Source organism: Cenococcum geophilum, assembly GCF_001692895.1.
Source record: "Cenococcum geophilum 1.58 unplaced genomic scaffold K441scaffold_1, whole genome shotgun sequence".
Classification (NCBI taxonomy): domain Eukaryota; kingdom Fungi; phylum Ascomycota; class Dothideomycetes; order Gloniales; family Gloniaceae; genus Cenococcum; species Cenococcum geophilum.
The window spans coordinates 3,990,690-4,062,566 of NW_027137559.1; the positions used below are offsets into that span (position 1 = coordinate 3,990,690).

General features: G+C 39.4%; 8 protein-coding genes across 8 annotated transcripts; 2 read left to right on the forward strand and 6 right to left on the reverse strand.

Annotated features, from left to right (window-relative positions):
• Nucleotides 1-10,048: 10,048 nt before the first annotated feature.
• On the reverse strand, nt 10,049-10,461 carry K441DRAFT_6087 (uncharacterized protein). Its single transcript, XM_067645480.1, has one exon. It carries the CDS (start codon nt 10,412-10,414, stop codon nt 10,124-10,126), a length of 291 nt encoding a protein of 96 aa, XP_067510383.1. The 5' UTR covers nt 10,415-10,461; the 3' UTR covers nt 10,049-10,123.
• A 10,428-nt stretch (nt 10,462-20,889) lies between these two features.
• On the forward strand, nt 20,890-21,174 carry K441DRAFT_506501 (uncharacterized protein; the record flags this gene model as incomplete). Its single annotated transcript, XM_067642058.1, has 1 exon — nt 20,890-21,174. A coding segment is annotated over one exon (285 nt), but the record flags the coding sequence as incomplete, so codon positions are not given.
• A 339-nt stretch (nt 21,175-21,513) lies between these two features.
• Nucleotides 21,514-22,950, reverse strand: K441DRAFT_6099 (integral membrane protein-like protein). Its single transcript, XM_067645520.1, has 3 exons — nt 22,723-22,950; nt 22,211-22,636; nt 21,514-22,153 (listed from the first exon to the last, which is right to left on the reverse strand). Exons 1-3 carry the CDS (start codon nt 22,858-22,860, stop codon nt 21,770-21,772), a joined length of 948 nt encoding a protein of 315 aa, XP_067510385.1. The 5' UTR covers nt 22,861-22,950; the 3' UTR covers nt 21,514-21,769.
• Nucleotides 22,951-24,789: 1,839 nt separating this feature from the next.
• On the reverse strand, nt 24,790-26,194 carry K441DRAFT_683402 (uncharacterized protein; the record flags this gene model as incomplete). The annotated part of the gene is made up of 2 exons (XM_067651685.1): nt 24,790-25,235; nt 25,300-26,194. The coding sequence occupies 2 exons, from the start codon at nt 26,192-26,194 to the stop codon at nt 24,790-24,792; spliced, it is 1,341 nt and encodes a 446-aa protein (XP_067510386.1).
• Nucleotides 26,195-27,696: 1,502 nt separating this feature from the next.
• K441DRAFT_701990 (WD40 repeat-like protein) lies at nt 27,697-30,831 on the reverse strand. The gene is made up of 2 exons (XM_067653381.1): nt 29,666-30,831; nt 27,697-29,618 (listed from the first exon to the last, which is right to left on the reverse strand). The coding sequence occupies exons 1-2, from the start codon at nt 30,720-30,722 to the stop codon at nt 27,799-27,801; spliced, it is 2,877 nt and encodes a 958-aa protein (XP_067510387.1). The 5' UTR covers nt 30,723-30,831; the 3' UTR covers nt 27,697-27,798.
• A 5,551-nt stretch (nt 30,832-36,382) lies between these two features.
• Nucleotides 36,383-37,666, forward strand: K441DRAFT_672492 (G1/S-specific cyclin CLN2; the record flags this gene model as incomplete). Its single annotated transcript, XM_067650558.1, has 2 exons — nt 36,383-36,598; nt 36,650-37,666. The coding sequence occupies 2 exons, from the start codon at nt 36,383-36,385 to the stop codon at nt 37,664-37,666; spliced, it is 1,233 nt and encodes a 410-aa protein (XP_067510388.1).
• A 3,906-nt stretch (nt 37,667-41,572) lies between these two features.
• On the reverse strand, nt 41,573-41,827 carry K441DRAFT_504613 (uncharacterized protein; the record flags this gene model as incomplete). Its single annotated transcript, XM_067642044.1, has 1 exon — nt 41,573-41,827. A coding segment is annotated over one exon (255 nt), but the record flags the coding sequence as incomplete, so codon positions are not given.
• A 210-nt stretch (nt 41,828-42,037) lies between these two features.
• Nucleotides 42,038-42,244, reverse strand: K441DRAFT_532533 (uncharacterized protein; the record flags this gene model as incomplete). Its single annotated transcript, XM_067642239.1, has 1 exon — nt 42,038-42,244. A coding segment is annotated over one exon (207 nt), but the record flags the coding sequence as incomplete, so codon positions are not given.
• Between the last annotated feature and the right edge of the window lie 29,633 nt (nt 42,245-71,877).

The following is a 71,877-nucleotide window of genomic DNA, read 5'->3' on the forward strand; positions in this document are numbered from 1 at the left end:
GTACGGAACCTAGTATAGTAAGGAGTAATAATAAGGAGAACCTCACTGTTAATATCGACTTCCTTAACTGTCATTTTGACGACGACGGATAGGACTTAGCCCTTCTACCTACTTTCCCCTATAAACACCTCGGTAACACCTTATACACGCCTACCTATTTCCACCGCAATATCCGCAATATTTACGATATCCGCAATATCCGTAGCGATATCCGTAATATCCATAACGATATCCGCAACGTCTGCAATATCCGTAATATTCGCAATACCCAAAACATCCGCGATTACTACCCTAAGCACCTATTGACCTATATACTTTTCCTTTATACTTTCTTACCTTCTTTCCTTTTTGTAAATGTCGCCAGTGTCTGTATAACTAGAGGTTGTAAATTGCATTACGCGCAGAGCGTATGCGGTAGGGGCTATATACGTAGCGTAGGTCACCTAACTGCCTACGGCCCGATAGATAGCCCGGCCTTTACTACCCCTTTCTTTCTCTTTTAGTAGACGACGATAGAACACGAATAAAGAACTAGAACTACTTATTGCAATTACAGTACCCCCCAGGTGATACCGACAGGTAGTAACTATATTAAGCTTTATAAAGTATTATACTTTTACTAAGTAGTTAAGCATTTCTTAAAGTAGAGGAATTAGATATTAGTTTTAAATTATATTTATATTTAGGGCTTAATAATTAATATAGAACCTTAAGCCTTTTTTAGGCTTTTTAATAAATAGTACAGGTAAGGTAAATAGTAATTAACTAGGGCAAACAAATCCTTTCTCTAGGTGCTCTTTAAGGTATTATTATATTATAAGTAGCTTTTCTTGTAATATACCGTATAACGGGCCAAACTTTAGCATTATACTAGGTTTAAGTTCTATTTTAAAATTATACTTGTCTTAATATAGGGGTAGTTAGTTTATAAATTATTTCTTAAACGTATTAATTAGATTGTAATATTCTTTAAGTATAAGAGGTTAGGGGTTAATATATTGCTTTAGTTCTAACGCCTTCTTAATATCTTTTAGTGTTATAGTAAAGATCTTATAGTCTCGTTTTTTTGCTAATAAATAAAAGGGTACAGCTTGTATTATATAAATTTTAAAGGGTTTTAACATATTATCTTCGCATTCTTTACCGTAATTAGCAGTTATAACTTTATTATATTAGTTTAGGGTTTATAGTAAAAGTAATTTATATTATATTAAATTTAAATAGTTGTGTGTATATTTATAGGGTAAGTAGTATTTTAAGTAATAACTTTAGCAGTAGGTTATACGGAATTTTAGTATTTTTTTAACCTAGCTAATTAAAGGGTTATATTGTTTTAGCTATCTATATCTAAGTATTACCTTATAATACTTTAAGGGTATTATAAATAGGGAAATATATTTAAGGTATTTGCCTATCTATATCTTTATAAAAGCGTAATACGTTAGTTCGCTGTATATTAAAGGCTTGCTATTAAAGCCTTATAGGCCTTAAGGCTTATTAAGTTTCTTTAAATTTAAGCGTTAAGTTTTTGCGTAGTTTATATTAATAAAACCTATACTAGTAGCTCTGCTATCTATAAGAATTTATACTTTCTTCTATTTTCTAAATATTTAAATTTTACTAAGTATATTAAGGGAGTTGTGTTATATATTAGTGCTAGAAAAGCCTAAATACTTATACTCTTCCACTTCTTATCCTAAGGCGCGACTTAGCCCTAAAATAATTCGTTTTCCGAATTAACTAAAGGTAAGATGCTTTATAGCAACTAAGTATAATTTAAGGACTAAGAGGAACTATATTAGACCTTTTTAAAAGGGTAAGTTTAGTAATTTCTTTAAATATATCCCGTTTTACTACATCTAAAGCATTCTCTATTTATAGCTTATATTCTTTATTTATTGGGTTTTAAGGGTATATAAAATTAAGTGGTATTAAGGTCTATAGGGTTATATATAGAGCTTTTAGGTCTTAAAGACGGTTTATATTTTAGGGTATATACTAGTTTATAGAGTTTTAAATATAGGGTATAGTTAGCTTTAGGGAATAAGTCTGTTTGTTATATTAAAGGTCCTTATTAATTTATTAACATATTATAGTAAATTTCGGTAAGTCCTTTAGCAGTTCTCTACCTACTAACTATACTCTAATTTTATCTAAAATAGCTTAACGGAGAGCAGTAACTCTAGCGGCTTTATTCCAATCTAGTTTACTAATAAGGCCTAAAAATTCTAAAAAGAAGCTAATAAAGTCTTAGTTCCGTTATTATAGGTTTTTAAGTTTAGTAATAGCTGTGTATTTACGGCTAGTATTATTATATATTCGTTCTAATAGAGAGATAAAGATTTAAACATTAATAAAGGTGCTATTACGGAAGAATAGGTCTATAGTTTATATAGCGTCTTTACTTAAATAAGATATTTTATAGCTAATCTTGCTAGATTTAGTAGGGTATTAGTTATAGTTTATTAAAAGTTTAAGATGGAGCTTAGTTATAAAGGGACATAGGTTATTTTAATTTCTATTAAATATTAAAGGGTTAGGGAGCTTTTTAGATTTCGTAATAGGTACTAGGTTTATTATAGGTATAGGTTAAGCTGCCATTATTAGTTTAGGGTTTATATTTAATAGGTCGGGTTTATATATAGTTATTTTAATTTCTTTTATAGGTATTGCTGTTAGGGTCTTTAATATAAGTGCTTTAAGGTTACGGAGTTCTTTATAGATTGCTCCTATTAATTGCTAATACTAAGCTTCTAATATCGCTCGCTATTAGGCCAAAGCATCCGTAAAGGACTGTTATATTATAGTTAACTATTCCCTAACTAGGGCTATAATGCTTATAGTTAACATAAGGGGTTTAAGTTCGTTTGCTATTTTAATAGTAGTTATTTTTAACGCAACGTAATATAAGGGCGTAAAGAGACTTTAGGGAAGATTTAAAGGAATAATATAAATTTTATCTAAATCTAAAGGTATATAGCTCTCGCTAAAAACAAGACGTTATATAAAGAAGAGAAAGGAATAACAAGAGAATTATATAATTAAATAGTTAGGGGCTTGGTGGTTAATGCGTGCGTATATACGCACGCGGTCTTTAATGGACTTTAGTAAAATTCAATTAATCTAGTAGAATTTAGTTAAAGCGTTAGAATTCATCTATTGAGTGTTTTACCGAGACATTCCTACTGTAACTGAGCTAGTTCCGTTACAGTGTATAAGCTATTTAGCTATTACTTCCTTATAAAAACTAATTATGTGGCTAGGGGAAGGTAATTAAAACGTTAATTAAAGATATATATAGGTTAAATTATACCTTAAACGATGCTATAGTATTAAAGAACAACGTCATAGACGTTCTTAATAATCGTATAATAGCTATAGGTGCTATTACAAAATGTCCCTTCTATTTATTATATAGTAAAGCTACGCCAAATATATAGCATAGGACTATTAAATTTAAAAGCATATATATTAAATTTTAGGAGATAAGTTTTTTAATTAACTAATTAATACCTTAACCGTATTTAATAGCCTAAGGATAAATATAAAAATAATACGTTAGTGACGTAAAGGATTATAAAAAACGATTCTAGATTATATCTTAACAGTTAAAGACAATAGTAAGCTAAGGCCCTATACGTTAAGCTATATACTAAACAGTTCTACAAAACTATATTAGAAAGACTAAATTATCTATAATAGTTGCGATTAATTATAGACTAGTATAAAGGCTTAAATATAAAGTTATATAAAAATTAGTAGGTTAGCCTAGGTAGTTACTAGTAGGTTTTTAGTAGGCTTTAATAGGTTTTTTAGTAATCCTTACATCTTTTCTCTCGTTATATTTTTTCCTTACTAAGGTTTTTTAGGAGTTTAATATAGTGGTTAAATAGATAGATAATATATAGTAGTATACTAATATCTCTTCGAACCCCTTTTAAGACAAGCCCTTATAATCTCCCTCCACTATAAGGTAATGGCAATTAGGGGCTAACTATAAGAAGGGGTGGGGCAATATAAGGGATATTATTGCAGTTACCTTAGGTTGCCCTTAGGACAACCCCTAGACACCCCTTAAATAGTTGCTAGTTATATATTAGAGGTATATGCCTATAGTATATAGTCTCTACAATCCTAAAGGCCTTACCTTCTTAAGGATATATCTCTCTTACTAATTTATTTTATTCTATAATCGTGTTCTTATAGCCCCTTATTTATAAAGCCCCCTTATATATAACCCCTAGTTTATATTAGATTTCTTAAACAAATTTTACTATATCTTTAAAATTAAAAATATATTTTCTATTATATTTTACTTTTAGACTAATAGCTAAACTAAGATTATAAACTAGTACCTTAACTAGCGATTATAACCCTTTATAGACTACTATTAGGATAACTAGTTAGAATTACTGCCTATAATAGACTACGCGTAGCTTATACTCCTCTATAACAGTATAGGTATATTACTATTTAAACTACTCTACGGATATACGCTATAAATGTCCTTTAATTAGAATAGACCTACTAAACCTATTACGACCTATAAATGCCTTATCTATAAAGAAGCCTAGATATTTATAAAGAAAATATATAAAGCCTAGGAGACTGCTTAAGCAATTATAAAAAAGGCGTAAGAGAAGAAGAAATCTAATATAAACTAATATTATTATAAAATAGACTTCTAAGTAGGAGATAAGATATAGGTATTAATAAGAAACTAAAAAACTTAAAGGCCGAGCTATAAGATAGACTACTAAATAGCCAGCCTATATAGAATTCTTTATATAAAAAAGGGCATTCTTTTAGGGTTAAGCTACTAGAGTTAATAAAGATCTACCCTATCTTTTCCTTAGACTAACTATAATGGGCTATAGACGACCTATTACTTAGGTAGTATAATAACCCCCTACTACTAATCTAGATTGCGGAGGATAAGAAATAGGAAGTTAAAGAAATCCTAGTAGTTAAGGAGGTCTATAATGTCTTAAAATACTATATAAGCTAGGTAGGCTATAATAACGACTTAGAATAGTATCTTATATCTAATTTTAAGTACTCCCCCTATAAGCTATAGGATTTCTATCTAGCCTACCTAAACCTCCCTAGACTACTACGTAAATTAAAAAAACTAAATTAAATGCTAGGAAGAAGGAGTAGATAACTATAACAACTTAGATAATAATAAGGAGCTTAGATAACGCCTAAAGGCAGGTTTTTTTTTAAAAAAAAAAGGAGGGGTAATATAACGGTGCTAGGGCGCGTTACCTACCAAATTCTACTATGCTTCTGCCATATTCTACCAACCCTAACGTCTACTAACTAATTAGGATTTTCTATCCCCAGGATGGAAAATCGCTATTGGCTCGTTTACTACTAGCGCCTTAGCGACCCCTTTATATTTGCGTTAACCCCTAAGGGCCTTCCCCTTCTTCTTCTTCTTCTTCTTTTTCTTTATTAGGTAAAACCTAAGTAAATAGTTATATAGCCGCAAGGTACGGGCGACCCTAGGGCAACCTAGGGGTGACTCGCCCGTAAAGTATATGCGCTATATATACCTAGGGAAAACCCTTCCTACTTCGCACATAGACTCCTCCTTTTCCCTTAAGGATCCGTCCCCGTCCATATAATATACCTATTATTCTATTATTAGACTCCCTATCCATATCCTTACCTTATATTTAAATCCTTACTAATCCCCTTAAGAGGATAGCTGGTTTAATTTTTCTATAATACCTCTAAAAAGAAAACTAACGCCTGCACCTAATAGTAATATACTAGCAATATAACTATAAAACGCCTTAGGATCTAATGTAGATAAAACCGCTAGAAGCATATTAGTAGTATCTAAGCCACCTTCTAAACCTTAAAATAATTAGACATTTATAAATACTAGAGACTAGTTTAACTTATATACCTAAGCTTAATAGGAGCTTAGTAAGGTTACAAGCGTTTTACCTAATACCGTTAATATAAAGGAGCTAGATAAGCTAGCTAAGAAAATAGCTAACTTATAAAGCATTATCGATTTAATAAAGCCCTCCCGTTACCTCTTTAGTAAAGAGTATAAGTTATATAGCGAACGTATACGCTAAATAAATCTTAACATCCTAGTTAAGAAGTCACTATCTAATATTAGCGGTACTACTTAACAGCATTTTAACTGGTAAATTGCCGTAGTTAAGAACCAATTTAAGGTTAATAACGCTAACTATAACTATAAGCGACGNATNCGCTAGGCTANTAAAGGTNTTATAAAAGAAAAGACAATTACCTAACTAGTTTATTACTAGTTAGGTATTAAGGGTAAGGGTCCTTTACTATAGGATAAGTTTAANACTATAGTCTAAGACTAGATTAGGAACCCTATAGTAAGACGCTTTAATAATGCTATAATATACTATATAGCTATTATAAAGGAGAACTAGAGGTTTAATATCTTCCTAGCCCGTATATATAGCTTAGAGGACCTCTTCTTATATACCTCTTTTATTAATCCTAAATAATAGGTAGACTTTTAGTTCTTAAGCCTTCTAGCCTACCTATAAGCAGAGCTCTTCTAACAGAACTTCGCCTAACGGGTAAGAACCGCTAAGGACCTTTTTGATAAAATCCGCTATATAGAGTAATTACTTAATACTATAAAGCTCGCGGAAGATTGCGTAAGTAGTAGTAGTAAATTATTATATATAAAGCGCGGTCGCAGTACAGGCTTTATAGAGTTAGGTTTAGGGAATAGAACCTAAAAAGGGCAACGCTTTAAGTAAACTCCTAGGGAGACTACCTAAAAGCTAGACGGCTTAGGGGACCCCCTAAACGCTAGCGCTACGCACGCAAGTTAAAGGACCGTAGGCGGCTACTATAAGGAATACTAGAAGTAGACTAATAAAGAGAAGTTAGCTTAGCCTTTAGAAAACTTAAAGCCCTAGTAGCGTATCTCTCTTAACTATAACTAGGGCCCAATATAAAGGGAGAGAAGAAACGTATTATAGTATATATTGCGATAAATACGCCCTAGGGTAAAGTCCGCCTATATACTTTATATAATAATAAGTACCAAATTAACATTATTAATTAAGACGTCGTCTATAGGTTTAACCTACCTATACGCTATACGCTATACGCTATACGCTATATTTATATAAACCTATTACACGTTTTTTTAATAGTAACTAGATAATAATCTAGAATGCTTATAATCTAATAGTTACTACTAGCGACTCCTAGGGTACCTCTCGCACTATTAGCCTGCAGACCTTTTAGGGCGGCTTATTTAATAATTATAATATAGTTTTTAGATAGGATTGGCTTGCGGAAGTAGATCTATTAATTAGCTTCTATTCTAGATAGTTTATCTAAAGTACTTTAGACCCTAAACGCCTCTAAATAGTTACCCTTAACGCTTTCCTAGCAAACACCAAGGCTAATAAAATAGTCTATTTACTATAGCTAGAAGACTTCTTCTTTACGCCGGTCGTGAATATAATAGAGGACCTGTTATTACTAGTAGCGAGTACCCGTATAGACCTTCTGGACGTAGAGATACCAATTATAAACATAGTAGAGGACCTGCCGTTACTAGCAGCGAGTACTGCCAGAAGAAGCGCTCGAAGCTCTGGCCAAGTTACTACCTTATACGGTAGATTTTGAACGACGATTAACTGCGCTAAAGCCTCTCGAATAACTGGTTAATTAATAAACTCCCTCAGTATACGTTCCTTCTGCTCCTTAACCTTTTAAACTTGGGGTTCACCTTGCTTTTAAAATAGGCCCTTAAGTCTCTGCTTTATAACTTTCTTAATTACTAAGCCCTGCTCCTTAACGGTAATACCGTGCTTCTTATGTAGATGCGTACAAATATTGGTAGTAATTACCTCTTGCTAGGATATACACTCAGCACAGTACTAATATCGCCTGCCGTTCTTATTCTTAACTAGCTTGCCCTTACGAGGCTCCCGTGCATAGGACCAAGTATTTATTGCGCGAATCTTTTATTTTTTTAAGCTAGGTGGGAGAGAACCGGAGGATTAGTTAGAGGATAACGCGTTATAGTCTTCGTCGGTATCAGCGTCATCAAATTGGTTGCTGTTAAGCTTAGATAGTTCAGATTAAGTACTAGAACTACTGCCATAACTATATGTGATAGACTCTGACTATAGGGGAGCTATAGTATTGCGATACTGGTGGTGTTGGGGGGGGGTTAAGTAGAACTTTGAAAACGATGGGGGTATCTACGCAGGAATCCAAAATATTGAGTTCCTATGTATTTTTAGGAACGACCGGCGTAGCATTGATACTATATAATCTACCTTAATATTTACAAAAGCTATATATATATTCATAAGCTTATAAATAATTCAATTTATAAGGGAAAAAAATATTCAATGCATATTATTCGTTATGAATGAATAAATAAAAATATTCTTAAGACCACTAGTTATCTAGGCTTAAAGGGTCCTTTACTTAGTAATATAAGAACGTTTAAGCTCTTTAAGAGCTAGGGTAAGTTTGCCCTTAAGGTACTTAGCCTTAAATTAAATATAAGACCTTATAATAAATTAGATAAGATACTAAACGTCTATAAGGAGTAATAAAACGTATATAAGTACATTAATGCTTAGATTATAAATTTAATAAGAAAGAAATTTTACTATCTAGCTAACGCGTAAAATATTTTATATTTTATATTTTATATAGGTAATAAAATAGTAAATTTTATTGTCCCTTAATATAATAGGGTTCTTTACTAAGGTTACTTATATTCGCGACTAGATTTAATTAAATATTTATATTAACCTAGCTTTTTTAGTTAGTTAATTTATTAATAACCTAAGGACTAAAATTACTATATTAAGGGATAGAAGAATAGGTTTATAGTGCGCAACAAAGATACTAGGAAAAATACTTTATTTACTATAGCTAAGTAAGAGATTCCTATAGGTTTCTTATTACCTAACGTATAATCTTAGTCGAAGATTTAAATATCCTTAACTTCTACTAAAAGCTTTAACTTACTACTAAATCTTGCTACTAAGGTAGTAAGCTGTTAGCTAGCTGGAGTCTTATAGCTCGCTGACTGCTTACGTTGTCAGCCTCTTGGCAGCGACGCTGTTAGCGACGCTGACTCTTGGACACACTGTAATATCCTCAGTCTATCCTCCCGAGTATGCATGTAAATGAGAGGAACGTCGCCCAGCTTAATTGAGGAAAGGGACCCTAATCCTGGGGTATTAAGGGGAACAAAGTCCCTGAAATCAGTGAAGTGCCGCTGAAAAAAGCAAAATTGTTTGCTCTCAATCGCAGATCTACTCAATCAGCTTTGCTCCAAAGGCCTTAAATCTTGCCAAAAGGTTACATAGCACGAGCAGCGAATCAAGCGTTGCTCAGGCATCCCTTGCCTCCAAGTACTAGATTTTGAGAGCACCGGTTAATATGTTCGATCCCGGAAGCTAATTTACGCAAATTTACTCGATCGGTATCCTCAAACCGGGTACTAGAACTCCACCACAGAACCTTCAATAAACGCCTAGATCCTATCACCTAAAACAGAGTCAGATGCACTTCTTTGCCTCCGACTACTAAGTGGTTTTACTAAAGGAAAAGACATCAACCAGTCCCATATCAAGGCGAAGGTGAGTCATTCAAGGGGCATAGCACTAATTTATAGAACGTAGTGTTGTGGTGTGGGCCATTGAAAATCACCTGGCTCTGGCTAAACGCCTCGCCATCTCCGCAGGAAACGCTAGACATCAGTCCGCCGGTCGTAGGAATGGAATGAACCGGTTCAAACTCTCATGGTAAACTTAGAGCGTGCAGGCCGTACCACTACCGTCATGCGCTGCAACACTAAGAAAGCACAAGGCTAGCCGTAGGCAGTTACGAACACTGGAATGGCTCATCAGCTGTAAGCTAGTATGCTTCGAGGGGGGACTTGAGGGGCTGCGAGCTTACCGTCATATTACCTTTTCACAATTCTCTGCGGCCGCATCTCCGAACCCTCCGTAGAGGGTTTCCGCTTGGCCGTGCGGCGCGTAGACGCAGCCGTCGACCGGCCCATACACAAGCGTGTATCCTGATACGATGGCCACCATCTCTACGGCACCAACTGTCGGGGTCGTCGTCGTCATCGCCGAGGGTACAGTAGTAGTGGTAGTGGTGGTTGCGATCGATTCAGTCTTGGGGATAGCATCTGTGATGATAGACGTTGCGATAAAGTGAATGGTGGCGCAGGGAGCGATGGGCACACTGTGCTGATAATGGGTGAGACTAGCTTGCCTAGGCTAGATAAGAGAGCGTTTTGGCCTGTCGAGGCTGCTCTCTTGCCTACGACGTACTCGGTTTCTGTGCCTGTGTATTGATTTATAGAAGTAGTGGCGACATCGGTCGACGTGGCTGTGTAAACCATTGTATACATGTTCGTAGCTACGTTCGTACTGAATCCGTAGAGGTATTTTTCACACGAAAAGCTTGTCGTAGACTACCTCCGCGAGTGCGCACGCAGGAGTTGTTCGTTACCACCCTATCTGCATACTTGTAGATCTTCGGAGTGCATCAGCTATCCTTTAGTAGTCAGCGAACTCGACCCTTGTTGTTGGGATTCCTCCAAGACGAGTAAGATCTCGTGATTGAATGCATAAGGTGGCGTTTCGAGAACTGTGATATAGAGATTACAATTGATGTTGGCTGAGGTAAAAGTGGCTTGGAGTTTAGTGATTAGACATGTAAGCGATATCGAAATTTTCGATGGTTTTTCATGAAGCTGTTCACCTGTCCCCAACCAGGCATTATTAAGACGCTTGCTCCGAGCTGGACTTCCCAAGCCACTATGACGGCATTGATCGTATCCGTTCCTGATAACTAGTAGGTTAGATACGACGGACCCATTTGATCTGTCGAAGGCATGATCTTCTTTGGAGTAGAAGGTTGTTGCGTAGGATGATGACAAGGGAACGAGAGATTCAATGCCGTGATGCTAGGTAAGGCGGAACTACGGCTGAGCGTGGACTACCTATTTCGGCTGACTTGGAGGTGCAACCAGTGATATTAAAATCGAAGGCCTTAAGTGGAGATGATGACTGAGGGGGTGCTCGACAGGATTGTTGATGGACAACCACAGTATGAAATTGATGGCTCGAGCATAGTTTGTACCATCTCAGGTTGATGTAACCATCGCCCAAACCTTGGCCACTACTGCCGCTGACTATAAGAATAAATGTACCTATTTATTCATCTTTCAGTACACCAAGCTCACTTCTCACCATTCTCACCACTCTCACTCTCATGCTCACCTAGTATAGCAATATTACTGGCCGCGTATACGCACAACTTGCAGATAAATGTATACGCGTGTAATTAGAAGCTCTTTTACCGCGGTAAGTATAGGTAGAAAGCTAGGAATAGGCCCCAGATTAAGAGTCACTATTACTTTTACTAAATAGGGGAGGAATGGTTAGATCTTTAAGGCTATTAGCATCCTTAATGCAGGCTTTACATATACCTATACTATTACCCTCCATAGCTAGGCCTATTTAGAACTATTACTCCTTATAATAACTGCACGTCTCTATATATTTAGCCTATAGTATACTCTTAAACTTCTTAATTCGCTCCTAATTAACAGCCGAAATAGGTAGTAATATAGCTATAGTCGGAACTTATTATAAGAAAGGTGGTATTAGCGCTTAAGTAGGTATAAGAGCTAGTTCCGATAAGGACGTATTTAGGTCATCTAAAGTGCTTCTTCTACTATATGGAGCTTTATCTATAATATATAATGGAGGAGTAGGCAAGTAAGCTTTACCCCGCCAATTAAGAATACGGTACTCCCGTTATATTGCCCTAATTATCTTCCGCTGTTAAGCTATTTTAGGGGTATCTTGGCTATTCTGGCCGTAAGGCAGGAAGGCGTTCTCGGGGTCGTTTTTAGGTTAAGTAGTTCACTAGCGCCTTATAGAATAATTCTTAGTAGTAGAACCTAGCCCTATAAAAGCCTTCCGCTTTTTTAAACTAGATATAGAGTTCTAGAAAAGTAAGTAAAAGTAAAAGTAATATATAGGGAAAACGTGCCTTTGACTAAAATAGCTGGTATAGCTTTAAAAGCTTCTTTAACGGGCCGTCTTTAACAAAGTTAATGCGGGGGTTATAGATATGGCACTTAATACACTTAATTGCAGTAGGCTCCGCCACGTTTATAATATATAGTAGTGTTAATTAAGGTGTCAACAGAAAGGAATACTGGAATATTTTAACGTTTGCGATATTTTGATATTCGTCACGTGGATTCTGCCACAACTTACCGCGCGCTCTTTTTTGTCTAACCAATCAGAAGCCGGCTTGGCGAGGGTTTGAAAATTCGAACCTAAAAGGATAGACCACTCGTACCTCGGGTCAATAAAAATCCGAACCGTGTACTAGACCTTCTTACGAAGATCTTGCCAAAAGCGGTTAGCGTCTTGGCAAAGTAAGGCTTGGCAAGAAGGTCTGGGAACGAGACAACGTCTAAGCTTGCTAAGGTAAGGTTAGACTTACCTTAGCAAGCTTAGACGTGATTCCATTGGTGCGGATTTTCAATTGGTCCGCAAGCTAACTAACTACGTTTATGCGAAACCACTGGAATCACGTCTGAGCCACAATTCCAAGGTTTCTTAGGCGCTCCGACAATACCTGTTACAGTGCTGCAATGAAGTAGACTGAATAACTACGTTGTGGTATAAAGAGGGGAAGAAGGTGGAAAGGGGGTATTGTATACAAATAGTAGGGCCAGCCGCTAAGTCGCTAGTGGTGGGCCAGCTAATAGTAGGGAATAGTACGAGACAGTATGAAACAGTATGCGTTAGGTTAGTGCCGTGATAGTACTCCTCTCCCCTAGACGGTTTGGTCCCTAAACTAAATAGATAACTTAAAAATAGGCAGTATACGGGGTTGCCTATTTTCTACCGTAAAGATATTAGTTTTGCTTACCGCCCTTAACCGAGCTAATGGCGATTTTCTATGCCGGGCATAGAAAATCCTAATTAGTTAGTTTAGTGAGTAAGGTTGGTAGAACTTTATACCGCCACCTAAATTGGTCCGTGTGGCGTTTCTTAGTGAGAATTTAGCTAATTAGATAACTTTAACTGCCGGTCGAAGTTCTATAACATCTTAACCACCATAAATTTTAATGCGGTGGTCGGCCGCGACCTTAGCATAACTTTTCCTTATCTTGTGCCTAGTTTGGGGGTCTTGGCTTCTTAGGGTGTTACTTATAGAAGCGCTATATAGCTTATTCGTAACCCTTTAGGTCTTCCTTTAACTACTAGGTTATATCCTTATAATATTTCTATTTAATCTTATAAGTTAGGCTCTAGGGGTCTTTATTATATACATTAAGGATTTTCTTAAACTCCTATTTGTTTTCTATATTGCCGTTATTATCTCTTTCTACTACTCGTCTTTATATATTACAGCGCTCTATAGTATTAATATTTGCTTGGCTAGGGATCTTTTTAGTAGCCTAGAGGCGGACCTTAGATATATAAAAGGATTTGTTTACTTAGATGTGGTCTAAAAAGTTTACTATAACTGCCCTTTAGTATACTGCAAGTACGGGGTACAGGCCGTCCCATTTATTGTCCTATTTCTTCTTAGGTCTATTTATCTTTATATTTTTTAAGCTAACTATAACTATATCACCTTCGTAGAATAATACGCTCTCGTCCCTATGGGTATTAGTATTATCTTTATAGCGTTACTATAAAATCCAGGTTAGGGCCTTAAGCTATATTAATATCCGCTTAAAGCGGTTAGCTATAAAGTCTACGTAAAAGAACTTCTTCTTTACTTGTGCTAATAGTATTAGTAGGCGGGGGCCAGCAGGCTTAATTCTAAGGTAAGGGTTAAAGCTATAGTTTATAAAAAACGGGGAGATGCCTATGCTTTTATTAACTTGGTTATTTGTAGTAAACTTAGTAAGCGGTAAGTAGTTAACCTAGTTATCTTATATAAAGCTAATAAAAGTATAAAGGTATTTATTTATAGCGGCGTTAATAATTTTAGTTTAGCCGTCTGTTTTTAGGTGCTAGGCTAAGCTTAGTCGCAAGGTTGTCTTAAGGCGTTTACTTAGTTATCGCTAGAAGTCGCTAATAAATTATATGCCGTAATTAGAGATAATTATGCTTAGTACACTATAGAGCTTATATACGTTGTTAACAAAGCCATTAACTAACTCCTCTATTAAGAGTCCTGTTACTAGAATAAGGTGTTATATTTTAGTTAGGCGGTCCATAATAATAAGGATATGTTTATATGCCTTACCGTGGCGTTAGTATACTAGCAGCGTTGTAATATAGTTAATTAAGATATTAGTTTACGGGTAGGTAGGTAATTTTAGTGGCTTTAAAAAACTAAATAGGGTAGAATGGGGGGTCTTAGTGCGAAAGTATAGGGTATAGTCTTTAACGAAGGTAGCTGTAAACTGGGAGATTCCTAGCCACTAGTATGTTTGGTTTAAGAGGTTAAGAGTTTTAACCCGGCTAGGGTAACTAGTAGGGCCGCTGCTATAAAAGTAATGGGTAACTTTTAGGTAGAGGTCTAGGGCGTTAGGGACGAAGAGATATTGGCGGAAGTAGATCTGTTTGTTAATAATACTATATTCTAACTTATCGCAATAAAGTAATTTCCTAATTTTCTTTAGCTAACGGCGAGCTTTCTAATTATATAGGGCTGCCACTATATCTCTTGCAAGTTCGTTCTCCTGGTATTTTAGTTAAATTAACTTATTTAGTAACTTTTTGGCTATTTTAGGGTCTAAAGCGGCTACGAACTCTATATTGTTAGAGTTATAGGACTTATATAGTAATTTTTTTAAGATTATAGGGTTAACTTTTTAGGGCGGTATAACGACTTAGGCTTGGTGGCGGAGGCGTTTATTATTAGCGTCCTTAGGCCTTATTTTTAGTAGCTAGCTTAGGGCGTTAAGGAGCGTAGCTTTACTGCTGGGTTTATATATAATTATAAAGTTAAACTGTAAAAAGAACTCTGCCTACTAGATTTAGCGCTAGTTTAGCTGCTTGGTAGTTATAAACGTCTATAAGTTTTTATGGTTGGTAATAATTTTAAACGGCTTCTTAGTCCCTTATAGCTTAGGACGCTATTCCTTTAAAGCCTTAATAATAGCTAGGAGTTCTTTATTATAGATCTTATAGTTATATTTTGGCGCAGAGTGCTTTATAAAGAAGAATGCGACCGGTTTTAATTTTCCGTCGTTATTATACTAGGAAAGGACTCCGCTAAAAGCCTAATTTAATACGTTTATCTCTACCACTGTTTTCTTTATATAGTTATAGTATGCTAGTACTAGTGCTAAAGTAAAGGCTCCCTTAAGGGCCTTAAATAATTTGGCTTATTCTAGTCCCTATAGCTATTTAATATCCTTCTTTAGAAGTTTTGTTATAGGTATAGTGATAGTAGAGTAGCCTTGGATAAATTGTTAGTAAAAGTTCGCGAAGCCGAGAAATTGTTATAGTTCTTTAATTAATATTGGGTCCTTCTATTTCTATAAGGCCTATATCTTCTTAGGGTCTATGGTTATGCTATTAGTTAAAATAATTAAGCTGAGGTATTTTATTTTAGTAGAGTAGAACTTAGACTTATTAATATTAATTTAAAGTCTAGCATTACTGAGTTTTTGGATAACTTTATTTATATGCTTAGTATACTTAGCGCGTGTTTTAAAAAAGATAAGGACGTTATTAAGGTAGGCAGTGCAGTAGTTATTAAGGGCGTTATATAGAATATAGTTAATATAGTTTTGGAATGTAGCGGGTGCGTTATAGAGGCTAAATGGTATAACTAGCATCTTATAGAGTCCGAACTGGGTAATAAATGCTATAAGTTACTTATAGCCCTTCGTAATCCGGATCTGGTTAAACGTAGCAATTATATTAAGTTTAGTAAAGTACTTAGCGCTATAAAGTGCGTTAAGTGTCTCGCGGATTAGTAGTAGTGGGTATTAATTCTTAATAGTGACTGTATTTAGGCCTTGGTAGTTATGGTAGATTTATATACCGCTATTAGGCTTAGTAGCGAGGAGGAGTAGTATGGTAGCTGGTAAGGTCGATTCGCGGATAAAACCCTTATTTAGTATCTTATTAATTTACTTCTTTATATACCTAAGTTTAGTAGGTAAGAGTGGTTTATTTTTATAGTATGGGGCTTAGTTTCTAGGGGTAATCTTAATTTTATAGTCCTATGGTTGGTAAGGGGGCAGCTTATTTATATTTTTAGGGAGGAAGTGCTTAATATATTTACTAAACTCCTTTAATAGGCGTTGTAGAATATCTTCGCGGGTTAATCCTGGTTTACCTTTTAGGAATTTTTTAATATTGGTGTCGACTATCTTCTAATATAAAAGCTTGGGTTTAGTTTTTAGATTTGTCTTAAGGAAGTTATAGAAATAGGGGGGGAGCGCTTTACGGGCTTCCTTTATTATATAGTTGCCTTTTACTAGCCGGCGGAAAGACCTTTTTAATAGGTTTGGTACTTCTATTAGGCCTATAGGTAGCTCTTTAAGTAGCTATTGGTGCTTATTTTATTTAACTAGTTTTACTAGCTTTGCTATATAGATCCTTATTACCTTTACGTTTTTTTACTTATAGAACTGGGTAAAATTAATAGTATAGGTGTATTTAATATCGTCTAGGTTAGGGCATGTCTAGCTCTCTGGTGCTACGGCTAGGCTGGTATAGCTTAGTCGGCCTAGGGGGGCGGAAACGAGGCGGCGGCCCTATATGGTACGCGCGGGAGATGGGTGTAAGGTTAGGCGTTACGGTGGCGCGGTTTCTATTATTTGGGTTTTGGTAGTTTTATAGCTAGTCCTTACTATAACGCGAGCTATAGTGTGCGTATATAGTATATGGCTTAGTTTTAGGTATTGGGCTGGGCGGCTAGGGTTTAAATGGTGCCTAGGTTAGGGTTAGTTTTTTAGTAGTAGCGGCGCGAAGTAGACCTTCTTTCTTGGTCTTAGTAGGGCTGGCTAGCCTATCGTTTTGGTCTTAAGTGCTAGGTTAGTCTAGTTTTCTATTATCTTGTTTCTTTGCAGCTATATAGGCTCCCCTTTATTAGGAACGTCTTTTACTATTAAGGCTTTGTATATAGTCCTAGGCACTAGGCTTAGTAGTGCTAAATATCCACGTAGGGCGTCCCTACTAACGTTGGCTATCCCTTACGGGAGGCAGTGCTTAGAGTAGTAGTTTAAGTTAAAGCGGATTTTAAGTTTCCTAAAGCTAGGATAGGGCTCGTGCTTTTGAAGCTAGGGCATACCTAGGATAATTAGGGTAGTGGGTGAGAGTTTGGTAATAAAAAAGAGTATAGCTTTAGTATGGAGGCTAATTAATATTTAGGTGGTGAAGTAGTCTATAATAAGCGAAGTTGGGATGCTATTTATAAGGCGCAGTGGCCTAAGTGCTAGTAGCTTCTTAGTTATAACGTTATACTTTTTTATAATAGACTTTGCGTTGGTAAATGCTATTATAGTACTACCGGAGTCCACTAGGCTTACTATATTAATATAAACTTAGGGGTATAGGTTACGTAATAAGGAGAGTTAGGTTTAAATAAGGATTAATTTCTTATTACTGTTTGCTAATCTAAGATTAAGTAGTAGTTTACTAATAGAAAGGACTAATTGATTTAGTAATAGGGACCTAATCTTCTTATCTTCCTTCTTATATAGTTTAGACCCTTAGGCGCGACTTAGTTTAAGGGTTTGCCTTTTAACGACTGGGGTATAGGGCTGTTTTAGTGGGGTGGTCTAGTGTCTATCTGGCTAGTAGTGTCTGTTTTTATTTTAGTTGGGGTATAGGAAAACAATACCTCGCTAATGACGTAGCTGTGTTCGTATTTGCTAGCGCGAAGTCGCTAATACTAGGCGTTGTTAATAGGTTGGGCTCCTATATAGGGTATAGTTTAAAGTAACTAAGCTATAGGGTTAAAGGGGGGGGGTTATTTACTGTGGCTATAATAGGCTTCGCGGTTACCGCGTCTATAATAGACTCTATAATTATTACGTCCGCGGTTATTTATTCGCGTCGTTTAATAGGGTGGTATTAGGACTAAGTTTGCTATCTTAGCGGGGTTATAGGTATCCTTTTAGTGGCTGGGNAGGCTATAGGTAAGGTATAGTCTATTATTAACGCGGCGCTTACGCTCTATGTCTAAGATTTTATTAAGGTTTATAGGTTCTCTAGTTACTACTAGGGTTAGGGTTAATATAGGGGCAGGGGCTTAGGTAGGTAGGCGGTAGTTAGCATTCTTTTTAAGGTTGGCTTAGTGTATATGGTTTGCGAGGTTTTTAGTAAATATATCTATCTACTTACTCTAACCTATATAGTTACTATTATTAATTTTATAGGCTAGTTTAAGTACTAGCTCTTTTATCTTTAGAGAGATAAACTTTTAGAGTAGGTTTACCTTTTATTCGTCTGTCTTCTTAGTGCGGACTATTAGCTTGTTAAGCTCTTCCTTTTAGGACTAGTAATTACGCTTGCCTTAGGGGAAATGGTTAAGCTTGTTCTTTGCGACCTAGGTTATATTAAGGACCTTATAGTAGATAGTAAGGTCTTTAAGTATATCTTCCTTAGTAGGCCATTTTTACGTAAATATGTTGTTTAGGTTCTTGTATATAAGCTCTAGGCCCTACTTAATAAACTTATAGGCCTTGTCCTCTAGTATGTCCGAGATATAAAGGATCTGGGACTAAACTATGTTAAAGTAGTCCTAGTCCCGGTCGAAGACTCCCTTAATCTTAATGTGCTAGGTCTCGAAATTAGCTTATTATTTTAGTAGGGTGCCTTTTCCGCTAAATATTGGCGGGTCTTTAGATCTCCGTTTTTTTTGCTAGGTTACTACCGTTGTTATAGGGGTTAATTGTTTTAGAATGGTAATAGTCTTTGCCTAGGAGTTGATAGTTCCTATCTAGGAAGTAATAAGGGCACTAAGGTTTTCATTAGCTTTCTTATTAGTAGTGTTTGTGTTATATATACACTATAGTCCTACTTTAATATTATTAAGGAACTTATTAGTATAGTTAACAAGGGTAAGGTAAGCTTTACTAGGCTTAAAGGTCTTAGGGTATGGTAGGGAGCGGCGGATTATCCACGCGATATTAGGGTATGTCTCTGTAAATAGGTCTGCGAAAACGTTGCGGGGGTTCTAGGTTTTGGCCATTTTGGCGTCGTTGGTGTCGCCCATTTAGGCGCTAGGTAAAAACTAAGGATTGTTTTAGGACTATACTAGGGACGTGTTGGTTTTAGCAGAGGTGCGCGTAGGTCGCGATTGCTCTAGGGCGGAGGTTAATTAGCTAGGGTATAGGGAATTAGTGATCGCGATGGGGCGCAAATTAAAGATACCACAAACTGTCATAGTGCTGCAATAAAGTAGACTAAATAACTACGTTGTGGTATAAAGAGGGGAAGAAGGTAGAAAGGGGGTATTGTATATAAATAGTAGGGCCGGCCGCCAAGTCGCTAGTGGTGGGCCAGCCAACAGTAGGGAATAGTACGAGACAGTATGAAACAGTATGCGTCAGGTTAGTGCCGTGACAATACCCATGATTTTTCCTATATTCGCGGTCGAATTGCTTAACTACAACGGCTTAAAATACTACCAAAAGTTGATCGATTAGAGAGACGACCTAATATTTTATAGATATTGGGTCTAAATTAGCCCACAACCCCCCAGAGTTAAGATCATTTTCGTTAAAAAAAAAAAAGCGTTATTAGGAATCCCGTAACTATATATAACTTTATTAAACGCTAGCTAATATATATAAAACTCGTATAGATCTATAATAGCCACCCTAAAGAACCTATTATAGCCTGGCGGACATATAGCGTCTATATTATAGTGTATAATATACTTACTAAAACCTCATTATGCGCCGACTACTAAGTTATAGATATTTAAACTAGCCTATAGTATATTACTATAAAAACTTATTATATAAAAAGGTAAAAGGTTAAATAAGATACTAAAATAGTTGCTATAGTATTAGGTGCTGTATTACAGACGTATAGAGTACCTTCGGTAGTTATTGTTTGGGTAGGCTGTACGGACGAAGCTCTGCGTGCGGAGGCTCTGCATAAAGCTCTACATAAAGCTCTGCACAAAGCTTTTATATAGAGCCTCCGTAGTAGAGCTGTCGTACACAGAACCGTCGCACGCGGAACCGTCGTACGCAGAACCGTCGCATGCAGAACCGTTGTACGAAGAACCGTCGTACGCAGAGCCGTCGTGCAGAGCCGCCTCCGTACGCAGAGCTTCGTGCAAAGCCTCCGTATGCAGAGCTTCGTGGAGCTTCGTGCGGAGCTTCGTGCAGAGCTTCGTGCAGAGCTTCGTGCAGAGCTTCGTGCAGAGCTTCGTGCAGAGCTTCGTGCAGAGCTTCGTGCAGAGCTTCGTGCAGAGCCTCGTGCAGAGCCTGCGTAGGCGAATCGCCCGTTCGGCGGCGCTTTCTGCTTAACATCGCGGGGGCTGATGGGGTAGATATATTGATCGATTATAGAGCTGCTTCTGCGGATTAATTTAACGGTATTTCTAGGATAATAGCTGCCGTGGGGGGGTAGATCAATTTCGTCCAAGAAGGTGACTGCTCCACATACAAACAAAGTCGGATCGCTTAAGAAATGCTGGAAAAGTCTCTCAGACCATAGAATCAACTTTTTGACAAAAAAGGTTAGCGATATCCGCTTGCGGATATACGTATGTCCGCTAATTGATTCTATGGTCTGAGCTTGCTGAGGTAAAGGTTAGACGTGATTTTGCAATTCGGAAGACGGCAGAGGTTATTCCAACGCTAGCTAAAAAATCACGTCTAAGTTCGCTGAGGTAAAGTTCTGCCCGGAGACGCCCCGCAAGATGGGCATCCCATACTCCCGCGAAATAAACGCTGCCTTTGAGCAAGTCACCCCGCTCGTTGCCGCCGGCTTCAAAGTCCTGCGCACGACCAAGAATATCTCCATCTTACTCGCGGTCATTCAGGTCTTAACCGTCGTCTTTCTCGGCATCATCGCACTCATTCTAATCGCCATTCTGTACTCTGTGAACCCTGATCTTGAGAATGAGAGGAGGCAGCTCGTGACGCCGTTCTTTCGGTGGCTTGCGTCTATTTCACTGTGGTCGTTCTGCAAGAGTTTGGCTGGTGCGACGCTGGCGTTGGGGACGGTTGTAGTAGTAGGCTGGTTGGTTTGGGAGGAGGAGAGGGTGGAGGGGGAGGATGCGGATTAGGATGCGAGTGAACTTGTCGATGAGGAGACTGAGAAGGCGAAGAAGAACACCAAGAAAGCGAAGCAGGACAAAACTATTCACACTCCGGCTGATCACTCACTAGCGACACCTGAAAAATACAAGACCAGAAATCCTACGAAAAAGTCCATGCATTGAGTGAGCTAAAAGTTGTTCTTTACATATTCCAGCAACGAACGGCAGTTAGTACGTATATGGAATTACATTACACATGCACCGGATAATCCGACCCCCAAAAAAGTGATCAAAGGCTCGCGGCTATATTCCAAGCTCACAACAATAAATCATAGCCGCTTAACCAGCGGGTAGAACAGGATAATTTGATGGGTTCTCAAAAACCAAACTAGCCCATAGAATGGACTAGTCCACTAAACGCCTGTCCATGAACACGTACTCGTCAAACCCCTGCTCCATCCCTTAGTGTCCCACATGACCGCGTCTGCCACATATAAAGAGAACCCTACAGATATTACTCTCGGAACTATAGGCGGTTTTACACCTTAGTCTGCCGGAAGGGCTCATAGGCCGAATTTTGCGACGGGCCGCTGTGCGGCACGGGGTTCAGAGGCAGGGTATCCTCATGGCCGTTTCGTGCGCCCAGGTACGGGCTTGCGACGCGCTCATATGTATATGGCGTCTTCTCAACCACCATCTTCTTGCTCTTGTTCGACTTGCCAGAGCAGCAGCACGTGCTGAACAGCCAGAAGAGACCGGCGCCCAGCGAGAACGCAACAGCAAGCCAGACGAGCGCAAGCATCTTGGTGCCGACGGAGCCCTTGATTTCGTACTCCTTCAGCGCCGTCTCGAACGAGCCAGCGAGAGCACCGTATAGCGCTGTCGAAGTGATGGCGGCCGCGGTGATGAAGATGGAGGACGCCTGGTACGCTGTGTTAGTATTCTTCGGGCTGGTGGAAATGACTGGAAGGAGACTTACAGTTGAGGCAATGGTGGTAACGAGGCTGCCCCAGCGGCTGAAGATGGCGAAGATTCCAAGCACGATCTCGGCAAGGGTGATCCAGAATGCAAGTGTATATGCCGCAAACATCCACTTGGCAACCTTCTCGTATGCACTTAAGCCGTTCTGGAGCTCCTTGGGGAACAGTGTCTGCACGGTCGTGTTGCCCAGATCCCACACCTCGATGGGATTGAACCAGAACGCCGTCTTGCGGGGCGAGCAGTAGGTGACGGTCTCGACACCCTTGTCGTCTGTGTCACCCTCGCAGTAGTTCCATAGACCGACCTTGTAGAAGTCCTTGAGATCTTTGGCTGAAGCAGAGTTCTTGAGGGCGTTGAGGAGCGTGGAGTCGACGTTTTCGTTTGGTAGAATGTTTGGATTTTCCGAGAAATTCTTCGTATCAGCCTGGATATCTGTTAATATGGCTGCTCCCATTCAAAGCCAAGTAGATATATGATATGTTGGACAGAGGAGAGGGTTGCGAGGCTTACTTTGAAGAAGTACAGGCTGTTCTGGAACGAATTGTTCTTGTTCAGCTGGCCTGAGAGGGCCAGGCACAAACATAAGAGCGAGGCAATGGTCAGAGCCATTGGCGTGAATATGCACGCGAATCGTCCTAATTTGCCCATTTTTGCGGTTTGGGTTCTCTTTTCTTCCCGTGAGGCAGAAAAATCGTCGCCTTCTTAATGCCTCGTCTCTCAACTAGCGATCGTGAAGCGGATAACCCCTTTGTGACGCACGATTAATCGTAAACGCGAAAAGGAAAAGAGAGGTCGTAAAAAAGTACGAAACACGCAAGTGGATAGAACGATGAGAAAATTCGGTCGAGTGCGACAGGCAGAGGCTTTTTGTAGGAGTGGCACAAGTGAGATGAGGAGGGCACAGCTGAAGAAAGTAGGGTCTGTGCAGAACCGGGAGATGTTTGGGCTAGCCACAGCCTCAAAAAGCGACGAACACTGCTCTACCTGGTCAAAACGATAATCAGATGGCGGTGCGCCTCAGATCCTACGCTTCCCGGTCGTCAGCAGCAGATTTTAAGCTTCGACTATGAAATATTATGCTGCCCTTAGGTAAAATATCCACATAACGGCTCTTGGTATTTGCACAAGCCTCAAGCCTTTAAGTTTTGGCANCATGCCTACCGAGCTGTTACGCCCTCTCAAATTCTTGGGGCAAGCTTTGTGTTGCCAGCGACAATGCCCTAAATAGTGGACCCTGCCCGGCGACCCTGGGGCATTGAACAAACAAATTAGACAGCGATTATGCAACGCACCCCCTCAAAATAGATGATTGCCCGACACCCTATTCCTTGAATACCCTCAAAATTTCCCTTAACTCTAGCACGGCACACACGGGTCGGAGAGCGCGCTCAAGCCCCACACCTTGCCTTGCGAGGGAGACGGGCCTCGCCAAGCATCTTCTTGGCTAATAATAGAAACCCTTGGAAAAAGCTGACTTAACTGCGCACTTCTCCGCAGCAAGCGAACGAGTCCTCGTCAACCACATGTGGCCAATTACGTGGATTATGGCGAAGCCGTCTCTCTTTGCGAGGAACCCGAACCGTCCACGAATGGGTCGCACTACATCCAGCATTGACAATACCACCCAATACCACGCAAAATTTCACGATAGACCTGTATTAGGCAGTCTTGTAGTACCTCATATCACAAAAGAAGTTGCAAACTGAGCTGGAGCCGAAGAGAGTAAATGCAGATAAGTCTTATCGGATTCTCTAACAACCCGGCTTACGGGCCGCGTGGCCCCCTCTCCCCGCCGTCACTCCACCAAACACATCGGTTTTCCCCTTATCGCCTCCGACATGACCAAAAGCCTTCATGTCGTGTTCATTCGCGACAAAATCCCATTAGACAAAAAAACTTGACGATCCGTGAAGAGCATCACGTCGTGCCTCGATAACCCACTCTCCATGCATAACAAAAAAGAAAAGTTGTAGCACAAAAGACCAGATTTAAGCCTTTCGCTGTACTGTTTGTACCTCAAATAACAAAATGAAAGCGAGTCGCCAGACCAGAACCAAATGTCAACGGTAGAAACAGCGCAATGCGTGCATGCGCGGGTAGAAGGGTAATAGCCGTAAAACACACTTCGAAAAAAACTGAGCTCTTCGCGCCCCGCAACAAATGCTGAAGACAAGATAATAGTAAATGAAAACGCCTGCCAGGCGAGTAGACCGCATGGTAAAACAGTTTCAACAAACCTCAAAAGTAGAAACAGAGATCATGTAGATACCAAAAATACGAAATCCCTGCAGATGCGCCGTGTAACTCCTTTGCGCCGTGGACCGATAGTATGCTGATATCAATATGTTTAGCGTACAAGAGCGTATAGGCTACATATGTGGTATCTGGATGGTGTTGGTATATATGAAGGATCAGTCCTTGTCCAAAGTGAGCGGACTGGATGTAGCCGCCGGAATCAAGCACTAAGGATTGATGGCCAGATGCGGCCGCCAATTGAGGCGTATTGATAGAGTGCTTTGAAGTCGACTGTGTCGAATTAATGAGAGAGGGTGAAAGCGCCGTAGGGTTGTTGATGCTTCACCGTGGATGTTGGTCGCGAGGGTTCTGTTGGTTCGGAGTGCCACGACCACCTTCGCCTCTTGCGCGTCTCCATTCTGTAGAACCGCTTTGTCGACCTTCCAAGACTTTCTCGGCATCGGGGTCAGGACGAGGGTGCCCTCGTCGTCCATTGAGAATGTCTACTGGGTTGATCTTGCTAACTTCGATAGCTATCGATGAGATGACATAGTGTCGTAATTCCCGGTTCTCTCTCATATCTTCACCTTCGAGTCGGAATTTGTCTTGCTTGGACAAGTTACTCCGCCTCATGGCACGGATCTCGTCCATAATGTATAGAAGAACAGCTTCGGGGGTCCGGTCCCGTTTGAGACCATGCTTCGTAGGGTTGCGAACATATCTTCGAGTCACATCCATAGCACCGTCGACTGAGAATGCAATGCAGTAGCTAAGCTTCTTACCCCAGCCTGCATAGGTCGGAGTTAGCACTAATTCAGAGAGGCGAAGATCAACGGATCAAATAGCACGTACCTTCTGTGTACAGCCGTGGCTTATCCCATGCTTCTTCGCATGCATCAACATGAATCCATCTCTTCCGGTGAACGGAATAAACCTCGGTCCAAACATGATCCTCGCTGTTCCAGACCCATCGAACCCTTGAACCAACCGCCCTGCACAACATGCTGAAACAATTGGCCCACTCTCCACAACGACCTTTTCTTGTTTGCAGGAGAACGAATGCATCGTTATATCTTGGGTATCGTTCGTATACTCCGCAGCCCTCGATAGAGCACTTGTATAGTTCGACTTGATTGGCGCCACGTGCTTGCTCGTCGGGTAGGGGAGCAGCCATGCCGACAGCGATTGTTGGAGAGTAGCATCTTGAACAGGGAGGATTATTCACCCAGGTGAAAAATGATCGCTTGAACCATCGCAGTAAAGCTCGAACTACGCAATCCTGGTATCCCCAGGCTGCCTTCTTGCCGTCGCCCAGACTCTCTGCCTCGGCCTGCAGTATTTGACTCTCTTCCTCCGCTTCGTTGTATATCTGCTCCAGTGGTACGACTCGTAGGGCTTCATCGAGCAGGCCTGGGTTCTCCCATCGTATTGGCATGNTCGATAACGACAGAAGCATGTTCTTGAATCGGACCGAGCGAGGATCTTGAGGAGATTGAGGCACCAAGGGGATGTTTCGCAATGATGAGTATGATGGTGGTGGTGCGTTGTGTAGTGAAGGCGGTTGAGGTGTTCCGAAGTCTCGAGGTGCCGGCGACGCTGATCGAGAATTTACTGATCGGGTTGTTAATTCATTCATCCGCTTCGTGCTCAAGACCTGTCGGAATCGTTCCGTGATGTCCTGTGCGAGTTTGTCGCTGTCGATGTGAGAGGCCGGAACCCCTCGCTGGGTGGCGTTGGCGTCGGCCATCCTTAACACTGGAGGTGCTTGCGCAAATGGTGTCGTTGAATATGTAGAACTTGGATGTGGTGTCCCCGGGATGTCTTGAGGACTGGAAAAGAATCAAGGAGGATCGAGCTATGATTGTTCCAGGCTGCGACCGCAGGTCTTGCACAGCCCGGATGATGAAGCGGCAGCGGCGCAGCACCCAGTGGTCGACGAAATAACGGTTACTCCGAGTTTTCAATGAGTCGTAAAGCGACAGCACAAGTCCTTCGAATGCGCAAGAGGTTGGATGAAGTGTTGTGGGTGAAGAAGTAGGAATAATGGAGAAGAGTATAGATGAAGGAGGGTGCAGAAGGAGGGTGTACGCAACGCGTAAGCTCTCGCTAGGTCAGCCAATCACCCACGAGGGTACTCGCGGACAATTGCGAAAATTGCCAAAGATTGCCGCAACACGGAAATGTGTGTAGTGCAAAGGCGTTGGCGCTGTTCGCTGCGATTAGGAGGATTAGGAGGATTCAGCGGTGGGCTATTCTGGTTGAAGTGGGCGGTTCAGCCTTTGAAGGGAGAGGATGCCAGGTTTAGCCTTCTGGTGCAAAAAGGGCTTGCCGCAGTCGGACTTTGAGTGGTTAGGGTCTGGGCACTGGGGTTGCTTTTGCAACAGATGAAAAGTTTCTTGAGACCGGGTCTGCCACCTTGATCGCGAACAGCGGCAGCGGTGTGCCTGAGGTTCAGATTCAGATGCAAAAGAGGACGAGATAGCTTCGGGATGAAACGACGCAACAGACAAAGCGGACCCTTTCAATACCTAGATTCGTAGGCCTGGGGTGAGCAGGAGCACGCAACACGCGTCAAAGGTCATCGCTTGCTAGAAAGGGCCTAGGTCCTTGGCCGAGCCACGCAAGCATGCAGAATACCCGTGCAACCACCATCGAACTTTGCTGTGGCTGTCGTGCGCCCGCAAGATTGTTAAAATGATCCTGACGCGGCATCGAACTTAAATTCCTAAATGTTGAAATACTCTGAGGTACTCGTAACTGTTTCTACTCGCATATCGTGCTCGACGTACACGCAATCTTGGCATTATCATCGCCTCCCGTATGCAATGTCTCCATTGGTACCAGAGTTACGTGCATACCAATCTGCATGTCCGTCTTTGCGAGCAACAGAATCATACGGACTAGACTGCGTAGGTCTTGCTTGATCATCTTGTGCTACGTTGCATCTTATGCTGCGCTTTGCCCGCTGTGTGTTTCACTCGGAAATCCTCTGCGAGCGTGACAACAATTGTCATCGGAACATCTTCCACGGACGCTTACGCGGCCATTACAATCCCCCCCAAGGCGAACTTAGGCAAATCACAAACCTTAGAATATAAAAGAAATATACCGCTGTTGATGGGGCCAGCCCCTGTGGGCTCGTCTATAAACTGGGATATAGATACTGAGAAGCCTTTTCATTCGTTAGGAAGAGAACATTCGGAACATATATCGCAGCATGTTTGCTTCACGGACATAGCAAAGTTTGAACGGACGGTTAAGAATTGATTGATTGATTAAAAATTTTTTTATGGAAATCTTAAAGGAGAATAGTTCTGGCGTGATCAATACCGGCCATCGTCCCAAGGGGAATCAATACTCCTCTCGCTCATGACTCCCAACAAACTTTGGTGGAAGGTCCAGGTCCCATGGCGGCCTCTCCACAAGAACGACCTCAAGAGGAGTACTCCAGTCTCCAATCGGTACTATACCCAAAATGGGTCGATACTTGAAAGTATGCCACCAAGTCTCGCTATGTCCATGCTTTTTCACCGCAACATCTTGCTCCGACTTGCGCTTTAGCTGCCAGTCCTTTTTTGGGGGGCCCGTTTTATCCGCTTGATCATTAAGAGTACCAGAAGCCGACTTGAAAGGCTTTTCTTCGTCATTATCCGAATCACTACCGTTATCTTGCTGAAGCCCACGGCGTAGACCAGACAATGCAAGGTCTGCATCCTCTGGCTCTTCATCGGACTCTGGCGCCAACCTTGCACCCAAATGAATCCAAGTGGATTCATCAGATTTACCACTAGTAAACTTGCGCATCCTTCGGCCTGGGCCAAGAAGCTGCATCTGGGGTATCGTGTCACCGGCACCGCTATTCTTTTTTCTTGGATTATCATCATCAAGCTGTCGCTTACGTTTCTTTGACGGATTCTGCCCGTTAGCCCATTTTCCACCTGCAACACTCTCTCCGCTTATGGCCCTAGGAAGAGGAAAGTCGTGAGAAACATCGAACATAAATAGCCAGGTGCTACCATAAAGCCAAAACCGTTGACGTTCTTGGTGGGTGTCCCATATGCATCCCATCACTCGATCTTTGACCAATTGAAAACGTGAAGGGAAATTGGCAGTTGGATTTTTTCTGGACCATTCTGAAAGACGGCCTTGCAGGACATCGAATTCGTAAATCTGGTGTTGTGCAGACACAACCAAGAGGCGGTATTCCCCTTTTGGCAAATCATGCGAACGAGCATGCGGGTTTTGCCTGGTCGAGTGGACAGCTGGATTTCCATTAGGCTGAGGTCGAGATTTGGCCAGCGGTGGGGGCCGGAAGGATAGAATGAGGGGCATGGAGTCGAGCTTAGGGAGAAGATGACCTGATGGATTGCGTACCCAATGTTGGCCCATGGTCGTTATTGGTCGTCTCGCTGCTCTCTCTTCAGCATCAGAGTCTTCGCTCTCTGATGGCGATGACAATGACGTGGCATCGCCGATATCTGCTGTAGGTGCAGTAGAATCTTCGTGTCCTTCCAGAACCCATGTATCAAGGTGGCCAGCCAGATCGCTAACAGCAAGCACACAACTATCATCGGAAAACTGAGCGTTGGTGATTGTCTGATAATAATTTCCCGATGATCCGCTGAGGGGGTCTTGTTGTCCTAGCTTTCTCGAAAAACGTCGAAGCGTAATAAGCTCAGGAATGACTTCCAAGCTCTTTGTGTCATTTTCCGCACGGTTGAGACGAGCAAGAATAACTTTGTCTGTGTGAGTTATGACCGCTAGCCACTTCCCATTAGCTGATAGCTGTACAAGCCTGGCACCAGGAATTTGAGGGCACTCTAATTTGCGAACGCGCAACCCATTCTCGGCTTTAGACCTAGGTTTTGTTAAGTGGAACAGCTTTATACCAGCCGCCGTTGAAACCGCAAGGATAGCCCCATCCTCTGATATTGATACTGAAGTAATGTTTTCTTCGCCCCGAAGTGCTAATCTTGCCACTATCTTTGGCTTTTCTGCCGCGCTCTGGCGTTGAACGCGCCATATGCGGACTTCATTGCCCCACCAGCTAACCAAGAGGCGTGGAGTAGGAGCGCTGGTCAGTGGCGGAGTTTGAGGCAGTGCTGAAAGCGTGCGGTTTAGTTGTTTTCCAAATTCTCGGATAGGTACGACAATCGGATGTGTATCAATACCTAAGGTAATGTTAGAGTGATCAGTCAGGAAATGAGAGAAAAACTACCTCCTGAGACTACAATACTCATTGCTCGGCCTTCATAAGTGGCCATAGCCTTAACGTCGTGGTCATGATATCTTTTATGCATAACTTTGCCCCATTTCCGCTTCCCACCGGATATGTCCATGAGCTTATATAATGTAGTCCGTTGATCCATTCCTCCGCTGTAGACATATTTTCCATCCTTGGTGGTAACCAGATCTAGGATATCGGCCTCATGTCCTGAGATACGCTGAAGTTGGGAATAATTCCTTCCATCATAGAATCGGACTTCCCCAGTCGAGTCACCTGAGACAATGTTACCGTTCGGTAGACATTTAACCTTCCAAACGAGAATTTCCTTTGGAGCTCCGATAGGTCCAGCACCTAGAGATATGTTTCGAAGGACTTCTCCTGTTCTTGAGTCGAAAACTCTTATCGTGCTATCCGCAAAGCCAGCCACAACAATATCCCGATCCTGGTAGGTGACACTGAGAACGCGCGCCTTCTTCGTGGTTGATCTAGAGAGGTAATTCTGGAACCTGAGACCGCCATCTGAAGTCGAAAGGATAGCCAGAGTGCCGTCAGCACAACCTGCCACCAGGTTCTGGCCGCGGAACTCGCCTTCTCTTGAGACAAGCGCACGCTTAGCTTTCTTTCTTTTTGACAAAGGCTGCCACGCCGGTTGAGCAGCTAAGCACCATACTTCACTATGGTTACCGCTGGAATAACGCAATGGTAATCCTGTAACCAGATCCCATTCCGCGACACTGCTAGAGTACCCAATGCTGAAAAGTCGTAGCTGTCCAGCCGTGGAACGAGCTTGTTCAGACTCTTCCCCTGGCTCTTGTATCCATGCCAATCCTTCCACGCTCCTGTCCTTTCCTCCACTAAAAGTTCGTTCTTGTATCCAAAGGCCCTTTGAGGGATTCCAGATTTCGATGTTTCCATTTGCGCGCCCAATCGCAAGCCTTAGGCATGAAGGGTCATCTCCAGTGGAGGGATCGTTTGTGTTGTGTGAAAATGCGAGCGCATTAATAGCGGATGGCGGATAAGGAACAAATCTAGATCTGTGGATGTCCATGGCTTCGTAGGGTGTGCCGATGGAGTGAGTGTATGGGTTCTAAATATTAATTTGAAAAGCGAACCGGCATTCCATGCCGACCGCTAGACCAGTGGATCTATCATTGAAAGGGTGGTCGATTTTGAACTCTTGAAACATTTTTCGGGTTTCTTGGCGCTGCGGATTTTCGTTTTGCCGGCGGTTATGTAAAGGGTTTAGATCGCTTGGGCCAGCTTCCGAACCTTTAACTTCAGAACAGTCATCTTTACGTTTCATATTGGGCCCTTACCAACCTCTTGCGCGTATTCTATTGTTTCGACTAATGTCATACCATCTTCCATGAACAATGGCTTTGACTCGTTAGTAGAGAGTGCATTTCTAGACATTACACAAGTTAATACCTCCTTAGCCTGAAGAGAATCCCTACCAGTCGCGTGGAACAAAGTCGAAGAGAACACGCGATACATTTCACAATCCTGCTCAGAGCTTGAAACACCACTGTCCCGCATCTTCGTTAGCTTATGCACGCCTTCGCTTATATTGCTGTGGAGGCACTGCGGAATGATTGAAAGGGTAGGAAACATCCATAAAATTGAATGGCAGAAAGTCGCTCTGGATTCTGGTGTGCTAAGGATTGCTTGAAAGTCTTCAACAGAGGCCAATCAATGCCATCTTGCTCACTCCTCTATGGAATAATGTAACCAGCTCCCTCATTTTTATGGAGCACTATTCCTCTCTCAGAATTGCTGCTTCAATTATGTCCATTGCGCAATCAAGAATCGCCTCGCCCCTTTCAATCCAGCATCAACTAGATCAGCGAGACATGAAACTTCCGTCACTGCCAACTTATACACTCAATGGAAATCTGCTTCCAGACATTTCCCCATGGCTTAACGGATCGCCGTCAAGTCCCAAGGAATAGTTCAGCAGAACACCAGTCCCCATATCCCATTCTAAAAGGTCTCTAAATGTTCATTGAAGATACATTTTAGAAAAGAAAGGACCAGACTAATAGGTCTTGGAGATCCTATTACTCAAAGTCGTTGGTTTCTTGGGAGATCTGAGCTCTGACCACCCACAAGTGTCTTCACCGGTAATTTGATTTGGACAAAGCCGTTCATCTCGGACACGGCGGCGTCAACGGCCTTGTTGTGGTGGCAACGCTCTGCTCAGTAGAGCACAGATATTGTAGCTGATGTGGCAGGTAGCTCCACAAGTTACTCGCAGGATTCCGAAAGTGGGATTAGGTCCCGGTGCTGTAGCTGCCTTTGGTGCGGGGGTGGTTCACATTTTCAGCAGTTGTACAAGGATTTAGGACGTTGAGAGACTTTTTTTAGGTTTTACTTGACAGAATTTTGTAGTCATCCTTCCGAGCACTCGAAGCATGCCAGTGGAAGTATTGAGGGTCAGCAGCGGTGAGATGCTGGCGTAGAACTCTTCTAGAACTTACCTCATCAGCTGTCTTCGACACTCGTGTCTATAATTAAAGAAAATCACTCAGTCGCCGCGTCCTCGCGTTGCATGAGGCTGAACTTTCGAGATGACGCGCCATCCATGTTCGTGAATAGCAATGACCTACTAATGAATCAATCCCGTTGGTCAAAGTGAGCGTGGAAACCAGATCTTTCCATCCAGCCAGGTTCGGCTTTTAGCTGCAGTAGCATCGCCAAAAGAATCAGGGAAATGGCATGCACCTCTCTGATAGCGTTTCACGGTTCGCAGGTTAGGAGTTGGCGCCGAGGGTATCAGAAGATCGCGCTAAGGGAGCCGACGCGTTTTGGGTGGACCAGCCGGCCGGGGTCTTTTAGGGTGCCAGTATTACAGAATTGGAGGATGCTTCCGGAACGAATCATACGCCATTTGACGTTATCCCTAAGACGCTGATCGATGATTTCAAGAAATGCATGATCCTGACATGACTGCGGAAAGGCAGCTGAGCTGAAAATTCCCACACAGGAAATGGCAATTGGGAAAAAACTGCCGACTTACAGCCAGGGCCGATGTCAGAAAAGCATGCGATGTTTTCGGTCTGTATCAAGTTCTTGGAAGTCTTACGCAGACAAGGACTCCGATCACGACCCCGTCTTCGGGTGCGAGTCCGATAATAATTATCATCGCGCCTGGTCGATACTAACCCCGCAATTGAAGAGCTGCAGCCAGGAAAGTAAAACGGTGAAGATTCTGAGTGGCGCCACAGAATATGAATACGGTGTGGTGGAGCGAAATAGACACGGTAGCCCCTGGAAGTTCGCCACACTACACATGTCAGTTGCAAAAACCGAAAACAAACGCGTCCAGAGAGTCGACGTGCAAAATTAATGCCGCCATTTTCATTCTGTCGTGTTTTAGGAGGCAGCTGCGTTGTGCAAGACACGGCATGAAGGCTCAACGGCTCAGATGTGATCTGGCCCATGCTCTGGGGATTCTGCTGCAAGGGATGAGCTCCATATGTAATACTCTGACTTGAACTTTGGTAGCGATGTAGCACGACGGTCACAATTTCTTCTAGAGTAATCCACATGTACCATAATGGTCGCGAAGGTCGCGCACCCGTATTGGTGCTGAGGCTTCATGAAACTCAAATACTTCATTAGGGCGCTGCCATGACACAAGGTGGGAAATACGGGGCATCGAGCGCGCAGATGGGCAAACAAATTATTCAAATTAGGAAGCGTGGAGGCGGCAATTTGATCGGTTGTCTGAGGGGGTTGCAGCTGTGTTCCCTTCCAATGTCATAACCCGCTCCACTAATAAGAGGTAAGGCGCTTCAGGAGCGCCTGTCAGCCATCAATATGACGATATTCAGGAGAGCATGTCACTGGGCGACGGCACTACGGGTAGAGAGCGGCGGGGAGTTTCGCGAGCTATATCCCAGCAGCGAGTTCTGCAGCCCTTTCAAGGGGATTCCAGGAAGAATGGCCTGTGTCCCGGCATTTGGGGGCTGAAGCGGCAAGAATGCCTGAAAAGGCAACCAATGCATGCAGCGGGCAGGGAATCAATCAAGATGTTTCGAAGATGTAAAAGCGACAAGATTGGATAGAGATCTTGGGTTCATACATGCAACCTTGTGTAGCTGCATGCGTTGGCTTCAGGCTGACCGGAGCCTGGGGCTGCGTCTGATTCGAGCGAGTGTTGGCGAGCTGCCTTGGCCAGTCGCGCCTCGGACGAAGAGAAGCTGGCATTCAGCCATCGCTCGCCGTGTCGAGCATGGATGCGTCGCTTCAGCAGCGCGTTGTGGATGTATCTGTGTGATAGCAGCTGGGTTGCGGTGTTGCCGGGTCAGAGACAGCAGAGACCGCAGAGATTGCAGCGACCGCAGCAACGGTAAGGCCAGCGCCCCGCCGTCCAATTTCGGGCGCTGCGGTTGTGGAGAGAGGCATCACCGCCGAAACTGGACGGCGACCGTCCTGATAGCTTCGATTTGGACGCGGTGAAGGCGATGGTGATAGCTGGATAGCGTGTTCCTGGCGGCGCGGCGCTGCAATGCCAGATGGGTCAAAAGCAAAAAAGCCAGCGATCCACCGTGCTGGGCGACCGCTGCATAGCTGCTGGGGATTGGCTGTCCGCGCTGGCTTCTACTAAGAGCAAGGAAATGGCATAGCTTTGTGAAAGTGGTTTAGTGTGGCCGCTCCATTGCCCGTCCTCCAGCGCCGATGGTGGCCCTGTCGCTTTCTCTAACGCAGCCTTGACCTCAACTTTCTCTCTCCTCCTTCACCCTCTCTTCTCTCTTCCTCGCCCGCCATTCTTCTCAACGGTCGGAGCATTGAGTATCGGATCTGATGGCGTGTTGACTCTCGTTTCAGCACGTTACTATCCAGAAGGCACCTCTTGCTCCTCGGTCTCCCCAAAGCCGGCCGTCTCCCCCGAAACGACTCCTCGAAGCGTGCTCTGTACCTTCAGTACCTTCATATACCTCTACCTCCTCTCCTCCACCTCTCGTGAACTCGACGAAGTGATCTTTAGAGTCTCTCGTGCTCGTCGTCGATCCCTAATCTCTTCGTTGAACGCAGAGCCACTCCATCCGCAATCGTTGTACGCCGGCCTGCCTTGTGTTTCTCAGCTTGTGTTTCCGACGGGGAAATTTCTTGTCTGTGCCTTTGGTAAGTTAAAAACCTCTTTGATCTCAGTTCAATTATTTTGAGAACCTATCCTGGACGCTATGGGTATCGTTCGGATCCATTCCTGGTTGTCACCGGTCTCTCAACAATACATCAGGCCCGACTTAACTAAAAATCGAATTACACCCGCCACTATTCGATTTGACCTTTTGCCATGGGAGCTATTACCTGTGAGAACTGGGGAATATCTTCATTGGACATCAGCTTGGAGAAGGGTAGGTTGCAATTGGTGCTCGGGCAAACAGATGGTTTGAGTGTAATGGTGAACGGTTGTGGGATGATGGACCGAGATACGGGGCCTACATCACATTCCCTACAGGAGAAGCTACTCTGGCCACTCCTTGTGGATGCATAACTGCAGTCGATTTCATCAGCAGATCTCTCGTACAGCCATCAAGGCTATTTGTCACTCGACGGGAATTAACCACCTTCCACCACATTACTTGAACTATTATTCTCACATGGCTTTCAAGAGACAGCAACTTTGGCGGCCTCACACTACGTGTTACTCTTCATCACGGCTTTATCCAGCACTTCATGCCTCAGCTCGGTTGGAACACTGGGAATTAAGATTCACATATTTTCACGGCCAGTCAAATTTAGAAATGGTCGTTAGGTTTCGCTCATTCCGCTCTGAGATTGGACAATACCAGAACGCGCTCTGGCTGTTCCACTTTTCAACCGAGCAGAACAAACTGCTCTCTTTTATTTTTTTATTTCTTTTCTTTAACCAAGTCTAGTCTTGCACATACTAACCTCTTCACTCCTTTCTAGTACTTCACTGCTTTTTCACACTAAGGAGCCGATATCTGACAATCTTGAGCTCTTCATCCTCAAGACTCCAAAAGCCTTGAGAAGACTTCGAATTCGAGGTCAGGAAGAAGCAGTCCCTTCAGTAGCTAGTACTGATTCTAGACCTTGCTTCAGACTTGTGCTTTGCCTGACCGGGAAATTTTCACATTCCCGTGCCCTCCTTGCCGACCCACTTGCCCCAGCGACGAACGGCGGACTCGTTAATTCGTGCTCTGCCCCCTGAGCAGTACTCCCTGTGCCGTGCTCATTCAAAGAAAATTCTCAGTCGCAACCCATTCCTTCCAAGTGCCTCTGGATGCGACTAGCAAGGGGCTCAGCCTTTTCGGGTCCTTCAGACGTCTTCTTTTTGGTTTCCCTCGTACCTACAGTTCACTCCTTTAACATAATTTTCTAATTCTTCAGGTATGAGCAATTTACTAAAGCTTTAGGTGACCAATCGTGCCGATTCTAGAGGCGGGAACAATAACTAATTATTTTCCGTTCCAGGCTCTGCTACAACTGTTTTCCTACCTCTCGAGAAAAGCAGGAAACCGAATTCAGGGACCGTCATTTGACTTCAACTAATTACAATTTTTTGCTTTTTGCCATACCAAAGGCTTCCACTCTCTAATACTGTTTACCCGCTGAACCTTTCACTCACTTTTGACTTGGCTTTCAGCTTCGTCCACAATAAAAATTCGTAGCAGTCTATCCCGGAGAATTGACGTCCCTTCTTTTTCACGGAAATCGACAACCTTACCTTGAAGCAAGATGGCCTACCAACAACAGAACCAGTCTCGTTATGGACATTGTGACAGTTTCTTTGTGGACACACACCACGATGGGATTTATGCCGTACGTGCTGAGGCGAGAGAGCGAGCTCGTGCCATTGCTAGGATGCAACAACGAGCAATCGCCGAAGAGCTTTCAAGGATGACAAGCGAAGAGTATCAAGAGGATATTATGGATCATATGGAACACATGGAGGTCAAATGCCTTGACTTCCTCATCTTTGCCCACTTGCTAACTTCTCAGTAGTCTCAAACAATGCCAGATGTCAACTCAATTGATATCCAAACAGAGATCCAGTGGTTCATGCGCCCGTACCTCCTTGACTTTCTCGTTGAAGCACACGCCGCATTTCAGCTCCTCCCAGAAACCCTATTCCTCGCAGTCAACCTTCTAGATAGGTATTGCTCAAGGCGAGTCGTCTATAAGCGCCATTACCAACTTGTTGGATGTGCTGCTCTTCTCATCGCCGCAAAGTATGGAGACAGGAAAGATCGGGTACCAACAGTCAGAGAGTTGAAGTCCATGTGCTGCTCACTATACGATGATGAAATGTTCACACAGATGGAGTGGCACGTACTCCAGACTCTTAACTGGATCATTGGACATCCCACTGTTGATGCATTCCTTCAGCTCGCTCTCTCAGAAGTTGCCTATGACCCTGAGGTTGAACATATGGCTCTGTACATTGCCGAGATCGCTCTCTTCCATAAGGAATTTGTGTCAACACGGCCTTCCGTATTGGCGAGATCTGCGCTTGCTCTTGCAAGGTGCATCTTATCTCGGACACAGTCTAAGCACTCTGACTGGGCTGGAGCTTACGACCCTGTGACTGTTTTGAACCTGTCCAACCATCTATATCAGCCATCACAGGTGCTTTCTAGAAAATATTCGTCAATGCACTTGTCATCTGTTTCAACTACAGTCGACGAGTTCTTACAACGCCAGGCCCAAATTGCAAGGCGAGCCGCGGCTCCACCAACACCACCAGTAGCAATGCCTTGCGAAGAGCAGAAACCTGCAACAGGCGCATACCTTGCGCCACAGACCCCGCAAAAGAATCACTACGGTGCCGTCATGCAACATGGCTGTCTCACACCCCCCATCACGCCGGACAACGAACAATTCGGCGACTCCAATATTGGCAAGAGCCAAGCACTTCTCCCACGTTTGTATCCTTCCACGCCAACCCCAATTTTAGACGTGCCACAACCGCAACCACAATACTATCACAATCAATACATTCCTCCGCAGCATGTACAGTAGCCCGAGCTATTCAAGCGTGGGTCCCGTTGCTGCATGTTACCTATAAGTCCTTCCGTGCTTCGTACACCATCTCCGACCTTTCCAAAATTTCTCGAAGTTTTCCTTGTATCAAAAATCCATGTAGGAGCGTCATAGCGTGGTCATTTTCTCCCTGGCATTGCGAGCGATTGTGTTTCTATCTGCTGCGATATCAAGATTTCCTTGCTATTTTGCTTTAAGCGATTTCCTTTGTCTACTACCCGGACCCCTAAAAAAACTCGTGGTCACCCCTATTCTGAACATCTTATTTGCTTGCAAGCAAGGAAGGAAGTGGCATAGGAGGAAAATCACAGACAAATTTGCTGCACACTGCTCGAGTATAGCAGCTAAGCCCGATCTTTCTGGATTTAATTATCCAACTAATTTGGGTAGTCTAGCTCAAGCGGACAGTTGGAGAGAGAACAAGGCTGAAATTGGAATCGGAAAATTTCCCGGCTGTGGCATCATCGCACAACATAGCTCACTCGCCGTCTGTTATTTGCTTACGCGGGCAGAGATACCCTTCTGTTTTTTCTCCGATTCCTTGTAATTTGCGGGAAATCGTTTTGGTATGTTGTGGAGGAAAGGGGAATTAGCATGATAGTTGCTAGGTAGGCTCGCATCAGATTGACAGCAGGGCTGAATTGGTCTATCGCGAGCATATTTACAAAAAGAGGTTGCAAAAAAAAAACGTACCGTTCGCTGTTCGCATTGACTTTGTGATATATTCGCTGTCTCGGCTCTGGCTTTTTCTTCGGCCTTGTTTCAGCTTTCCCATGTCCATTGTAGCGAAATAGTTTGGGTAACTTTTAACCATATCCGAGGTCAGTCCTCCCAACCCACAGATTATGACAGCCCATCTGATGTGAGCACAGATTAACAGCAGCAAAGTACAGTCTCTTGAAACAAATTCTCCATCTCCATTCATGCCTCCGCCTCACACTGAGTGTCAAGATTCTCGTACCACTAATCACGTTCAACGCTGCGCATATTGCCAGTCCGATTCCGATCCAGACTCAGTACCCCCTTCGCTGGCTTCGATTGAATCCCTCGATGCAATAGACGAGACTGCCTGGCATCGGATGCAACGACATGAACAACGGCGTCTTGGCCGCGATGACCCAAAGCACCTGACATGAAAATCTAACAAACCGGAGATCATTGCCATCGTCACATTCTTCTTCATATTAGTATTCTTTCTGTTCGCGATTGCCTACGTTGGCATTAGAAGCTACAGAAAATATGAATCTTTCGAGCAGTGTATTAGGCGTGGAGGTACGACGTGTTAAGAATTTAGGAGAGACCACGTGGTTGTTGTCTGAAATTATCATTATTACGAGCTTGTTGGCACCCCCATTTCTGGCCATTTAACACCTATGCGAAACACTCGAGGAAAAGGCGGTAGGAGCAAATTTCCGAGTGGTGCTTTTGAGCCTACGTTCTGGTACTGCTGTGAGCAGATCTCATGAATACAAAGCACAAGACCCTTTCGAAGGTTTAGACTCGCCGCAGCATACGACAGAATATCAGCTTCGGGGTACAAAGTGATCGGAAATAAATAGAATTTCTCCAAACTGCGGGGTGTGCCAAAAGGATAGCACAATTTGGATAGTAGGGCAGGTAACACAATAGAGAAATAAATAAATATTTTCAGAATTCTATGAACATTTACATCACGGTCCACGACCACAGAGCCTTTCATAGCTTAATAGCCAACTCTTTATGCTCGTTGATTGTGGTACGAATTCTACAATATACCTTACATCAATGAAGGGGCCATGCTCCTACTACTAACCTTCCTATCGGTTCACTCTACAGGTCGCTCGAATATCATAATCTTAAGCTATGCTAGGCAACGAAAACTCTTCCTACACCTAACAGCCCTACCACTTCATGTGCTACACGTACATAACTACTACAGTGTCAAATTCTCTCCGCCTTCCGCTCTCCGCCCCGAGTCTTTTCCACGGTCCCGGAGCGCAAGAAAATCTTTATATCACGTCCACAACGCGATCCTACGACACGAGCCGAACGCCTGCTACCAGCACGTTACGTGTGCGCGGTGGAACATGAGAAACTTTTCATGGCCGCTGAGTATGGCCCGAGCGGCCTTCACCGTACCAGAATTGTCTTTGAGTTAAAGCGGACTCGTGCTTTCCACAGAGCATATCCCAAGTGTGCTTTGTGCTAGACTTTTAGTATACCCCTTTCGCAACTTGACCTTGCCACAGTTGGAACTCCCTTATGTCGGAATGAAGGACTGCTCGTTATATTGGATACCTCAATAGATGACCCAAATGATAGCAAAAACAGATGAGTGGCAGATAAAATATGCCTACGAGTCAAGCTCTCCTTTGGCGAGCTACCAAGCATAGTCGTAGTTCTGGTGTTCGCGCACGGGCCACTCATCGACGGACCCCGACGCGTTAAGGGATAGAGACGATGGTGGGACGTTCGTACGGACGATTATATACGCGATTGTAGAGCCGTTCGTAGAGACGCTTATAAGGCTGCCTAGTATACTAGTGCTGCATTAGCTGGGGACACCTCGGTGTCTACCTAAATACTAGAAGCGCGTAACTCGTAAGGAAGCAGTATTCCCATTACAAAAAAGTAACCGACCGCAGAGGAGACCAGCCTAACTTAACTCGTTAGCTTATTAGGTTAAATGGGTATTATTAGGAGAGAGTATCTCTTATACAAAATCGCGAAAATTCAAGTTAAGCGCCATAGAGTTGCCCTCAGACGGCAGGGCAGACTTAAGGCCAGTTGTCGACCTGAATCGGATTTTGCCACCTTGACCCGGTCAGTTATCCACGTGTATATATAGCCTCATTTTCTTCATAGATTTAATCTTCACACGAGTTTTCCTTTCCTGACATCTGCGCACGGACTTCCGATTGACACCAGTACAGTAAAACCTCCTTAGTACGATATGGGGTACATAACGATATCCTCTGTATTACGATCTGCACCCCTTAATCAAGCCTTTTTTGGTGTAATATTACGATAATCTGACTTTTGACAATATCGTTAGGCACCTACCACCAATATCGATATAACGTAGCTGACCGGGAAGCGAGCCACCCCACGAAGCGAGCCACATACAGGTGATATTTGATCAATTTATAATAAAATCAACAACGAGTTTAAATATATTCTAAATAGGTCAAATTGAAGCTTATATACTACTATTTCGATCGTAATATTGCTTAAAATAATTTATCTACGTTTTGGTGGTGTTATAGACCCACGCGCCGACCAATTGCACGGGCGACTACCACATTCCTGCGACGTCCCTTTCCAGATCAACAACCCGTTAATCCACTTATTTACAGGCTGCGGATCGCACCTAAATACATAAGAAAGGTGAGCCCAATCCTGATTATATTCACCGGGGTTTAGAACGGCTCTACTTAATATAGCGACGTCAAGCTCCGGTAGAGTCATTCCTTCCTCATACTCCCTTTAAGTCAACTTTCGTGCGGAGGCCTCCTGCTTCTATAGATCTTCAGATTTCAATCGATCAACGTCTTCCTAACTAAGGACTCTACCTTTACTAAGGAGTCGCCTGCTTAACTTCTTATCAATGCAAAAGCTTTAGTATTTCTTATTTTCTTCTCTTTAGATATGGGAGTCGGTCGCGAAGCCTATCAAAGCTTTAAAAAGCTTTTTTAGATGTCGTCGAGTCGGGGTCTCAAGCAGGCCGTCAGGTCGCGCGGTCGTTGATTCGTTGATATGGTTATATAGAGATTCGATTTCCCTTATAGTCCTTAGTGTCTTTAGAGTGCGCAAAGTAGTAGGTATAGTTGATTCCTCTATATCTTGGCTTTCAGGAGGCTCCATACAGGTAAGAGTCTTTAAGACGGCAGTAGGGTTATAAGGTAGAAGGCCTATAGCTTTCCAGGCGTTGCAGATTGTATCGGGGGTAAACGCCTGCATGCGCGCCTTCGGGTAGAGCTTCAAAAAATACTCCTTATTAACGCCTAAGTGGCCATATCGACAGAAGTCATCTACTTGCTTCCTGTAGTAGTGAGAGAGTGGTCCAAAATAACCCATATCTAGTGGTTGAAGCTTATGAGTCAAATGAGGTAGTAGAGCTACTAGGATGATCTTGCGCGCGAGCGCATACTTAACAAATTGCTAGGTAAGGTGGCTCGAATAATTATCCATTAAAAGCAGGCAATATTGCTATATTCTACCGTCGGAATCTTCCACAAGGTGTCTTATATGCTTGTCGTAATGTTCAATGTAATATAGGCCTAAGGAGTTCTCTGTCTACCTACTGGGGGAGGTAGCGTACGTATATCCGCGAAGGCCCTCATTTTGCTCACTGATTTGATACCATCCTTCCTAGTGATATTGCGCCTTCCAAATCAAGAAGGCAGGCAGTAGAGAGCCGTCGGCGCCGACCGTCTCAATTATGGATACTGACTCACGAGAGCCTGGCTGTATAACTGTTCGATTTTTTAACCTCTCCCTACACATCTTACCCGATACGATCACTCGGGCCACTGCTACAAGACCTAGCATTACTCCCTTCTCGTTAAAGTTGTGGATGAATTTTAAATGCTTAACCTAATATCGCTCACGAATAGCACGGAAGAACTTAAACCAGTCACGTATAATTACTAGATCATCATTCCAAGCTCTCTGGCAGTTAAGCTGACGACTTAGTAGAGTACTAAGACCGTGGCGTTAGACAAATCTTTGCCCCTAATGCTTGCCTACAGTTTGGCCTTCTCCTAAAAGGGAATAAGCCATTTCTATGAGCATATAAACCTTCAACGGAAGGCCCTAGGATTAACATTCGTGGATCCATTTAATAATTTGCTGTTCTTATAAAGGATGCAATAAACTAGGGTAAGCTTCGTATCGTGGGAGACGGCCAGCAAGACGGTGTCCAACGGTAGATCTAGGTGCTCCATAGGCGCTGGAAGCCTTGCGAATCGACGGCTCAACACCAGAAGAGAGATCCTATATAATATTTTGTATGGTAGTCTCGGCTTCACAAGAGGGTAAAGATTAAATTGGCATCGTGTAATATGCTGAGGCTTTTTGATTTTAGTGTAATTTGCTATGAAATAAAAAATAGTAGGTATTTCCTTGTGTGGCTCGCTTCGTGGGGTGGCTCGCTTCCCGGTCAGCTACGTTAACCAGTAGAGAATTTGTATGGGAAGGGGCCCTATTTAGCCCGCGAGGTAGACATCCTAAGCCTTTTTAGGCATTAAGCCCTTCTTTTTCCTGCTTATTCACCCAACACGTGACTCCTGATATAACAATACCATTGGTATTTTATCTCAGTTGACTCAGACCCTCGGAGAGAAAATCCACCTTACCTCCTGCAAACTCCTGAGCCAATAAGCAGCTGGCACCGCCACACCTAAGCCAATTAGCGACTGGCGCCGCAGCTAATGTACGCCGCAGGCGTTAGTGCTTGCGCTAGCTTTAGCAGCCAATTATAAAGCGCTAAGGTGGATTCCTCTCCGAGGGTCTAAGAGATTATGGGCGCGTTTTGTAAGGGCTGTATAGCCTTACTAGTGGACAACAGTTGTATCGCCTTTAACGTCGTACTTCGACCCTTAATATAGCGCTTCTCAGCTCGCCAATACCTCCATTTGAAAGCTCATCTCCTACTCTATATATTGCATTCGCAATGGAGCCCAACCGTGCCCCTAATACCCCTACAACCGTCCCTATAAACGTCCCTATAAACCTATACGAACGTATACACAAATGCCTATACGAACGCCTGCACGAACGCCTACACAAACGCCTATATAAAGCTCTGCTTAAAGCTCTATACAAAGCCGTTTACAAGGCCTTTAAAAACAAGCCTAAATACAAGGTCTATATAGGGAAGCTCTCTACTTAAAGCTCTACTCCGCTCGAAGCTCTACTTAAAGCTCTGCTTAAAGCTCTACTCGAAGCTCTACTTAAAGCTCTGCTCAAAGCTCTATACAAGGCTCCACTTAAAGCTCTATTAAAGCTCTGCTTAAAGCTCTACACGACGCTCTACTTAAAACTCTACTTAAGGCTCTACATAGAGCTCTGCTTAAAAGCTCTGCTTAAAAGCTCTACGCGAGGCTGCTTAAAGCTCTACTTAAAGCTTAATACGGAGCTCTAAAACTCTCCTAATACGCAGCACTAATATACTAGGAAGTCTCTATAATCGTCTATACGAATGGCTCTATAAACGTCTATACGATCAATTAACTAAACGCCCGTATAAACGGCTTTATAAACGTCCATACAATTAATTAATTAATTAGTTACTTACACGAACGCCCGTACGAATATTTGCACGTCTATACATCTGCAATCTATACGTCTATACGCCTATATATAGCTCTGCACAAGGCTCTATATAAGGCTCTATATAAAGCTCTATATAAAGCTCTACACGAAGCTCTATATAAAGCTCTGTACGAAGCTCTATATAAAGCTCTGTACGAAGCTCTATATAAAGCTCTATACGAAGCTCTATATAAAGCTTTGCACGAAGCTCTATATAAAGCTCTATATAAAGCTCTATATAAAGCTCTATATAAAGCTCTGCATAAAGCTCTATATAAAGCTCTATACGAAGCTCTTTACAAAGCTCTACACAAAGCTCTGCACAAGCCTCTACCTAAATCTTCCCCCCTACTACGAAGCAAATCTATACCTACTAGTATAGGTATAGTATAATTAGGTAAGCTGTTTGTAATAGGGTATAAGAGGTACCTTAGGAAGTTTTAGGGTGAATAGAGGTATAGTGGTAGAGTACAGTCGCTATATTAATGAGACTGGTTGGGTATAACCGGGTTTAAAAACACGTCTTTAAACTTTAAGGCTGTACTTTACCCCCTAATACGTTAATTAGCTAGTTAAATTTACTGGGATATATTAATAGAGGATATTATAATTTAATTATATTAGGAACTGTAGCTATAGCTGCTATATTAACCCCGTTTTAGTTACTTAAAGTTAGTATATATTAAAAATCGCGCCTAATTTATAGCAAACGCGCGCCTATAATCTCTTAGACGCTTTATAGAGGAATTTTGGGGTTATAGGGGGTCTAGGGGGTAGCGCGACGTTCTATTAGCTCAGGAGTTCGTAGGAGTTAGTGCGCGCCGCTAATTAGCTTAGGAGTTCGCACGAGTTGGTAGAGTGGGGCCATGCAACGCCACAAATTCCTTGGAGAAGCGGCTGAGGTACCTAAAATAATTAGTATTACGATACGCTCGGCCGAATAAACGGTATCGTACTAAAGAGATTTTACTATAGTAGCTAATTAGTTAAAAGAAAGTGGCGTTTTCTTAGGCAGAGATTAGTAACACTTTAGTATTAGTAAGTACGCCTTAAGCTCTGCCTTTACCGTCTAAGTCGCTTACTAAGATAAAGATTTATATTAATCGGTAGTCCGTACACTAATTGTAAGAAAGGAAGGACTTATATAAAGATTAATCTATAAAGAAAAAGAGGCTATATATATATAGTGTAGGTATAAATAATAAGGGGGGGTGTTACGGACGCTTTAAGTACAATGTTGTAACTACTTAGAGAGGAATCAGAAGAAGCTAGTTAGTTAATTTAGGCACGGTCTAGGATGGAGCCAATAGAGCTATATAACGAGGAATGGTAACTAAGGTTATATAACATTGTACGTAGTATACGTGGTGTATAAAGGGAACGTATATATAATACGTATAATACATACCTTATATATAAAGGGGATTTCTTAGGAGTACGGTTATGTATTTAAAGGACCACAGTCCCTACCTAGATAGTTTTCTCCTTTATAGTGAATCTTAGAATATAATTAGAGTTAATCTATTAGGCAACTACTCCACTAGTTATTATTACGTTATTAACTTCTTATTTACCTATATACCTAGCCTATTAATAAGTCCACTATAGTTTCTACTATAAGGCTTCGTTATATATTTACTACTAAGGTTACAGTATTAATAAAGTTAAATAATATACCACTAAAAGCAGCCACTATAACGCTATTAACGGCAGCAACTACATTAAGATTAGGAAACAACACTAGTATAGTAGATACTAACTTATAATAACCTATAACGGTTAAATAATTATAAGAAATAGTTAACTAGTTAATAGAAAATAATGCGATATTAGAAAATAGGATTAATAGAATAGGAGTAGTAAAGATTAAGTTACTATTAATTAAAAGGTACTTAGGGGAAATATTAAAACTTAAAGGATTCCTTACGTAAATATACTTTAAGGTTATATAAGAAGGAGCAAAGCTGCTAATACCTATAAATTAAATAGTATATACGGGACTTGTTACGGCACCGTAATAGATTTAGTCAGGGTTCGGCTAAAGGCTTGGCTCCCCCTTGTATATAGACGTGTCCTCACCACTATCTTCTTCTTCTCCTTATCTTAATATCCGGGTCTATAGACATTCCAATTGTATAGGCTTGTATACGTTCTAAATGGCGCTCATGCCTTAATTAACTAAGTCGCTATGACATTATATTAAGATCCCTTAACCAATCGTAGGCTGTTATATCCCAGGTCAAAGAAGCCCTATAGCCTAGGGTAGTTAATAGGTAACGGAGCCCTATATACTAGTAGGCAAGGAAGGAAGGAGAGCCTAACTTCTATAATAAAGAAGGCAGGAGACGTATACTCTAAGACAAAGCAGGATTATTATTATTAAAGCCCTATAGTGGCTAGGTATGGAATCCCTACACCGTACAGGCACCCTTATTAAAGTCCTATACCGTATAGGCACCCCTTATATTTATGTTTCTCTTCTTTTTTTTTTCTCTTCTCTCTACTAAACGGCCGCCTATGCTATAGGGAAGCACGTGCCAAGCGGTAACCTCTTTCCGACCGTACAATCTTATCAACCGACTAAGCAACGCGTATATCTGTTAACCAAACGCGTACACCTACCAACCAATTAATTAATCGAATGACGACCCTTTAAACAACCACCGTACGTCTCTATCAGACGCTTGCACCGTACTACTACCTAAATAGTCCTTTTTAATAGATACTAAGCTATATATACTGTAAGGAACGAAATCGGTTAATACTAAGACTAGTGCTATATACTGGCTGCGAAGAATAACCCTAACTAATACTAAGTTGTACGAGCTGCGAGGAACGAAATTACTAGGACTATCGACGCTGGCATTACTCTGCTATTAACTACCAATTATGCCAATATATATACAATCCATATACTAGACAATAGTAGCGCTAATACGCCTGCTACTATAACTTAACTACAACTGTGCCAATACGCCTACAGTCCATTAACTGTATAATCGTGCCGTTACGCCTGCGATCCATAACTTCCGCTTGCATTATACTGCTATAATAAACAACTGCCCTGCCACAGTCAACGAGACAATAATCGTGCCTCTACGCCTACGACCACTTGACCAATTAATAGCCTAAGCTCTACGTTTAACCTGCTATTACAAGACAACTAATAGACGAGCTCTGTGCTCGACCACTATTGTTACCGCCGCTAGTACCATACTACTACCCAAACACAGCTGCTCCTACCTGCAGCTAAACCTTAATTTAACTACTACTGCTCCTGCCTGCAGTACTACGATTAACCCTCACTGCTCTGCCTACAGCATTCCAACTAATACTTACTGCTCTGCCTATAGCATCTTATCGACTACTACTACCCCACCTACAGTAAATAACTACAACTGTATAAGAGGTAGAAGACAAGCACCTAAGGATAAAGCTTAAGGGCAAGCTTTTTTAAAGGGGGGGGTAATGTTACGGCACCGTAACGGATTTAGTCAGGGTTCGGCTAAAGGCTTGGCTCCCCCTTATATATAGACGTGTCCTCACCGCCATCTTCTTCTTCTCCTTATCTTAATATCCGGGTTTATAGACATTCCAATTATATAGGCTTGCATACGTTCTAAACGGCGCTCGTGCCTCGATTGACTAAGTCGCTGTAACAGGACTATTTCTATTAAAAAGAGCACTTAAATAGTTTAAGCCTTACCTTACGGAAATATAAGTAAATAGAATGATAACCACTAATTAAGAAGTATAGTTTATATTTATAAGCTAAGAAGGGTTTATAGAGCGACTTATATAAATATTTAGAGACCTAAAGGTAGTAACCACAGCGGAAAGAAAACTCTAAAATATTATATAACGAACCTTAGCAATTAAGTATATAACGCAGTTCCAGACGTTAGTAACGTAAGTTAAGTAGAATAATAAGGCGCTTATAGCACAGTATAAATAAGAACTTAAGGCTAAAGTTTAGGACGTAATTATCCTAATAAAAGATGCGGAAACCCTAAGGGAACTAATAGATTAAGTAATTAAGATTAATAATCGGATCTACTAAAGGGAATAGGCTAAGAGAGGCTAGGATAGAGTTCTATAGTTATATAAGGCGTAGAGTACGTAATAACTAAAGCTAAGTTAAAAACTATAGTATAGCGTAGAGCTAATAGACCTAAGTAGTACTAAAAAGTTTAGAAAATAAAATAAGAAATTATAGAAACCTAAAGGATAAGAATTAAGTAATTAAAGGTCTAAGGAGTAAAGGCTAAACTAGGGATCTTAGTAGTAGAAGATGTTTAGGCGGACTCTATAGCAAGAAAAATAGTTTAAAGAAGGAGCTTATATAAATTGCGGAAAATAGGGTTATTACGCTAAAGACTATAAAAGTGGTTAGAGTTACTATGTAGTAAAAGGAATAAGACTAGTAGACGATATATATATATAAAGGGATAATAATATACTACAAGGAACAAAAGAATATTTAATTAAAAGTTTTGCGTTTTATTATAATAACGTATACCAAATTTATAAAGACGCTAAGTATAGCGCAAGCTATTAGCTATAGGAGCTATACTTAGCAGAATATAGAGGAACTAATAAACCAGTTTGTAGATTAGATATTAAGGATAATAAATTTAATATAGGCGAAACATTTTATAACAATAAAGTAATAAAGGCAGCTTACTAGAAGTATATAGACCTCGGAAATATTATATGAGAGGTAAAGGATAATTCCACCATAGAATAGGGAACATTAGTAGGGATTAAGACCTCACTAGATATAATATCTATCGCTTTATAAGATGCAAGAAAAGTAAGATAGTAAACTACTTCGGCACTTAATAAAGGCAAAAGGCTAAAAGCTTAAGATTCTTAAGATAAGATAAGGCAAGCTTAAGGACCTATAATAGACGATAACCGATAGAGTAGAGTAATAGCTTAGTTCAGTAATATACGAATAAGCTTAGGACGAAGTTTCCTAAAGATATAAGACTTTTAAAACGAGATAAGTAAGATTTAAGACTCTTAAGATAAGATAAGAACACTAAGTAAGCCTAGTTAGACTAAGGCTAGAGCTAAGCTTAAGATAGAAGCAAGCTTAGGATTAAGAATCCTATAAGACTAAGATTTTAGTAATAGAATAAGGACTATTAAAGAAATTGTGGGTAAGACCTAGCAACCGGATTAAAATGTTAATACCAAGATTAAAAAGTAAGAAGACTTTAAGGATTTAAGCATAAGATATAAACCAAAAGAAATTATAGAAGAATTTAGGCGAAGAATTATTATATAGCAAGAATAGAAACTAGATAAGAGATCTAGTATATTGGGACGTACTAGAGATAGAGCGCTAGTATAAAAAATTACTAATAGGCCTAGAGTAGGTATATTAAGAGCTAAGTAGCTTACTAAACTAGAAAATAAAGAGGATTTAGGGATCCCTATTAGGTTTAAAGAACGATATATAAAGGGCTATTATAACGTAGTAATAAGAAGATACTTTCTTATAGATAAGCTGTATATACTTTAGTAGCTATACTAAAAGTGGTATAGGTAGCGACATAATAATAAATAAAAAGATTTCTATATATAGTTAGATAAAAGAGTTATCTAAAACTACCCTATTATAGAGAAGGCTATAACTTATATTAAAGGAGCCTTAATGTCACGGCACTGACTTATCGCATACTGTTCCATACTATCTCGTACTATTTCCTACCGTTGGCTGACCCACCACTAGCGCCTTGGCGGCTGGCCCTACTATTTATATACAATACCCCTTTTTACCTTCTTCTCCTCTTTATACCACAACGTAGTTATTTAGTCTACTTTATTGCAGCACTGTAACAGTTTATGGTATCTCTAATTGCGCCCTATTGCGATCTCTGTTTTTCCTAGTCCACTATCTCTATTTTCCCAGTATAATCGCGACCTGGCGCGACCAATAACACTATATCATAGTCCTAGATAACCTCAGTATAATTCTAGATAATCTTAGTATTACAGCCAGCCTTATAGATTTTAATTGCTTTACCTAGACCCTCTAAAATGGGCGACTATAATATAGAAAATATCCCATCGGCGAATACACGCGAAGCACTTGCCTGCCTCTTTAATACCTCCTATAACCACATTACCTAGGCAATTAGGAGTAGTCCGGAGTACCCTAAGGACCTTAACGTGGCAGGAACCTTCTAGCACCTCTCTACATGTATAACCTTTTTGACTAGTGTTAAGAGCGGCCTCTAAGCTGTTTACGATAAAGGATAAGCCGTAAAGTCCTAACTTAAAGAAGCCTAGTATAGGATTAATTCCCTTATAATGCTTAAACTACGTATATAACAATACAAACAGCAAGCTTTAATATACACTATAACTATATAAAACCTAAGCTCTTAGATTTCTATACTTACCTAGACTATTGCCGATAAGAATATAGCTGCTAGCTCCTATTCTCCTACTAAGCCCTGTAAGAAAAAGCGTGAAGTAAAAGATCTAACCCTATTTAATAGTAAGGGATTACTAACTAAAAAGCAAGAAAAATTTAAAATATGGGAAATAAAGGTCTAAGGCGTTTTCTAGAGGGATGTAAAGTGCTTTAAAACCCTAATAGACGAAGTCCTCTATATGTCAGACATGCTAATAGATAAGGCTTATAACTATATTAAGTATGGCCTTAATACGCTACGTATATACCTAAACAACTTAAGCAAATAGATCTTCTCTAACTAAGAGTCTATGCTTATATATATAAGGAAGTACTATAAGACTATAAACATAACCCAAGCAGTAAAAAATAAGTTGGATACCCTAAACTAGGGTAAGCGTAACTACTAGTCCTAGAAAGTAGAGCTTAATGAGTTAATAATTAAAGCAAATAAGACTAAGGAATAAAAAGTGGATTTGCTTAAGAAGAATATTTCCTTAAAGATAAAGGACCTAGCCCTTACCCTTAGCCGTAAGATCGGTGATGCTAACTACGTAGGATGGAGTAAGTAGATAGATGTGTTCGCTTATAACTTATAGAACCACGCTTACTATATTAAGCTGAATACCGCTAAACTAAGTACCGCTAGCGGCTATTAACCTATATTACCGCAGAATGATCTAATAGACCTTGACGCCGCTAAATTCGGTAGCGGTAGCGGTAGTCTCCCTAATAACGTCCGAAGATATTATATGGATAATAGACTCTATATAGCATGTAGTTAACCTAGCCACTAGAAAGACGCTTACGACCCTAGCAAAAACCTAAATCCCCTCCTAATACTACGGCGCTAACCCCTTTCTAGCCGCGGCGGATTCTTTAATAGAGGGGATAGTAACTAAGGCGGTAACCGTGGATGGGGACGTAGGTCCAGACACAAAGACCTACCCCCGCAATTTCCTTCCCTAATATAGCCCTAGCTGATAGTCCCGTATATAAACTATGGATAAGTACTTCGTGCCGCTACTAATTATAAGACTGGCTAAGTCCTTAGTAAAGTACCCCCTAGCATATATACACCGTTAGAGACCGATATATTAGGATATACTAGCTAAGACCACAGCTATTAGCTAAGCCCCACGATCCAGTCATTAAAAGGCCAACCCTTGAACTAAGTTGCCTCTAAGGGTCAGAACCATATAGGGAGGAGGATAAAAGGATTAGATTTATACTACTAGATTAGTTAAACCTTATTCTAAGCCAGCCGCCACTTGACCTTAGAATAGTAAGCAATAATAGAAATGCCATCCTTATTTAGACCTATCTCTCCTTACTACGCAACCTACTCCTAGAAGTTTTTATTAAAACAATAAGCCTTATTAATAGTAGTAGTACAGCACCAGCGTTTGTAGACGAAGACTCGCTTATAAAAAAGCACAATATTATAATAAAAAGACTCCTAGTCCTAAAACCACTCTGCCTTGCCAACGGACTCCTATCTAGCTTTATTACCCATTACTTTATAGCAAAAATAATAATTAGCCACTATATAGAATTTATGCTTTTCTACGTTATAAAGTTATTACCCTTGACACTAGTAATCCTTAGAATGCCCTAGCTTAAAAAGCATAACCTAAGTATAGATTTCCCCGCCCTAGAGCTTAATTTCGACTCTAATTACTGTACCTATAACTGTCTCCTATAGCATATTCCTAACTATAACCGAGCAGTATTACGCGGACGCATTATACAGCTAACGCTTAGATACCGTTAACTAATAGTAGAAGAGGTGCCTGATACTAGTGAACTAATATACACAATAAACGAAGCGGAGATCCTAGAAGACTAAACCACTGCTCCGTCTCTAAGAAAACAAATTCTACTAAATTCCACTATAACTGTCTACTAAGTCCCACCGTAACTTTCTACCAAGTTCTACTGTAAATGTCCACTAAGCTCTACTGTAAATGTCCACTAAGTCCTACCGTAACTTTCTACTAAGTCCTACCGTAACTGTTTACTAAGTTCTACTGTAACTATCCACCAAGTTCTACTGTAACTATCCACTAAGTTCCACCGCAATCCACCGTCTCCTACCTATACTATAACACTACTAAAACCACAAGTCCCCTATATATACCCCCTTAACCTAGGTTAGGTAATAAGACACCTAACTTTAAGATATTTGCTATATGCACATGCGACCGTATATATAATAGTTAAGAGCGTTATAGCCAAGGCCGAAACCAGAGTAATTGAGACCTTCCCCCCGTAACGCCTAACCTTATACCTGTCTCCCGCGTGTACTATGTAGGGCCGCCGCCTCGTTTCTGCCCCCCTGGGCCGACTAAGCCGTACTAGCCTAGTTATAGCACCGGAGAACTAAATACGCCCTAACCTAGACGATATTAAATACACTTATGCCGTTAACTTTACCTAGTTCTATAAATAAAAAGGTATAAAGGTAATGAGGATCTATATGGCGGAGCTAGTAGAACTGGTTAAATAAGAAGAACACTAATAGCTACTTAAGGAGCTGCCTATAGGCCTAATAGAAGTACCGGACCTGTTAGAAAGATCTTTTCGCTGGCTAGTAGAAGGCGACTATATAATAGAGGAAGCCCGTAAAGCGCTACCCCTTTATTTCCATAACTTCCTTAAAATAAACCTAAAAACTAAGTCCGAGTCCCTATGCCGGAAAGTAGTTAATACTAATATTAAAAAATTCCTAAAAGGTAAACTAGGATTAACCTACGAAGATATTTTATAACGCCTGCTAAAGGAGTTTCGTAAATATATTAAACACTTCCTCCCTAAGAATATAGATAAGCTGCCCCTTTACCAACCATGGGACTATAAGATTGAGATTATACCCAGAAAGTAGGCCCTGTATTATAAGAATAGACTACTCTTACCTACTAAACTTAGTTGCGTAAAGAAGTGGATTGACGAGATACTAGATAAGGGTTTTATCCGCAAATTAACCTTACTAGCCGCCGTACCACTCCTCCTTGCCGCGAAACCTGGCGGTAGTATATAAATCTACTATAACTACCAAGGCCTAAATATAGTTACTATTAAGAATCGGTACCCATTGCCGCTAATCCGTAAGATACTTAATGCACTCTATAGTGCTAAATACTTTACTAAGCTTAACGTAATTGCTGTGTTTAACCGGATCCGGATTGCAGAGGGCTATAAGTGGCTTACAGCATTTATTACCTGGTTTGGGCTTTATAAAATATTAGTTACACTATTTAGTCTCTATAACGCACCCGCCATATTCTAGAACTATATTAACTATATTTTATATAATGCCCTTGACGACTACTGCACTACGTATCTTAATAATGTCCTTATTTTCTTAAAAATACGCGCTAAGTACACGAAATATGTAAACGAAATTATTTAGAGATTTGGTAATGCTGGACTCCAGATTAATATTAATAAGTCTGAGTTTTATGCTACTAAAATAAAATACCTTAGCTTAATTATCTCTACTAACGGTATAATTATGGACCCTAAGAAGGTGTAGGCCTTATAGGAATGGAAGAACCTAACGTTAGTTAAAGAACTATAGCAATTTCTTAGCTTCGCGAACTTTTACTAACGATTTATCTAAGGCTATTTCAAGGTAGTCGAACCTATGACTAGGCTACTAAAGAAGAGCACTAGCTGGCTATGGGGCCCTAATTAAGCATAAGTATTCCAGACCCTAAAAATAGCGTTTACTACAGCGCTGGTCCTAGCGTATTATGACCACACGAAGAAAACCGTAGTAAAGATAGACGCCTTAAACTGGGCTTTAGGTGGAGTGCTCTACTAAGCTAATAAAAGTAATAAGCTTAAGCCAGTTGTATTCTTCTCTGCTAAGTACCTAGCCCCTAAATATAACTACGAAATATACGATAAGAAGCTCCTAGTAATTGTTAAGGCGTTAGAAGAATGGCGCCCCGAACTATAAGGAACTAAGCAGCCGTTTAAAATTATCACGGACTATAAAAACCTTTAGACCTTTATAATAACGAAACAACTAAACTAGCGCCAAGTCCGCTGGGCTAAGTTCCTTTCCCAATTTAATTTTGTTATTACCTATAGGCCTAGTACTAAAGCCACGATCCTAGACGCTCTCAGCCGCCTCCTAGGCGTAGTACCTACTGATGCTGGTGATGAATGTCTACGACACTGAGACCGCGTTGTCTTACTAACGAAGAAAGTTAACCCTACTATCCTAGAAGAGCTGCTAAGCGAATCCCGAGACCAGAGCGTTAAAGATTTTATTGTAGTAATAGACCCAGAACCTAAGAAAAAACCCCTTAAGGAGCTTATTAAGAATGCCTATAAGGAGAATGAACTTGCTAGGGATATATTGGCTGCGCTACGCGAACAGGAAGGCCGTAAAGCACGCCGTTGGCCTAAGCAGATCAGGAAGTAACTCCGCTATAATAAATCCAAATGTTTAATTGTTGACGGCCTAATCTACTATAGGAATCAAGTATTTGTCCCTAATTCACCTAAACTCCGACTAGAAGTTATATACCGCATATATAGTTTAGGCCCTGTAGGCCACCTGGGCCGCGTTAAGACACTAGACCTCCTTAATTAAACCTATTAGTAGCTAGGTATTTCACAGTTCACAGCTACCTTTGTAAAAGACTGCGCTTTTTACTTCCGTATAAAGACCCTATGCTTAGTACCGCCTGGTTTCCTAAAACTACTGGAACTACTAGTCCGCCTATGGACTGATATCTCTATTGACTATATCGTCGACCTGCCTAAATGCCTTCGTAATGGCAAAACATATAGATATATCTTTATTGTTATTAACCGCCTAATAAAGATAAGATACTTTATTCCTGTTACTAACCTAGACACTAAGGAGCTCGTTAAAGCATTTATTTATACTGTCTATAAGTTATATAGCGCCCTAAATACTATTATTTCTAATAGAGGTTTTTTATTCGTTTTTAACTTTTAGCGTCGCCTAAACTAACGCCTAAAAGTAACCCTAAGCCCTAGTTCCGTATGGCACCCTAAAATAAATAGCTAAACTAAGATTATTAATGTAGCAATGAATAAGTACCTACGCGCCTTTGTGAGCTTCACCTAAGACGACTAGGTAGATTGGCTTTCCCTTACTAAGTTTGCTATAAATAACCAGGTTAACAAGACCACTAAAATCTTACTATTCTTTGCCAATTATGGCTATAACCTACGTCTGGGCGTTAAACCAGCGGGCCCCTAACCATTAGCCCTGCCCGTATATATAAAAAAGGAGTACCTATAAGCTGATACTATTGCGAACCGCTTTAAGCGTATCCTAACTTAGCTTAAGGCCCTAGCTTGTATCTCCTAGTAACGCTATAAAGACAACGCCAATATAAAATGGGATAAAGGTATAATATTTAAAAAGGATAATATGGTTATAGTTAGCCTTAAAAATATAAAGACTAACCGGCCTAAGAGAAAGTGGGACGATAACTAGGATGGACCTTAGCCCGTCTTAGCTACCTATAGAGGATTAATTATAGTGGACCTCCTAGACCATATCTATGTTAATAAGTCTTTCTATACTTTAAAAGTCCGACTCTGGTTCCCTAAAGAGATCCCTAGCTAAGCACGCATTAATAAAGAAGAACGTTATAATATTACAGGCAGAATAGCTAAAAGGGATAATAACGGTAATATTACAGATAAGTAGGAATTTAAGAAGATTCTTAATATATATAATGAACAAATAGACGAGCACGGCTTAATATATTATATTAAGTGGAAGTATTATAGTAAAAAAACCTAGGAACCTAAAAAATCCCTAAAAGGGTGCGAGCGCGTACTACTAAAGTTCTATAAGCAACACCCTGAGAAGCCAGGACCCCTAAACTAGGTACAAAATAAGGGAGAGTTATTACGCCGAGGTCGATCACGTGATGGTTAAGATATTATAGAACTTTAACCGCCGGTTAAAGTTATCTAATTGGTTAGATTCTTGCCAAAGGCGCAGCGCTAGACCGATTTGGATGGCGGCGTGGAATTCTGCTGACTCTATTCACTAAGCCGACTAATTAGAATTTTCTATCCCCGGGATAGAAAATCGCCATTGGCCCGGTTAAGGGCGGTAAGCGGAACTAATATCTTCGCGACGAAAACGCGCATTACCCGTTTTTGGAGTTACTTATTCGGTTTAGAGTTACCTGTTTAGTTTAGGGACTAAACCTTTTAGGGAGGGGAGTACTGTTACGGCACTAACTTATCGCATACTGTTCCATACTGTCTCGTACTGTTTCCTACCGTTGGCTGACCCACCACTAGCGCCTTGGCGGCTGGCCCTACTATTTATATACGATACCCCTTTTTACCTTCTTCTCCTCTTTATACCATAACGTAGTTATTTGGTCTACTTTATTGCAGCATTGTGACACTTAATTATAATATTAAAGGATCTAGAGGAATAATTAGAGGACTAGAGAAGCAAAAGACGTATCTTAGTACCTATAAATAAAGTTATAATATTTAGATCAGCATAATAAAGGTTTAAACTTAAAGATAAAGATAAGTTAAGAGTTAACCTAAAGCACCTAGTATACTATACGCTATTATAGATTATATACGTAGACGATATATATAAGATGCATAAAAATCTAAAGGAAAAGAATTAGAAATACCCTGTAAGGATATATTAGGCGCTAAATAAGCAATAATATAAAAATACTAAGTATATACACAGCTAGTATTTAATAGAAGTTTAAGAGTTAGGAGACTTAATACTTTAACTAAAAAGATTCCTTACGGAAGAATACTTAGACGGATAATAGTAGTAGAAATGCCTAGAGAACACGTGTTTATAGCATATTAAAGATAAAAAGTAAACTAGATATTGGCTAAAGAGTAAGCTAAGTATATAAGGATTAAGCAGCTAATAGTTAGAAAAAGTAGAGGCCTATAGAACTAAAGGGAGCTAGTAGTAGAGCCTTAGACCCTTAAAGGAATTTAAGGACAACACCTAAATTTATAAGTTAAGTGGTAAGATTAGCAGTTTAAAGCATTAATAGATAGTGGAGTAACGCGGAACTATATTTTACTAGTAGTAGTTAAAAGGATAAAATTACCTTACAGATAAAAGGAATAACTTTACCTATTAATTACAATTTTAGGAGATCTAATAACCTATAGAGGAGGGATTATTAGTCTTAAAATAGGACCTATTTAGATAACCATTAAAGGAAGATAAATTAAAATGTCTTTTAATATTCTACTATTAGGACGGGATAAGGCTATATTAGGCATGCCTTAGTTATAAAAATACAATCTAAAGATTAATTAGATTATAGGTTAGGTTAATATTAAAGATACTCGGCGATGTAAGATATAATAATAAACTAAGTTAGTATAGTACTAAGTTAGAGCGACATATAAAGAGACTAAGTAAGGCCTAAGTTATATACTAAAGAGATACTATAAATATAGCAAAAAACTATAGAGTCTAGAAAGTAAAAAGCTAGTAGATTATATAGTATAGGACTATAAGATAGAGTTAGAACTAGGAATAAGTCTAAGGTTCTTTCTAACCTATAAGCTTACTTAAGAGGAGGTAAGCGCACTTAAAGAATTTATCTAAGAGAACTTATAAAAGGGATATATTAGACCATTATAGTTATTAGTAGGTTATCTAGTACTGTTTATACTAAAGAAGAACGGGAAGCTTAGATTATATATTAACTATAGATAGTTAAACAGCATTACTTAAAAGGATAGGTATCCTTTACCCTTAATTAGTAAAATCTAAGATTGGATAGGTAACGCGTAAATCTTTATAAAAATAGATCTAAGATAGGTATACTATTAGATTAGAATTAAGAAAGGTAATAAATAGAAGGTAGCCTTTAGATTAAGAGAAGGACTATATAAACTATTAGTTATATAATTCGGATTAACGAATATACTAGTAATATTTTAGAAAAGAATTAATAGTATATTAGGAGAACACCTTAATAAGTTTATTATAGCATACCTTAACAATATTATTATCTACTTAATAACTAAGGAAGAACACGGGGAATACGTTAAATAGGGTTTAAAGAGACTATAGGAAAAATAGATGCTAGTAGCAATTAAGAAATACGAGTTCTTTATAAGGAAGACCAATTTCGTTAGATTTATTATTAAATTAGGTTATATTAATATGGACCTAAAGAAGATTAAAGCTATAGTAAGTTAGCAAGAACTAGAGAATATAACGCAGTTAAGGTTATTTTTAGGGTTTTATAACTACTACAGAAGGTTTATAGCATAATAGTTAAAGAATATTAAACTATTTACTAGGCTTATAAAGAAAGAGGAACTATAGATATAGGGAAATAAGTAAAAAAAAGTTATTTAAGGAACTTAAGGAATTGTTTACCTAGGAGCCAATCTTTAAGATCTATTAACTAGGGCTAGACATAGTTATAGAAACAGATATATTAGACTACGTATTAGAAGTATGCTTGCTATAGAAGTATAAGGACGCATAGCACCCAGTAGTATATTATAGTAGAAAGATAACACCACTAAAGTTAAACTATAACGTCTATAACAAAGAGTTATTAGGTATAGTTATAGTACTTAAGAAATAAAGAGTATTCTTATAAGGCGTAGAAAAACTATTTATAGTTAAGACGGATTATAAGAACCTAATAGGGTTCCTAATAATAAAAGAACTTAATTATAAATAAGTTAGATAGGCAGAGATGCTTATAGAATACTATTTTAAGATTTAGTATACTAAAGGAACTAAGAATATAAGAGTAGATGTATTTAGCAGAAAGGCTAAACTATAAAATAATAAGAAGCTATTAGGAGTAATACTACGCCAAGACAAGGATAGATTAATTAGGTATAACTACCCTAAGCTAGCAATAACTTAAGAGAATAATAAACTAGAAAGAGTCCATAAGACACTAGAAAGCTTTTAGGTATAAAGAATCTTTAAAGTATAACTAGAGGAACAGTTAGAATATCTAGAAGAGGAAATACTGTATAAATATAGAGAGGCGAAGTATATCCCAAGAAGCATAGCAGAGCATTTTATAGAAGATTTCTATAAAGGAATAACTTAAGGACATAACGGAGTAATAGGCTTAGTGTTAAGACTTTAAGAAGAATATATTATTAACNGAATNTAAAATATTATAAGNAAAGTAATAAANGAGTNTNTANATTNCTAAAGGAATAAACTAATAAGGTATAAGCTATATAGAGGGCTATAACCTATTAAAATACTAGAGAGACTATAGGAGGTTATATTATAGGACTTTATTATTAAGTTACTAAAGTTAAAAGATCCTATTACCAGATAGGATTATAATGTAATTTTAGTAATAGTAGACAAGTTAACCAAATAGGGTTACTTTATAGCATATATAGAAGAAATCTTAGTAGAGGATATTGCTAGAATCTATATTAAGGAAGTATTCGTAAGATATAGAGCACTAAGTAAGATTATATCGGATAGAGATTTAAGATTTATAGCAGTATTCTAGGAGGTATTCTTAGCAGAGTAAGGAGTTAGAGTAGTAACTTCTACCGCATATTATCCGCAAACAGATAGTTAAACGGAAAGACTAAATTAGACGCTAGAATAGTATCTAAGGCACTATATTAACTATATATAGAATAATTAGGTATTACTATTACTAGTTATATAGTTTATATATAATATAACACCATAAAAAGGAATAGGTATATTACTATTTAAGGCAAATTATAGATATAAGCTAAGAATATTATTGTCACTATAATAAGTAAAAAAGATAAGTAGTATAGTTAAAGAAAGAATAAAGATATTAATAAACCTTTATATAGACCTTATAGAATTAATAAAGAAAGTATAAGAGAGAATAAAAAAGTACTATAATGCTAAGAGATCTAAGGGACTAGATCTTAAGGAGGGAGATAAAGTATAGCTATTATATAAAAATTTTAAGAGTTAATAACTAAGTAAGAAGTTAGACTACGTTAAACTAGGACCTTTTAAAATTATATAGAAAATTTTACCGGTTATATTTAAATTAAACTTACTAGCTAAGATAAAGATCTACCCTATATAGTATATTATAATACTAGAGCCAGTATATAGGAATATTAAGCTACTAGTTTATAAAGTAGATATATATAGAGAATAGAAAGAGGATAAATAGTAAGTTTTAAAGACTGTTAGTTATAAGGACATTAATAATAAAATATAGTATAAGGTTAAGTAAATAGGCTATAATAAAACTACCTAGGAGCTACTAGAGAATTTAAAGAACGCTATAAGAAAGGTATAGGAGTATTAGAAGAAATTAGGTTAAGTAGTATTAATAAAGAAGGATCGCTAAAGAATAAGTCACTTAAGGGGGACCTAAGAAGAGCAGTTACTAAACTACTTAAATTTATTTCCTTTTCGGTTAAAAGAGAATCCATTTTTTTATTACTAAGTTCTTATAAACCTTATTCTATAAGTTTCTACTTCTTAAAATAAACCTTTTTATAAACCTTTTTAAGATAAAGTAACTAAGCGGATGCCGTAATATAGGCTTTAAGGGCCTTCTGCTCCATATTATAAGAACGTTTTAACTTAATAAGAGCTTAAGATAGTTTACTATCTAGCCGCGCAGTAGTAGATTAAATATAAAACCCTAAGACAAATTAATTAAGGAACTAGACGACTATTAAAAGTAATAAGTTGCGTATATTTAGTATTAGAGATAGAGCGAACGTTATAGGATAAATAAATATTTGCTTTAGTGCACTCTAAGTAAGAGGACGGTTATTGCAAGAATAGGCTCGCTAATGCAATATAAACTAACCCCTTTTTTAAACAGTAAGAATATAGAGACAGTATAATCTTACTAAGAGATAATATCGCAGCAATAGTGTAAGCACGACGTCGCGCCTATAAAGAGGAAGGAGCCTTAGGTATAATAAGTAATAATATTAACTAAATTAATTAGACGGATATTATACCTCTAATAAATAATTTAAAGATATTTAGGATCTTTAAAGACAAAGATAGAGAGAAGAGAGATGGTATTACGGACGCTTTAAGTACGATATTATAACTACTTAGAGAGGAGTTGGAAGAAGCTAGTTAGTTAATTTAGGTATAGTTTAGGATAGAGCCAATAAAGCTATATAATAAGGAATAGTAATTAAGGTTATATAATATTATATATAGTATACACGGTATATAAAGGGAATATATATATAATATGTATAATACGTACCTTATATATAAAGGGGATTTCTTAAAAGTACGGCTATATATTTAAAGGACCATAGTTCCTACCTAGATAGTTCTCTTCTTTATAGTAAATCTTAGAATATAATTAGAGTTAATCTATTAGGCAACTACTCTACTAGTTATTATTACGTTGTTAACTTCTTATTTACCTATATACCTAGCCTATTAATAAGTCTACCGTAGTTCCTACTATAAGGCTTTATTATAGGGGGAATAGGGGTTATATAATATATCTAAAATAGGGTAATAATATAACCTAATTTAGATCGACAATTTGTAATATTTAAAAAAAACTTTACTAAGCTTCTTATATAGATTCTAACGCCTTAATGACGAGGAATTATAAATTAAACGATAAGGACTTTATTCCACTAACTCAACATCCTAAAAAGCTAAGAAAAAAGCCCTAAGGACTTGATACAGCTGTAATCTATATCTAGGTTTGAGTTTAGCGGGGCCCCGACACCCATTTTTGGGTATCGCTCTCTTACTTAGTTGACCGCCGCTTTTAACGTCTATAAAACACTTTATTACCTTTACTGCCCTCTCTACTAGCTCTTTCTCTCTTAAATTCCACTTCTGCTTTTACTATACCCCTGCTATAAGGACCTACCCTTAGTGCCCTACGCCTACTTCTTAACGCTAACCTTCTAATTATAACTAATACTAAAATGCGCACCCTCTTAGCTAACTTCTAAATGTTTAACTGTTATTTCCGCTCCTAAGGCCTATATACTACCGTCGCATTAGATTTAGGGAGGCCAATATTACATATCCTCTAAGCCTCTTTTTCTCTCTATTTTGCTTTTTATTTATTCTTCTCTCTAGTATTCTTTTTATAGCTATTTATATTCTTAGTCTATACTTTTAATATTTATATAGCCCTATTTCGCCTATTTTCTATTATCTTAGTTCTAACGGAGGATTATTTACCCTAGAGTTAAGATACTAACTTAACCCTTTGTTACGGGACTCACACGTTCTTATATCTCTGCGCGTTTTAATATTCTTAACCTATACTTATATTCGTCCCGAGACACCTACGCACGTTCTTCTATAATTTCTATTTATACCTATACCTAACCTATTCTATTCTGTTCTATTCTATATCCAAATATCTTTATATTAACTACGCATAGTTACGCGTATATAGCCTTCTTTAATTACTACCCTGTTTAGTATATTGTATTCTAGATTATGCCTACTTCCGTAATACCCTTATATATTATACTAGAAATTACTTTAGCACTAGCACTCTATTATATTATTATTATAGATAACTAAAAAATATACCTTATCCTTACCGCTTTAAGAGTATAACTTAGGTAGCTATAGCTAGAATAAGAAGTTGCGAAGCCTAAGTTGCAACTAGTTACTAAAATATAACTACTATAGCAGTATCCTAATAGAATATCTATAGAAAACTAATCCTAAAATTATGTGTAAGGCTATTACTAGCTTTACTATCGGCTACTATAAAGATAAGGATAGTGAACTATAACTGAGAGATCTATATAGATATTTACGAAGTTAGAACCTTAATAGTAGACTCTATAAAGCTTAGTAGCACTAGGCCAGGGTAGGCTTAATTTAATAACCGAGATTTTAAACTCTTATTTAGTAGAAAGGGTAGGTAGATAGTATAAGAGTATATATTTTTTAATCTTTAGTAGTTAAGAAATGCTAATTCTTAACCTTTTATAGTATATTATAAAGTCGGGTTCTTATATAGCTGGGATTTTGCCCCGCCTATAAATAGATCTCTTAATAGTTGTTTTAGTAAATATATCTTAATAAGTAGGGGTTTACTTTTTAAGGTTAGTAAATAGAGAAAGTATAAGTAGAGTATAACGGCGCTATTGCACGTTACCTACCAAATTCTACTATATTCTGCTAACCTGTAATTAGCCCGCCTAAAGCTAGCGCCTTAGCGGCTTACCCTATATATTTGTTTACATCGGTCTTAGTAACCCCTTTTCCTTCTCTTTAGCTTAGTATCTTTGTAATATAGTATTTTACAAGCTTTAGTTTAGAGGTATTTATATAAGCCATAACATTATACTAAGCTTACCCTACCTTGCCTGGGAAGGCCTTAATAATATCCCACCCTAAAGAAACTTCGTCTGCAATAACGCATTAACGCGCTATACTTAGATACTAAAACAACTCTATATTGCCTGGGAAGGCCTAGATAATATCCCACCTTATAAGCTAAATAGGACTGGACTTATACCCCGGAATTAAAACCGAAGCGTATAATACCGACAAACCTTAGGAAGCTAACGATGGCACCTAAAGTAAGCTTATTTAAGAGAGCTGCCTTTACCTAAGAGGAACCTAAGATCTAATTAGGATTAGAAATCGAAGATAATGATAAAGTTATAGATATATGTGAGTAGATTTGCGCCCTCGTAGCCAGCTAGGAAGCTAATTATCTTAAAGCGAGAAATATATAAGAGACCCTATAAGAGATCCTAGAAAGCCTTATAGCCCTATAAAATAGCCCGGCTTCCCCTTCTTAAAGCCCTAGCCGACCTATTTACTCCACTAAATGCGATATACTAGGGAGTATAGATATAATAATAAAGTAATTAAAGTCCGTTAAGCTTCCTAACCCCCTACTACTATTTAATGGGATAGACCCTACCTTTAAAAATTGGAGGATTTAAGTATAAGGAAAGCTCCGCGTTAACCATAACTATTTCCTTTCTAAAGAAGCTAAAATGCTCTACCTCTTTAGTCGAACTACTAGGGACGCCTAACGGCACCTTTAAGCCAAGTTTAAGGACGACTCCTTTGCCCGATTTATATTTATTAATAAGATAATACGGCACCTATTAGCTATTTATATTAACCTAAACAAAGTACGGGATGCCTATTATAACTATAATCGCCTAATAATAAAACCGAACTAACCCTTTATTAAATTTTAGACTTAATTCCTATACCTTATAGAAGAAGGCTAGGTTCCCCTTAAGAACTACTAATTAGACCTATATAATAAGCTAACAATCCGGCTATAAGAAAAGATCGCTATAACCTTAGATAACCTACCAACCTATAAAAGACTCGCAGCTTGTTACCTATTATTAGGCTTAAAACTAAAGCAGATTAACGCCTACCCTAATTAGTAGAAGCGACTTCGTAACAATTGGAACTCGCTAGCTATACCTATAGGAGCTAGAGTAGAAAGATAAGTTATAACTACTCTTATACTAAAGGCGGTTATAACTATACACTAGCGAGCCTTACCCGACCAGTTATATACTATACTATTAACTAGTATTCGCCGCAATACTCTAATCAACCCTGCCTTGGCTACGTGCTTTAACTATAATAAGTAGGGTTATTTTGCCTTATCCTACCCGGAGCTAAAGGATATAGGTGATATTAAGGAGATAGAGGAAGGAGAAACGTTTAATAAGTTGGGAAAAGGAGAACCCTAGGGAAAGACTTCCCCCTAGGGTACCCTATTAATCTTAAAGAGATTAATCTTAGTTAGTTAATAGGTGGAAAGTATTTTATAGTTCTATATATAGTATCTTAAAATAGATATAGAGTTAATATAACCGCCCTTATTAACACTAGAGTAAATAGCTTTGCCTTTATAAATACTGCCTATATAAATGATGTTGTTAAGTTTTTAAATACAGAAGCCATCCGACTAGAGAAGCCTGTCTAGGTAAAAGGCTATAATAGCTAAGCCAGTCGGCCCGTTACCTATATCTTAAAGTTATATATCGCTCTTAACGGACGACGCTAATATAGTATCCCCTTTTATATCCTAGACCTAGGGTCCTACAATATAATCCTTAAACGAAAATAGATGTCCTATTTTAATATTTAGTTAAACATATAATAAAGACGGTTTATCTAGCCGGAGGATAGATTAAGGTTGCCCTCCTTTATTAGGGAGATCTAAACTAACCGCAAGACACTAGCCGTAAGGGCTAACCCTACCTACTAGTAGGATATCTGGGCCCGTAACCTAGCCTTTACCTAAGAAGATGCCTACCGCGAAGCTAGAAAGAACTCCGTATTAATAAAGATACTCTCCTAAAGCGCTATATTTAAAGAGGACTTTATATACGGAAGCGGAATAAATAGTAATATAGATAATGTCTAAATTATATAGATCTAACCGGTATAGAAAAGAACGTATTAATAGGATATAAGGGGTAACCTCTAAAAGATATAATAGGAGCTAAAAGGAGTAATAATAACGCTAGTACCCCAAAATCCCTAAAGTTATATATACCCCTATTATTAGGTAACCCCCCTACTATAGATATTACTGTAATTAGCGCTATAGCGTTCCACTTTAATATATACCGGAAGGATAATAAGGTCTTTATAACGAGCCTATATAAGATTAACCGAATTATTAATAATAGAGAGGAAAGGCCAGCTAAGGAAATCAATAAGGAACTAGTTAAACGCCTCCTTTTTACTATTTATATAGACTATAAGGATGCATTCTTAAAGGCGGCCTTAGATAAGTTACCCCCCTACTAAATATATAATTATAAGATTTAATTAGAAGCCAATAACTCGCTAGGCTATAGCCCCCTTTACTATTAATTAACGGATAAGCTAAAAGTAATAAAGTAGTACTTAATTGACAACCTGGATAAAGGGTTTATTAAGCTAAGTTAAGCCCCTTTTACTTCCCCTATTCTGTTCGTAAAAAAGCCTAATAAAGGCCTTTGTTTTTGTATCGACTATTAAAAGCTAAATACTATTACTTAAAAGGACCGGTATTCTATTCCTTTAATTAATAAGACCCTTATACGTCTAAGCTAGGTAAAGATCTTTACTAAACTTAATATCCGCTAAGCTTTCTACTAAATTAGGGTAGACCCTATATCTAAAGATTTAATAACGTTCCGTACCCGTTATAGTTCCTATAAATATAAAGTTCTTCCTTTTAGACTAATAAACGGACCGGCTATGTACTAAAGGTATATAAATAACGTTCTTTTTAATTACCTTAACGAATTCTGTATGGTATACCTAGACAACATTCTTATATACTTAGACGATAAACTTAAGTATTAAGTTTATATTAAAAAGGTCCTAGAGAGACTACAGAACGCGGGCTTATAAGTTAATATTAAGAAATATAAGTTTAGGGTAAAACGTATAAAATACCTTAGGTTTATTATAATTATAGAAGGAATTAAGGTTAACCTTAAGAAGGTAGAGGCAATCCGTAACTAGAAGCCCCCTTATATAGTAAAAGGAATCTAATCCTTCCTTGGTTTTTGTAACTTCTACTATTAGTTTATCTATAACTATGGAATTATGGCAAAACATCTTATATAACTAACTAGGAAGGATATACCTTTTATCTTTAATAATAGCTATATAGAAGCCTTTAAAGAAATAAAAGATCGGCTTATCTCTTCCCTAATTTTTTATTACTATAACCCGGACTTTAAATTAATGCTAAAAACGGACGCCTCTAATAGGGTTATAGCGGGAATCCTATTACAGTTACATCTAGACGGCGAATGGTACCCTATAGCTTTTTTCTTAAAGATAATAGACCCGGCTAAGTGTAACTATAAAGTATATAATAAAGAAATGCTAGCTATTATTTAATTACTCTCCTAATAATGTGTAGAGCTTAAAGGTATAAACTCCTAGATTAAGATATATACAGATTATAAAGCCCTAGAGTACTTTATAACTATAAAGCAGCTTACTAGATAATAAGCCCAGTAGGCTAAAATACTCTTCTAATTCTTTTTTACGATTATATCTCGTTTTGGTAAGTAAAACTCTAAGGCTAATACCCTAACCCGAAAAGAATAAGACGTAGGACCTTAGAATAAGCTAAAGACCTAATATTGGACGCGCGCCCTCCTCTATTTAGAACAGCTCGACCTACGGATCCTTAAGGAGCTAGACTTTTAGTAAAACGAGCTAGTACTAATAGAGGAGTCCTTAGATAAGCTAATAGGGCTAATTAACNGCCTTTTAACTGTAAACCATATAGCTAACGCCTTAAGGGCCCTCCGTAAATAAGCTGTAAAAGAAGACCCTAATTTTAAGACGGAGGAAGGATTGCTCCTATATTAGGAGCGGCTTATAATCCCTAATATTAATAATCTATAGCCTAAACTAATCCGCGAAGCTTATTGTTAAGTTTCTACGGCACACCCTAGTAAGAATAAGACCCGTAAAATTATTAACTGCCGCTACTACTGGTTAAGAATAGTTGTGGATATTAATTAATATATATGGAACTGCGAAGATTACCAGAGAGCTATAATCCCACGGGATAAGACCCTAGGACTACTTAAGCTACTCCTAATACTAGAGCGCCCTTAGTAGTATATCTCTATAGACTTTTATAAACTACCTAGGGACCGTAACGGATATAATATGGTTATAGTTATAGTTAACCGCTTTAGTAAACGCCTATTCTTAATTCCCTGTTATAAGAATATTAATACTAAAGAGGTAGCCTAGCTATATGTCTATTACGTTTACTAAATCTATAGACTACTAGATACTATTATATCTAATTATAGGCTATAGTTTATATCGGCCTTTTAGAATAAGTTTACCTAGATCCTAGGTATTAAGCTAAAGCTTTTTATAGCTTATTACCCCTAGATAAACGGTTAGATAGAGATTATAAATTAATACCTAGACTAGAGGCTTAGGCCCTTTATTAACTATTTTAAGGATAATTAGTCTAAACTACTACCCTTAATAGACTACGTGCAAGTAACCCTACCCCATAACTCTATAGGGTTTGCCCTAATTTAGCTAGAAATAGAATACTTACCCCATATAAGCTTTAACTAGAAAAGGCTAGAAGAACCCTAGACTATATAAGAGAAGCTATCCTATACTAAGGCCTAATAGTACGCTAAATAATTGAAGGAAGCCTAGACGGTAGCCTATAAGAACTTGGAAAAAGCTTAGAGGTTAATAGAATAGTAGGCGAATAAATACCGTTAAAAGCCTAATTTTATCCCTAGTAATATAGTCTAGGTTATAATAAGGAATTAGAAGACTAAACGACCTAACTATAAGCTAGACTACTAGATGGTAGGACCGTATAAGGTTCTTAAGAAGATAGGCAACTTATATAAGATAAAGCTCCCAGATTTAATTAGGGTTTACCCTATTTTTTTGCTAGATAAGTTACGGAAAGCTATAAACGACCTATTGCCCAGATAAAAGAACGAGCCTCCTCTACCAGTTTAAGTAAACGGTAATAATAAATGGGAGGTTAATAAAATACTAGCCTATAAGATAGTACGGGGAACGCTAAAATACTATATTTAATGGAAGGGCTACGATCCTAACCTAACCTAATACCCTATATAGAACTTTATAGGCTGCCCCTAAAAGCTTAAAGAATTCTATAATTAATACCCTAATACGCCTAGACCCCTAAAGTACCTAGATAAATAGATGGAATGCTAGTATAATAAAGACAATAAGTTACTGGAAGAATATAGGGATAAAAACGCCCTAAAGCCCTAATATAGCTGCCTGCTAAATTCTGCCGTTTTTTGCCAGTACTGTAAAATTTTAGATATCTAGGAACTTCGACCGCTGGTTAAAGTTATCTAATTAGCTAGATCCGTGCTAAGACTTTTAACGGCTACTCTTTCTAGCTTAGTGCTTCTACTTAGCCTATAATTGCCCTTTATACTTAGTCTAGACGTACTTATATCCCCTTTATCTTCTTATCTTATATTTTATAATCCTATATTTATAAGCCTAGTGCTACCCTATTTTCTAACTAAGCCTAAGGGTAGGCTTTCTTTTAAAGAGGGGGGTGATGTAACGGCGCTATTGCACGTTACCTGCCAAATTCTGCTATATTCTACTAACCTATAATTAGCCCGCCTAAAGCTAGCGCCTTAGCGGCTTACCCTATATATTTGTTTACATTAGTCCTAGCGACCCTTTTTCCTTCTCTTTAGCTTAGTATCTTCGTAATACAGCATTCTATAAGCTTTGGTTTAGAGGTATTTATATAAGCCGTAACATAGAGAAAATAGGCTATAGTTAGCGTTAAGACTAATAACGGTAATAAGCTTGGCGTTATAGCGAATAAGCACTGCCGTATTTACTAATATTACTAACTATAAGCCCTTCTATTAGTCTTATGCGCTAAACTTAGCTATAATAATAAGTAAAGGTTATTTAGTATGGCGGGGTTACTAAGTTAATTTAAAAGTACTGAAATTCCCTAACCCTAACTAGTTCTTATAACTATTAAACTTTGCAATATAGCCTAACTTATAGCATAATATACCCCTATATCTATGTTATAGACCCCTTTAAAAGAATATTAGTATATAATACTATTTCTTAGCTCTAGAGCTAGGAGTTAATCCGCTTTTAAAGCGGGGTATTATAGGGTACTGTCGGTATACTCGCTTTATCAACGTGCACAAATATCACTCGTAGTGGTACGTATGCGGTGTTAAAGTTAGTAGTTTATTGTTATCTAGAAGAAAGGGGTTACTCTAAGGTTAGACAGTTAGTCTCGCTTCGTAGTCCCGTAACTACGTTACGTAATTAATATTCTAACACTAGAGCAACTCTAAATAGAAGGCTAATCTATATTCCAAAGTTAAGTCTTCTAAACTACTTGTAACGTATACGCAATAGCGACTTTTTGCCAAATTCTACTATATTACCAAATTCTGCCAAATTCTGCCATATTACTAAATTCTGCTAAATTCTGCCGAACCTAACTTCTGCCAACTAATTAGGATTTTCCATCCCTGGGATAGAAAATCGCTATTAGCTCGCTTAGTACTAGCGCCAACACTAAACCAAAGTTAAATCCGTTCGCTTAACCTACCCTATAGCCCATAATTTAACTTAATTCGTGTTAATAAGCTATAATAGTGCCGTATAGGGCTTACCCTTTATTATAGCGTCCGCAGGGTTAGTATCTTTATTGATTTACTTAACTTTAGTAATCTGTCTTTGTTTATAGGCTTAGCGAAGGCATATTATATTAATTATTAAGCGTTTCTCTTACGTAGTTCCTAGTCGGACAAGACAGTTATATAAAGACTTTAAATTAGTATAGAGAATAAGTGGTAAGTTAACCTATAAGACCTTGTTTAGCGTGGATTTAATTATAGCGCCTATATTAAAACTATGCACTATGCCGTATAACTCTAAGGCTAATACACTCCTAGTAACTCTTTTGCACTTAATTAAGGACTAGTAAATAATATTTGCCTTATTTAAGGCGTCTGCTAGTATAAGTATATAGCTAATTTGCGAAGATAAGTCCTTATTATTAGTAAAGGAAGTATCCGTAAATACTAGGAGTTATAAGGTGTTAACGTCTAGCTTAATAAACTTTAGGCCTCTATTTATATTCTTAATCTGCTAGCTTAATTACTTATTAAGACTCTTTACATTGTCTTTGTTGGACTTATAAGGGGATATCACATAGCTACGGTTCGTAGATAGTATAATAATTGTTATTGTATATTATAAAAGGGGAAGGGCAAGGAACTTAAGGTTCCTCGCTATAGTAGTGTCGCGGCGACACGTAATAACACATGACGACCGCTTGCCCTATTCCCGACACTAGCAACTCTTCTTTTATAGTTGCCATCTATATATACTTATAGATTGCCACTATATAAGGATATAAAGCTAAGGAGAAGAAAAAGGGGAAAAAGGATATTAGGGTTAACGCAAATATAAAGGGGCCACTAAGGCGCTAGTGGTAAGCAAGCTAATGGCGATTTTCTATACCGGGTATAGAAAATCCTAATTAGCTAGATTAACAAATAGCGTCGGCAGAACTTTATACCGCCACCTAAATTAATTAGGCGCGGCGCTTTTAGCAAGAATCTAACCAATTAAATAACTTCAACTGGCGGTCGAAGTTCTATAAGATCTTAACTTCTCTAAATTTCCCTCTTAACCCAACCTTTAACTTGTATACGTAGAGTATTTATATTAATAAATGTCTCTAGTGCCTTATTTAGGTTTGCCTTTATCATTATATCTATTAGGTTATCTTAGCTATTAATTTATTAAATCTTAAAGAGTTCTTAACACTTGTAGGATTGCCGAAGTGCCATAATATCGATTATAAGGCGCTTCTCCTTTATGGTGCCAAGCTTGACTAAACACTCGTAGAGGGAGTATAAGTTGGTGTATATAATTATAGGAATAGCGGGAATTTTAAGTCGATCCGTA

What these genes read in the sequence shown, in the direction of transcription:
- K441DRAFT_6087 (XM_067645480.1), bottom strand. Translation starts at nt 10,414, where the DNA reads ATGTATACAATGGTTTACACAGCCACGTCGACCGATGTCGCCACTACT.
- K441DRAFT_6099 (XM_067645520.1), bottom strand. Translation starts at nt 22,860, where the DNA reads ATGGGCAAATTAGGACGATTCGCGTGCATATTCACGCCAATGGCTCTG. An exon ending in ACAGCCTGTACTTCTTCAAA is followed by an intron (nt 22,637 to 22,722) that starts GTAAGCCTCGCA and finishes ACAGATATCCAG; the next exon opens with GCTGATACGAAGAATTTCTC. An exon ending in TTACCACCATTGCCTCAACT is followed by an intron (nt 22,154 to 22,210) that starts GTAAGTCTCCTT and finishes ACAGCGTACCAG; the next exon opens with GCGTCCTCCATCTTCATCAC.
- K441DRAFT_701990 (XM_067653381.1), bottom strand. Translation starts at nt 30,722, where the DNA reads ATGGACATCCACAGATCTAGATTTGTTCCTTATCCGCCATCCGCTATT. An exon ending in GAGTATTGTAGTCTCAGGAG is followed by an intron (nt 29,619 to 29,665) that starts GTAGTTTTTCTC and finishes ACATTACCTTAG; the next exon opens with GTATTGATACACATCCGATT.